Below are 52,635 nucleotides of genomic sequence, written 5' to 3'. Positions count from 1 at the left end.
AGGGGGTGGCTTGGGGATGATGGGGGCTTCACGCACCAGGACGTTCTCATAGGTGGTGTTGAGGGTAGTAAAAACCTCGAACCTGGGCCTGGGTGTGAAGGGAAGTGGGGCCCGATCACCAGTCTTGGGAGGGTTGCCTCCGCTAGAGTGGTGGTGGTTGCCATGTCTGCCACGTTTGTTATTGCTGAAGGGATGCTGGTAGCTATCCTTCCGTTTTGGTTGTAGGGTACCCTGGGTACTTGGGGCGGGGATAGAATGCTGAGGTGGGGCTGAAGCAGGTGGAGGATCGGCGAAAGTGTTGCGCGCCAGGTTGGCTGGGCCACGCTTGGAATTGAAGTATTCAGCCTTAGCATAGACCGCTGCCTGTTTCATTAGCTCTACATATGTGTTCCAACTGTTGCTATGAACTAGGTAGCAGAAGTTGGACTCGCAGAGGCCGCTCTTAAAAGCTCCGAAGGCAGCGCGATCGTCAGTATCCGGGCAGCGGGAGTATTCGTGACTGAACCGGGCTGCATATTCCCGAAGGGGTTCGTCCTCAGCTTGCCGAAGCATATACAAGTCGTCGGCAGAGTATAGGCGATCAGTCTGGATCATAAAATGATCCAGGAACGTCTGCTTGAGACTATCGAATGAGTTGATGGTGCGGGGGTGGAGTCTATAGAACCAATTCAGGGCGGAAGAGGAGGCACATGCCTTCATCAGTGAGGCCTTTGCACTCAAGGGCAGATTGGAAGGAGTGGATGTGGGTGAGAGGGTCCTCCGTGCCAGTGTAGAAAGCGATGTGGAGAGGCTGGATATCTTTCTCCTGGGGGTAGTGGAGGATACGTTCAGTAAAGGGCCCCGGTCGTGGTTTTGCCCAGAGGGGTTGATGGCTGCGATGTTATTCGCTCTCCAGACGCCGGACCTTTTCAAAGAAAAGCCTCATGGCCGAGTCGGCATGAGGAAGAGTTTCGGGTGCCAAAGGCCTGGGGACGGGGCAGACAGGGGCTGGGGAATGTTCCCAATCTTCTAGCGCCTCAGTGTGGTAAGTTGGCCAGGCCTCCGAATTATAGAATTCCCAACTATCCGAGTCCCCGACAGCTTCCCCGTCGTGTACGTGGACGGGGCCTGGCGAAGGGCCCAGGTGTGTCACCCGTGGGTCTTCGAGGTTGACAGGAATAGGGATCGGTCCTGGCTGACGGTCCGAGATGCGATCCCTGCAATCTTGGTAGATCCTGACTGGTTCATGGGGCCGTCCTTCGGTGGGGGAACGCAAAGGAGTCGTGACTGGGTTAGCTCCGGATGAATGTGGTCTTTGCCCTTGCGGAGCCTAGATTGGGCCGGGGCACTGTGGCTGGAATGTACTGGCTGGTTCGGCTGAGTATGCCCAACGTTCTGGGTGAGGTCTTGTTGGGCATCCTGGGCACGAGTCCTCTCTTAGTTCTGCTTTAGAGCACGATAGTCATGCTCTAGCTCAGCTTTCCGGCAATGAAGATGCCCGTATTTCTCCGACATTTTAGTGATACTGTCGCGGAGGCGCTCCACTTCTGCCTGGAGAGTGGCATCTCCCTAAGATTTCCTTCGGGAAGTACCATCGCGGGGGGTATGGTGCTGGGTGTCGCGGCTATCCTCAGTCGGTATAGCAGAGTGTGGGGTGAAGAAGAGGCGACGGGGCTGAATGGGTGAAGGAGCCAGCTGGGCTGATAGAGAGAGAGGGGATTCAAGTATCGAATTCCCACAGACGGCGCCAAACTGTTGATGCACAAATTGGCCCGGCCAATATTGAGTCCAACTTGGTGATGAGATATGTGGGGTCTTCAGCAGGGAAGAGGGCTGAGGCCCTTGGTGAAATAGGCTGGTGGGAGACCTGCAGAAGACAAAATGGTAGAAGCAATCGTTAAGCTTCGGACACCGGTGTGGTGCCGGCCGAAGACTCTCCGATGCCTAAGTCAGCTACAAGTGGTAGTTTTGGTAGAGTAACAGTAAAAGTGAGAGAGTAGTTACCCTTTTTACTTGGGTACTGTTCCCTATTTATAGGGAGGTGAAAGTAGGAGGTTTGCATAAAGTTCCAATGTGGGACTTTGTGCAAATCGTCGTGGTGGCGACACGTGTTCTGGAGATTAGATTTGGCAGTTGGGAGCTTCGGCAGGTGTCTGGCACCTCGGAAGTGTGTCTTCCTTGCTAGATTCACTAATTTTAGCGACAGTACGCTAGGAATTATGGAGTCAAGCCTTGCAAATGGTCCAGTTCATTTTGATTGTTATCCTGATTTCACAGTAAGTCTGAGTGATCCCCACATATTAAAAACTCTAACTCTGAACATGAAAACTAATGGTTATGAAGTCTTGCCAGGTACCCAACCCTTAGCATTAGTTTATAGAATCTATTATAAAGTCATAGGTACTAATATGAATTTCCAAGCTTTGAGTAAAAGTCCAAAAAATCAAACCCTGTTAATCCAGAGTCATACACCTAATGCCACTAATAAGAGTCCTTCATTCCATTAAATGGTCAGATGTGTCCCTTCCAGCTGATTGGACCCTAACCTCTGAGAGTCAGCCAGTTCCTATTCAGCGTAGTCTAAACAATTTAGATTACATCCAACAATATCTTGATGGCACAGTTAAAATTAATTTTGGTAATCAACCTCCACAAAAGTCAACAGTCCAGTTACAACAGTTACCCCACACCTAGTCAATCACAAAGACATATCCCTGCAAGGCATTCCTTGGCAGCTTCTTCTTCCACTCTAGAACTAGACCTAGAGTTAGAATCACTGAGAAAAACTTCCCAAGTTACTCATCCTGTTTATAGAAAACTTCCAGAAGACAACAAATCTGAGTCTCCTAATTCACCCACTCAATTTGATTTTGTTGAAGCTGGTTTCAAAGTCGATAAGCAGCTACGAACACTTAATAAAATTTCTATAATTAACTGGAAACAAATTAGATAGTCACCTACATGCCCCTGAGAACCAAGCCAGAAGAGATAATTACCATTTAGCCATCCCTGACAGAGTCAACAGACAACAAATTTTTAATGAATGGAAAGAATATATGCGCACTGCTAAAGCTGAAATTTATTATCTTGATTTTGTAGAAAGCCTTTATTTTCCTAATGAGTTAAAAATTTAACCCAGGAAAAATGGGAAAAAATAGATCACACTGAGGTCCTTGCTAGTCATCCACCTGTCGAATCTATAGTTATTCAGCACCAGAAGTCAAAAATAATTGCCAGTCCTTTTAAAATCCTTGATTTGGAAAATAAAATGATAATTGAGCAAAATAACTACACCAACTAGAGTTTGATTGTCATAGGTAAACAATTAGATAAGATAGAGACAAAAGTTGACAAATTATTACCAAGAGAAATTGCACCTAAGCCACATGATCAGAAACCTTTAGTTACTTTCCAGGATTTAAAGTCAAGTCCAACTTTTAAGACAAAAGAAACAATAACAAAAATTGAAAAAATGTTAGAAGAATTAACGCCAGTCAAAGGAAAAGATAAAGAAAAAATCGAAACAAGCGTTAAAGTCTTAGGATCCTCTGAGTCACCCTTTGTTTTCCATAACTCCTCTAGGTCTGAATCAATTGCCAGTATGGACATAGAATCAAGTAATATTTCTAAAATTGAAAATGCGTTTAGAAATCTTGAACTAGAAAATAATCCACAAGTACTAAGATTAACAAACAGAGTCAGCCCCACTAGCCTCACAAAAAATTGGTATCCTAAGCCAACATCTCCTGATATCCAATTTGAAGAATGAAATACTCAAAGTCAGTTTTCCGTCTCTTCAGATAAATTATACGAATGGAATATTGATGGCCTTTCTGAGCAAGAAATCCTTAATAAGCTTCAACATATGCCTATGGTCGCCAATAGTTACATTACCAACCACAGTTTTAGACAGTTTGAAATTGTTCTCTTGTTAGAAACTGGTTTCACCAGAACTCTTCGTTCTTGGTGGGATAAACATTTAACCTATGAGTCTAAACAAAAAATAATTCATGTAGTCAAACTTAATGAGGATGGTCTTCCTATTTTCGATGAACAAATAGGTCAAGGCATTGAGGATGGAGTTAACACCTTGCTTTACACAATAGTCGATCATTTCATTGGAACACCCAGTAACACTACTGCTAGGATACATGATCAGTTGAGTAATTTAAGATGCCCTAAGTTATCTGATTTTAGGTGGCATAAAGATGTGTTTATCTCTAGAGTCATGATCAGAGATGATAGTAATCAACCCTTTGGGAAAGAGAAATTTGTTAATGGTCTGCCAATTTATTCGCCCATAAGATCCGATCAACCCTTAGTAATGAACAAGATCATATTGATTGGGATAGTTTAACATATGTAAATATAATTAGCACAATTAATCAAGTCAGTATGAGAATGTGTGTTGATATGAAAATTGGTAAACAAATCCAGTCTGAAAGAAATTCTGCTAAATATGAGTTAGGTAATTTCTGCGAACAGTATGGTCTGATGTCTATTCCCCCATCTAGAAAGAATAAGTCTAGTCAGCACAACCGACAGTTTAGTAAACGACGCCATTATTCACGTGGAAGACAGTCATTCCAACATAATAATGAAGATAAAGAATTTTATAGCAAAAAGAGATTCTCCCCTAAGAAGAATTGGAAAAAGAGTCATAACAAAGATAAGGATAGTCACTTTAAGAAAAGAACCGACAAAAGAAAAGTAAAATGTTATAAATGTCAAAAGTTTGGTCACTATGCTAATAATTGCAAAGTTAAAGACACAATTAAACAATTAAAAATCACGGATGAAGAAAAAGACAAACTCATCAAAGTCCTTGAGTTAAGAAATTCTGAGTCAAGTGAAAATGAAACCAAAGTAAATCAGACTGAGTCTTCTGAGATGTATTCTTCTGAGGCACAACCCAGTTCACCCAGAATCCAATTTGGTTGCCAAGATAATTGTTGTAAGTCTAAAACAATTAATGTCCTCACCAAGCAAGAAGAACAAGAAGAATTATTAATTGATTTAATAAGTAAAGTTGAAAATCCAGAATTAAAATCTGAGTATTTAAAAAAAACTGAGAAAAGTCATTAGTCAAGAAGAGCCAAAACAATTTACCTCCAAGAAAATAAGTCTAAACACAACCCTAGAAAAATTTAATACAAAGAAGGAAGTCACTTTACAGGATTTACGACTAGAGGTAAAGTTAGTCAAAAAAGAAATCATTGAGTTAAGACAAATAAGTCAAAAGTTACAAAATGAAAATTATGAGATAAAACAAGATTTGATTAACTTATTAGAAAATAAGATCACTAAGTCTACACCAGTAAGTCCCTCAAATTCTGATGATGAACCCTCCAATCTGGAGCAAGCCGTCAATTTAATTAAATATGTAAATTTTAGGAAATGGTATGCCCGAGTCACTATATTTGTCAAAAGTTTTGAGTTAAACATAGTTGCCCTCTTTGATTCAGGAGCCGACCTTAATTGTATCCAAGAAGGTCTAATCCTAACTAAGTATTACAAAAAGTCAAGAGAATCGTTAAGCACTGCCTCAGGAAAATCACTCCAATTGAATTATGAGATCTCTAAAGCCCATGTTTGCCAAAATAAAATTTGTTTCAAGACCTCTTTCGTCTTAGTTAAGAACATTACTGATGAAGTCATCCTACGGTTACCATTTATTGCCCTTTTATACCCTTTCCAGGTTGAACACGATGGTGTCATTTCCACCTGTTTAGGAGAAAAGGTTAAGTTTGAATTCCTGAGTAAACTTGAGTTACATAATTTAAAAGAATTACAGAAAAATGCAGTCACTGAAACAGTCAGAGTCATCCAAAATAAAGATAAGGAACTAAAATTTCTCCGAGAAGAAGTTAAATCTAAAAGAATTTAGCAACAACTTAGTCATGAGTCTTTACAGTCACAAATCCGACAGTCTGAAGAGAAGTTAAAACAAGAAGTCTGTTTTGAGTTACCCAATGCCTTCTGGCATAGGAAACAACATGTAGTCAGCCTTCCTTATGTCAAATCCTTTAGTGAGAAAAATATCCCCACTAAAGCCAGATCAATTCAAATGAGCCAAGAATTAATGGAATTTTGTAAAACTGAGATCACAGAATTGCTTGAGAAAAGAATAATCCGTAAGAGTAAGTCACCCTAGTCTTGTCTTGCTTTTTATGTCCAAAAAAATGCTGAATTAGAACGCGGAGTCCCGAGACTAGTTATTAATTACAAACCACTTAATATTGTCCTAGAATGGATTAGATATCCAGTTCCTAACAAAAGAGATTTAATTAATAGATTAGAAAAATCAGTCATCTTTTCTAAGTTTGATATGAAGAGTGGATTTTGGCAAATTCAAATTCATGAGTCTGATCGATACAAAACTGCTTTTGTTACCTCTTTTGGTCATTATGAGTGGAATGTTATGTCCTTTGGTCTTAAAAATGCGCCCAATGAATTTCAAAATATAATGAATGAGATTTTTAATCCTTATAGTCACTTCTCCATTGTCTATATTGATGATGTACTTATCTTTTCTCAATGGATAGAACAGCACTGGAAACATCTGCATAAGTTCTTACAGATAGGCAAACAAAATGGATTAGTTGTTTCTGCTAAGAAAATTAAGCTATTCCAAACTAATGTGAGATTTCTTGGGTTTAACATCTGCTACTCACATATTAGCCCCATAGATTGAGTTATCTAGTTTGCTGATAAGTTTCCTAATCAAATCCTAAACAAAAGTCAACTCCAAAGATTTCTAGGATCTTTAAATTATGTTTTTGATTTCTACAAAAATTTGATAAAACAATGTAAGCCTTTATTTGATCGCCTCCAGAACAATCCTCCTCCATGGTCATCTATTCATATTGATATAGTCAAACAGATCAAAGCCCATATCAAGTCTCTTCCCTGCCTTGGTATCCCTTCTACTGATTCATTCAAAATAGTTGAAACTGATGCCTCTAACATTGGTTATGAAGGTATCCTCAAACAAAGAGTCAATTCTAGTCAATCTGAGCAAATTATTCGATTCTATTCTGGTACTTGGTCACAATCTCAAAATAATTATAATACTATTGAGAAAGAGATATAATCTATTGTACTATGCATCAATAAATTTCAGTCTGATTTATTAAATCAAAATTTTTTAATCCGAGTTGATTATAAGTCTGCTAAGCATGTATTAGAAAAAGATGTTCAAAATATTGTATCCAAAAAAATATTTGCACGTTGGCAAGCTATTTTGAGTATTTTTTATTTTGATATTGAGTATTTGAGAGGAAGTGAGAATTCTGTCCCTGATTTTCTTACCAGAGAATTTCTGCAGGGAATACAATGGCAGAACGAAGAAAAGAAAAAGACAAACAAAAGAGTCAAATTGTTCAATCTAGTCAACCCAGTCATCCCCAGTCACTCCGAGTCCTCCCTCCATCAATGAGTCAAGCTAAACATGAGTCTCCTTCCCAGATCGTCCCCTTTCCGGGATGTTCTCCTATCCAAATTAGTAACAGATTTGCCAACCTAGGAGCCACAGTCGGCCAGGTTCGTCCCAGTTTTCAATTTGCCTTAATTTCTAGTCATGATCCCTTCCAGGATGTTGCTCTAACTAATCCTCCAGTGCCTCTTACCATAAGACGTCTCCATACATAATCAAGAGTAACAGTCACCTGTTCATAATTGAGTCAAAATATAATTCCATTGCCAACCCAATCACCATTGCCAAATCTTACTTTCCACCAAATAGTCATTTCGTTCCCCCAGCACCATTTAAAAATCTAAAGTATTACTGAGACATCCTCCATGAGACCCATTCCATCACCATTAAGCCAATCAAAGACAGAGATGATCCCCACATCATCCTCTATCATTCTTTTACATCCATCAAATAATCAGTGAGAATGAGTGGAGCAGTCATCCCTATGATCTCAAAGTTCTCCAATCAGAACTTCAATATAGTTACTATGATTATTTCGAAGCATGGTATTCTACTTGCTTCACTAAACAGTTGATTTGAGTCATTCATGGTTCCTAAATTTTGACAGCAAATTCAAGAGTTCTTTCCCTTATTGGTTCAATCACTGGTGGGAAAAACATGGTCCATTCATTAACCTCTTCCCCCTCCAATGCAAGATTTAGTCAATTATTTCACTAATACAAATAAGTTCAAAGAGTCTGAGTTGTTCTTCCCAAACCTTCTCCATTTTGTAGCTAAGTACAAAGTCCCTTGGATCCTCAAATGGTCATATTAGGTTAATTGGGAATCCAGAGTCCTATCTCGCCAGTTTTCAATCAAATGGTGGGATAAATTTTGAACTTGAACGTATTGCAGATTATATTTATGCTGATTTCCCTCCAGTCAAGAATCCTCAGCCTGAGAAAAAGACATCCCCTGCTACTTCACATTCTTCTCTCCTAATCGAGGGAAAATCCAAGTCCGAGTTGCAAGAAATTGCTCATCAGTTAATGTTGCAAGCCTCACAAATGAATGAAGATGATGATAGTGATGCCACTCCCAAATCACAGTCATCTACCAGTCAACCAAAGTCATCGAGTCAAAAGAGTCCAGCCTCCAAAATGCGGTGGAGTGATTACGCTCATGGTGGTCAAGATCCCTATGATTTTATTCCTCTTGACCTCAGAGATGATTAAAGTTGCCCAACATCATGAGCCCTGAGAAAAGCATCTGGACCCGTGCTTCAACAGTCTGATAGCCCATGTTCCTTTTGTAAGATTCCCTGACAAAGTAAAAGTTGCAGCACTCAGTAAGAGCAAAAGCTTTAGCGTGCTTATACAGTTACTTTCGCGTGTTTAAATGTAAAAATATCCACGTCGCATTTTTACTGTTTCAAGACACTACTACAAAAAATGAAAAAGACGATTAGAAAACAACAATGGTAGATCAAAAAACCGTCATTGTGTTTGAAAAGACGACAATAATAGAAAATTGTGTTTGAAAAGCAAAAGCTTTTGCATGCTTAATACAGCGAAGTAAAAATTCTAAAAGCAGAACTCAAAGCAGTTCCTTAGCTTCTTCCTTTTGTTTCTCTAATTATCTTAAAATTCCTCTTGTTCCCTTATTCCTATAAATTAGGAATTCATAGTTCTATCAACTAGAAGTTTTGGATCAATGGTGTTAAGGTACATGGTGAATACAGGCAAACAACATTGGACAGCAGTAAAGTGGATTCTCAGGTACTTGAAGGGCACCAAGAAGTTTGGGATATTGTTTGAAAGAAAACAAGGAAAGGCATGTGTGTCGGGTTATCTGGATTTAGATTATGCCGGAGATCTAGACAAGAGGAGATGCACCATAGGATATGTCTTCACTTGTGGTGGAGGACCGATTAGTTGGAGAGCAGTGCTACAATCGGTTAGTGCCTTGTCAAATACTGAAGTGGAGTATATGGCACTAACAGAAGCTTCAAAAGAAGCGGTATGGCTAAAGAGATTGGCAAAGGAATTCGGGATAGCTCAAGACTTGGTAGCGATACAAAGTGATAGTCAAAGTGCTATATGCCTAGTGAAGAATCAAGTGTTCCACGGAAGATCCAAACACATTGATGTAAGATACCACCGGATAAGGGATTGGGTGAATGACGGAGACATCACAATAAGGAAGGTTCATACAACGGATAACGCTTCAGATTGTCTAACAAAGCTAGTCACAGCAGCAAAGTTCAAGTACTGTTTGAGCTTGCTCTATCTTGTTCCATGCTAAAGATTGAGGTGGAGTTCTTGAGAGTTAGCAGGATGATTCTCAAGATAAAACAGATGTCCTGGAAGGAAATGATTTTCACAAGGAGTCTTACGCTCGCCAAGGTGGAGATTGTTGGAAAATTGGCTCACCTAAGGATACAAGGATTGGGGAAAGAGACCGGTCGCTGGGAACTTGCGATCTGTCATTTTTCAAGCTGGGAGGAAGATTTTGAAACTATGCAAAAGCGACCGATTGCTGGGTCTTGGCGACCGTCGCTCCAGTCGTGCGGTTTTGGTTTTTCACGCATTTTCAAGCTATCTTTTCATGTGTTATCGCTTTCTACTGTCTTGCAAATACTTTTTGGGTCACTTCTGAGTTAAGTGAGTGTTGGCAAGCTGCTGGAAAGGTGAAGACAACATTGATGGGTGATTGTTGACTTGTTTCAAAGAGTACCTACTCTTTGGCTCTAGAAAGGGTGGCTGATGTGAAGGCATAGGATGGCTGGTGCATAAGTACTATGGTCTATGATGGGTGACTAAAGCCACAATTGCAGGGGGGAAGCTGCAGCCCTTTCTTGTAAGATCCCACATCAACCAAACGGAGAGAGGGTGATGTGCCTTATATGGCACACCCGCATCCATCTAGCACGAGGCCTTTTGGGAGCTCACTGGCTTCGGAGTTGTAAGAACTCCGAAGTTAAGCGAGTTGGAGGCTGGAGCAATCCCAGGATGGGTGACCACCTGGGAAGTTGCTCCGTGAGCTCCCAGAAACAAAACCGTGCGGGCAGTGAGGGAGGCCCAAAGCGGACAATATCGTGCTACGGCGGAGCCGGTCCGGGGTGTGACAGTTTGGTATCAGAGCCACTCTGCCGTGTGGTGCGTGTGTGCCGACGAGGACGTCGGACTCCTTAAGAGGTGTGGATTGTAAGATCCCACATCAACCAAACGGAGAGGGGGTGATGAGCCTTATATGGCACACCAGTATCCATCTAGCACGAGGCCTTTTGGGAGCTCACTGGCTTCGGAGTTGTAGGAACTCCGAAGTTAAGCGAGTTGGAGGCTGGAGCAATCTCAGGATGGGTGACCACCCTGGGAAGTTGCTCCGTGAGCTCCCAGAAACAAAACCGTGCGGGCAGTGAGGGAGGCCCAAAGCGGACAATATCGTGCTACGGCGGAGCCGGTCCGGGGTGTGACATTTCTCTAGTCCAAAGGCTTGTACATAGAAGGGAAGATGAAGCATGACAGCAAAGGTGAGGCTAAGTAGCTGGAAGCTAGAGAGTGCTGAGAATCCATGAGAAAGAGAGAGTCTTTCAAGTGTATCAAGTGTTGAGCAAAGGGTGTGAGAGAAATAGATTGTGAGGGTAGAGTTCGAAGAGGGTTTTCTTTTGTAAACCAAAGTTGTAACCTGTCACCATAAGTGAAGTTTCTTAAGGGGATCACCAAGAGGATGTAGGCAAATTGTTGAACCTCTATAAACACTTGTGTCATCCATGCTTGGTTAATTTTCTGTGTATGTGTAAGACTCATCCATCACTGAGTTTGTCCAAAGTCCATCAACAACAAGGTCTAAAGGGGAGTGAGTTAGTTCATAATTCACAACAAGATTGACTAAAGGTCCCCTGAGGCCTGCGAGGAATGTGGCTCGGGTAGACTTTGTGTTCCCGAGGCCTACAAGGAATGTGGCTCGGATTGACTTTGTGTTATCGAGGCCTGCGAGGATGTATCATATAATGCGACACAAGGAATTGACGGATTATTAAGGGAATTGACAAAATAATATTGGAATTGACAGTATCAAGGGAATTGACGGATCAGGAATGGGGGTACGCCTAGGTGGAGAGAATTTAAGTTTTAAGATGTTTTAAACTAAAATTAAGGATTTTATTTTGGTATTTTATGGGCAAAGGTTTTAATATCTATTTTCCTGATATTATGAGACAAGGAATGAATGTTTACAAGTTTTAAGGATTTTATACAGATCACCATTATTTTCTTAAGCGGTGAGTTTGTTTGACAAGTAAAAGAGGAAAATATATATATACCAATTAAGTTGTTGACATATATATATATATAATGAGCCTTATGTGAGTTTCGAAGGAAAGGATAAAAGTGTCTTCAGAGCTTGTTGGTTTTATTTTATATATACAAACCAATAATATAAAAATTGATTTATGAGTTAGAGGAAGTTCAATGAGTGGCCTACTTATGTTATGAGTATGAACTGTTTTGAGAATTGGGAAATTTGAAAAGTATATACTTTAGAACTTGTGAATAATGGTGAGCTTATCACTAACATGAGAACTAGAATTATTTTGCAAGCATATTGAAAGAACTACGTGTGGCTTGATCCCTTGTTAAGGGTACATAGGCAATCTAGAGTTACTAGGTATAGCCACAAGTTTAAGTGCTGAAAATTTGTCCAGTTAAGTTATTTTGGAACTTGATAATGTATTTATGTTGTTCTAAGTTGAGACCAATTTCAATTGGTAGAATGATTTATGACAGGACCCGCCCCGGAATTTCCCGGAACCCGAAGCGGACCCCGTCTTTATTCCGACATCATCCAGATGCCGGGCCCACTAATTTAAAACTTGAGACTTTCTACCAAAAATTTGGCAGAGTCTCCCCTGTTAATTAAGCAAACCCAACAAAATTTACTCAACCTGCAACACACAGTAATAATAAATAAATAAAAAACCCAACCATCAGCATGCTTTCACAATTCTACAAGTCGCTAAAGTGGCCTTCGGTCTTACAAGTAAAATCTATTAAGGGCGATACAGAGCATCTACTGAATTTAGATTACAAGAACAGTTGAGTAAAAGAAATTACTCAGTTCCTAACTAGAAAGATGCACAGATTGAGCTTCGTACACCACTTGCACGCTTCCTGGAGCGACTACTGGCTGGGGGGCGCAAAACAGAAAATATGTGAGTGGACAAAAACCAGATTTGCAGTTAAAAACAACATAGTAACCCCACCATGTAAAAAATAATGCTCAGGGCATGCAGGTTCACGCAACAATAAATAATAACTCAAAACTTAATTCATTTAAACATTTCAAAAACACCAGTTATCTCCTTCAAAAAGAATCCCCATTCCCTCAATCTTACCACTTCTTTCAAACTACAAATTCCTTACACAACCCACCATACGTATCTATATATAAAAAAATACATATATATATATATAATAAATAGCTATACAATATACTCATCACACCACCTAGGTACCGGGAAAACAATCCAACAAGGGGATCGTTTGACTAGTCCGCAGGATTTCCAGGTGCTATCCTGCGTCTAGGGATGAGCGGTCCAACCGGGGGACGAAACTCCAAAGCTCCCACACCGGAACATCCAACGCCATGTGTAGCTTCCAAACTATGTCCTACGCGCGCAGACGGGATCATCACACACCGGAACATCCAACGCCATGGTGATGACCCTAAGCTCTATATGAAGTCTTTCCATACGCCGGAACATCCAACGCCACATATGGAAAGTGTCTCACACGCCGGAACATCCAACGCCGCGAGTGAGACTAGTAACTGGGGAAGGTACTTACGTAGTGTAATCACACAACTTCTCTCCACAACCACATTCTTCCACATCAACCTCCAACTACCCCAATATCTCATCTATAGCAAATATATAAATATACCTCCCCACTATCCATACAAATGCACTCTCAAACCCAAAAATGCCAAACTCGATATATATATATATATATATATAGCCAAAAGCTACACGATCAACAAAATCATTTCATGAATATACTATATAAATTCCATAAACCATTAAAACATTATGCAAAATCTTTCATCAATTAAAACCATGCATATGATTAAAACAAAGTCCACTCACAGATAATCCCACGCTGCCTGACCACGTGAGGGTCCTGCCTGCTGAGTACGTGCAGTCGAAACACCTATTTCGAGATACGAACCGTTAATTAATATAGAATTACGTCGAAACGGAAATCACAAATTAAATGATTAATTCCCCAAATTCCCCATACGTGCACGTTGAAGAAGGTATCCTAAGGTCCGATTACAGGTTTAGGAATCGTTCACGATTTTACGGTTATCGCTAACCCGCAAACTTTTCATTTTTGAATCGGAACATCCGGGGTTCCGATTCATAATTCGTGAAGTCCCATACGGTCCTAGGAATTCCTAGAACAACATATTTTAATTCGGGAAAAATCTAACGGTCGGAACCTATCGAACCCGGATAACGCACAATATGCGAAAATCCGTTCGATAGTCAAACGACATCCGAATTGAGATCCGCGAATTCCTATGCGCTCGTGACCACCTAATGATCTCATCGGGTTAATTTACATCCTCACCAGACTCGCCCACGCGCCGCCACACGCTCCGGCAGCGCGTGGGTGTGTAGAGTAATTCCGAAAACGGAAAAACTCCACACCCGAGCTCACCCTTCCTACCCTAGCTTCTACTCGAGGTCAGGATCACTTCAATCAACTACGGGAAGGCCCAATTCGGGCGGCAACTGGCCGGAATTTCATTTTGAAATTCAGCCCAAAACCTAGGTTTTCTAATCGGTTTTCTACACCCAAAATCGATCCAAACCTACACCAACATCAGCTAGAACTCGTAAAAAGGATGAGAAACCATACCTCAATCACCGGGTTTGGGCGGCGGAGGCGGCGGCGCGACGACGAGAAAACTCCGGTTCAAACCCGTCGAGCTCGCGGCCAGAGTTCGTGGTTTCCGACGGGGAAAACGGGCAGGTCTTGGTCGGGGCGACGAGACGAGTCGAACGGGACCGGTCTCGTGTCCTGCCGTGGTCGGAGCAGAGAGAATCGAGGAGAGAGAGAGTGGACGTCGGGGAGAGAGAGAGACTGAGGAGAGAGAGAGTGTCGCGCGAGAGGGAGAGAGCTGAGGTGAAAAATCTGATTTTTACCAAACTTTTTGAAATATTTACAAGTTTGCCACTGGAAGTGTTTTGCCCGTAACTTTTTCGTTACAACTCCGATTCAAGCCTACCGCCTGTCTACGAATTCATCTCGGTACCACCTACCCAAAAATACCATTCATGGTCCCAAAATCCTTCCGGATAAGAAAGTGACCAATTTACCCCTACCCCAAGGGTAAATTCGTAATTTTAATTAAATCGATTAAAATAAAAATTTAATTTGGAGTCGGGGTGTTACAGGTGAAAATTTGGGAAACGAGTGAATTGCAAAGAATACTCTACCGAATTTTCGGCAGAATGCAAACCTTAAAAGGATTTTTAGTCTTAGTTGGAAGGGCAATTTGGTCAAATGTGCCTGGCACCTGCTAGGTGTTGGACACACACTGGGTCCGGCTCAGATTCCAAAGTTGAATTTGGGTCGGCTCCTGTCACAATAGCTAGACTTGAAACGAGCAGCCGAGACGTGACTTGCACTACTAAGCCCCAGACTTCTGTAGGGCTACGTTTAATCATTTTTATTTTTGTTCAGCTATACTACTATACGACATCTCCCCTTGGATTTTGCAAAGTGAACCCCCATGAAATAGCTAGACTTGAAACGAGCGGCCGATATGTGACTTCTACTGCCAAGCCCTAGACTTCTATAGGGCTACGTTTAATCATTTTTATTTCTGTTGAAATTTATTGCGTTTGTAAACTGGAATTCTTTAGTATTGCTCTGTTATCGCCTGCGACAGGGTTGGATGTAAGGAGGCCTATTTTGTACATTGCATGTTTCTACATTGTGCATGCTGTTGTTTGGGACTATCTTTTTCAGTTAAAAGGTCGAATTTTTTTGGGAAATGTCCATTTTTCAGGGGAGACTCTGCCAAAATTTCAACAGAATGTCTCGTCCGTCTTTAGTAAATGGGTTCGGCATTGATAGCGGAAAAATCACAAGATTCGTCGCGGAATCCAAGGAATTCAGGACGGGTCCTGTCAGTGGGTGTGAAGCTACTGACGTAGAAATTAAAGACAACGACGTTTGGAAATCGGAGTTGTATTAATGTCATATACCATGACCGTGAAAATAAATTTCTCGACGTAGGACATTCTCATGTACTACGACAGTATTTATAACATTACTCTCATATAAAGTTACAGCGAACCACATCACTAGTAGTGTAGATAATGACGTCTAAATGTAAAACGTCGCAATGTATTAAGTTAGTACACCACGACAGTGTGTATAAAAAAATGGTAGTGGTAAATGTGTAGAATATAGCATTGGGTTGTTTGACCTAACCACGTCGGTTTCTTCACAATGAGCGTCGTATAATATTATAGGAATCCACCTCGTTAATTGAAAAATACCTTCGTCTCTATTTCCTTTATACAACTGTCGTTCTATGACTACCGTCGTCTGAAATTTGTATTGCTTTTAAAGATTTATTTTCTGGGTTTTGGTAACCTACAACGGTAGATCAACAAAATGACAAGTATAGAGTAAAAACACGATGGTTTATATGGAAAACTGTCGTATCCTTAGAGATATGAAATCTTACCACTGGGAGCTATGTTCCTCATCACAATCGAACCGCCAATGTGGGAAATACAATATTTTGGAAGTTGGTGATGTGTGTGTCATCAATATTTTGGACCTTTAGAGAGGTGAGAGAGACACACACATACCAACATCCAAATTATTACCTCCCACCCAAATCCGAACCTTTAAAGAAGTGGAGAGAGCCAAGGGCGTATGCGACTTGACTTAGAGTTGGAACCCAAATTATATCATGTAAAATTGTAAATAACCACGGTGGTTTATTCATAAAGAGCGTCATATTAACTCAATATACCACGTCCGCAAAAATACACTTTTGTCGTGTAAAATTGCAAATAACAACGGCAATTTCTGAATACTAAAAGTCGTTTGACATTATTATCAACCACATTGGTTTCTACATGCATCATGTCATATTAACTGCTATACTAGGGCCGTTTTTATCAAAACCCTCGTATTATGAAACTTTGCGTTTCTATATTAACTTTTGCGTCACTTGACCTAAAATTTTACATTTTCTCAACCCGATAAAATATTTCACTCTCCCCGATAAATATTTCACTCTCCTCTTAGTTTTCCTTCCTAAAGTGGCGTGTCTAAATGTCTTGTCTTTGTACTTGCTTAGTTGCTAAGCGAAGCTTAGAGCATCCACATTCATGCTCTTTATGTTTTAGTTAAAATTGAACTTGTACAAAAACCTCCGTATTGTATTTCACTAATCCAAACCATCTATTTTATAGAGACTCATTCAAAGATCATAGATCATCTCTACAAAAAAATAAAATAAAATAAAATAAAATAAAAAATCCCTTGATTCTGATATCGTTTGACCATAAATTGAATTATTGAAATTTTAATACTTTCTTGAAGCACCTTATTCATTGATTTTGTATGACACCATTAAATATTGAAACGGTTTCCGATTTGTCTAAGTTTTGGGAGGAATGATCTATGAATGTAGACTGAAAAAATGGATTCTTTGGATCGTTGAAAAAATATTTGTAGGGGACCCTAAAGGGTGTCCCTCAATAGAAGAGGACTGTGTCTGTATATATATATGGAGGAAATCAAAATAAATTTCAGATTAATAAACAAACTGATCATTCTGACTCACTCTTAACAAATTCTAACAGAAGCAAATTAAGGCAAACACAGCTCACTAGCCAAACACAACCAGCTGGATATCGTTAAACTCATTCACCATCGTCAAATAGATAGTTTACTTTAGCAATCCGGTGTAGTTCCTTCAACACACAAGGAAACAACATGAGTATATTCTCCTCAGAATTTGTAGTCGATATCATGGTTGCCACAATCATCAGCATGCCACGTGTCTCTTCCAACCAAGTTTTTGGGTATTCCAAGCAATTTACCAGTCTATATATCAGCCACCAAGCTGTTGCTATTGCTGTGTGCTGCTGAATTGAACAGCAGCGGCAGTAGTTCTTTTTGTTTCCATACCTGGCTCAACCAAAATTTGATCAAGTTCAGGTAGGCTGCTCAAGTCTCTTGCATTTTTCTCTGAGGAATATAACTGGATCACGCCATTTGGTTCTTCTTTCACAGCAGGTATCACCTGCGTAACTCGTATTATTATTATTATATTGAAAACTTTGCTGCTTGAAACCAAGGCATAAGAATCGTTCATGTAGGTGTAGCATCAAAAATTAATCCCAACTCAAAAAACAATAATAAAATCTAAATTGTAGTTGTCTCGAATTTAGAGTGTCAAATGTATTAATTCTATACAAAATTAGTGTATAGTGATGGAAAAAAAACTTTAATAATTAGTATATGATGGCCAATTTTAGTTTTAAATTTTGTTTTGTTAAATGTCAATGAGTAAGCCCATGTGCTACACCTATAGGCATGACTAACATTTATGTTTTTCTCCTTTTCCCTTCTTATTTTTGGCACCACTATAAACCCCCATTGCCACCTGCCACCAACCGCCACCAGCCAATGCCCTCTTCCACCGCCGACACTAGTCACCACTGCCATCCTTCGCTATCACTCATTGACCACCATCTCCGGCCACCACCCCACCACCAATTGTCATGTGACACCATTTTCATTTAATTTAATTAAAAAATGTTTTTTTTTTTTTTAAATATGAAGATAAAAAAGACGCATACTGCATTGTAGTTTTATTATAAAAGCCTAAGTATACCAATAATAACATAAAAATACAAGTTGCATTGCCCTTTCTATTCTAAAAGCCTAAACAAAACCAATATAAAAGTGACATAAAAATACACACTGCATTGCAATTTCTATTCTCTAAGTCTAAAATTATCAATATATAAGTAACACATAAATACGCACTGCATTGCAATTGCTATTGTATAAGTCTACATACCAATATAAGAATAACATAAAAATATACACCACATTGCCGAATCTATTGTATATACCTAAAAAATAAAAATATAATATACATAAGGGTTTAAAACATATAAATTTTTGTAAGTTTAAATTGATCTATTTATATAACTCTAGAGTATGAGGAATTCGGTACAAATCGTGCACGAATCGGTATTGATCAAATAATTTTTTTCTTCTAAAAAAACCGTTGTCTTTTAATATAAATATTGTGTAATTGAACAAATATCACAAAAATAAAGTTGGTTTGTGGTTTGTGGTTTGTGGTTGAGGCTTCCTCGTTTGAGGGAAGGTTTGAGTGCCCTAAAGTACACAAAATGTTCTATTTTTTAGGATGAATAAAGGGCGCCGGAGTTGGTCTTCAGTTGGAGGAGGTGGTGGCAGAGGAGGCGGCGAAGAATGTGTGTGATTTTGAGGTTTTTTAATTACATTATTGTAAAATTAGATGCTATATTTTAGTCATTGACCTTATCTAAATTAGGTGAATTGGGTTAGTATTTACCACAATAATAAAGTTCCTATTGAGTTCCCTTAATTCCATGTGATATTTTACCAGATTTCACTATGTGAAAATTCACTTTAGGCATCGGTAAACTCAGAAACCGATGTTGTTAGTCTCTTAAGGCACTAGTTCCATAAGTAATAGGAGGACCATAGGTTTATAAAGACCTCGCTACTAATGCTTGGCAATCCTTGCCAATGAAGTAGCATCAATCGATATTTAAACTGATGCCATATATATTTCAAGTTCTTTAAAAGTTCTAAGGACTTATGCCTTTTACTCAATTCCATTCACACCAAAAAATTTTACACTTTGCCTCAAAAAATTTGACCAATCTAAACCCACTCGAGCTCAATCTCGTAAGTATCAAAACTCATTCTTCGTCTCTCTACTCTCGAAATCTTACTTTCCCTCAAGACTTAACGATTGCAAGGGTTTGGGGAGAACAAGCTGCGTGGTATCGAATGCAAGGATTTGGCGAGCAGTTTTTGGTGGCGTTGATTGGGTAGGCGAATTCGAAGGCATAGAAGGAGAAAGCGATATGGAAAGAAGGGATTCGATGATGATGGGCTAGTCAAATCATCATGGAGTTCAGATCCAACCCGATGTGGTTCCCATTGATATGAGATGGATGACTTGTTGAACAATGGGGTTGTCGTCGTCGAGGGAAGAGCCAGTGTAGACAAAGAAATTTTGGTGCAATAAATTCCATTGGACAAGAAAATAATTACAGTTCGGTGGATTAAATTGTGGGCCTCGTAATTCGCCTATGTGGCATGTGACTCATCAAAATCGGATTAGTTGTCAAAAATGACACATGGCAACATCTGACGGAGTGCATCAAACGGTTCAAGATGAAGACAAAATTAAAGGAAAGAATCTTCTGTGATTGACCTTGATTTAAATAAAATATTAATCAGGTTAATCAATTGAAGATAATCTGGTTGAATTGCCAGATTATGGGAATTGATTTAAATCAAATCAAAATCCCACAAAACAAGGTTTTAAATAGGGAAAGTTATTTAGGTCAAGCATCCTACAAAAGCCTATAAATAGGAGGTCTCAAGACGAAAGATGGGTCAGAGAAAAAACCTAGCACTCAGAAGAAACAGAAAACTCTCTACATTCTTCACCCTACTTTGGAAGAGCCACCAAGCACAACAAATACGTGCCGGTTCCTTCACCATAGAAAAATCCCATACACTAAACAAGCGTCGTGCTACCCGTTTGATCAAGATCAAGTCTCTACGACCCTTGTATCAAACACAAATTTTCTTTAAACACTTTGGAGATCGAATCAGAGGATTCAATACAGATATTGTAACCCTAAACTTCATAAATACAAATATTATTTTGTACACGTGTTCTTGTCTCATTTGTCGCAGGAAATTCGTGTTTACAGACAGCTTGAACTAGAGGCAAGATAAGGAAATGTGGTGGAAAGGTGAGGATATAGAGGAGGAAATGACATGAGAGAGCTTAGGACATGTGGACAGTGGGAGATTGGGTGTTTGAAATGAAGTTGGAGTTTGAACGCAACGTCCCTGAGGGTGTCAAATTCAATGGAGACAGAACCCAACTCGTGTTTTGAAGAGAGAGAGAGAGAGAGAGAGAGAGAGAGAGAGAGAGAGAGAGAGAGAGAGAGGAGGGCATGGGCGGCAGCGCTAAGAAGGTGCGGTGGAGATGGGTAACGGTCGGTGGGGGTGGGTGGCAGTGAGGAGATGGTAGGGTGCTAGGGTTTGGGGAAGAAGATGAGGGATGTTCTTTTTTAAAAAATTTAATTAAGGTTTTAGTTTATCGAGTCACTTTTGCCGTTAACAAATCTATTAATTGCTTATGTGAAAATAGATAGGGAGACTTTGGAAAAACCCAAAGGAGAGATAAATTTTTTAAAAGAAGTCAAAATGGACAAAATTGCCCTTATTTATTTTTGGATTTTCTAAGGCATCCTTTACATTTGCATGTCTTTGATTTGAAAGTTAAGAGGTTTTTCTGTCTTTTTTGAAAAAGCTTTGGCTTTTCCCAAAAGTGAAAATTTTTTTGTGGCTAAAACCTAAATTTACTAAATAGATATGCCACGTAAACCCACTAATATGGTGCTATGTGGTCTGGCAATATTATTAATTAATAAATAATTAGAAAACATTATTAATTAAGTACTATATGACAATAAAATTAGGGAGCTGATTTTCACATTATTAATTAAGTACTTTTGTCTAATGGTTGGTGAAGATCCGACGCTGAGCCGCAGCTTCTACTAATGGTTGGATGAAAATCATAACAAAACTAAGACAAATAGGGAAAACCCTTTGTCTTTGAAAATGGGGGAAGAGGTGAAAGGAGGAAGAGAGGAAGAGAAGAGAGGAGAGGGGGGAAGAACAATGGCTTCTTCCCCCCTCAAGGTGGAAAAGGCTCTAAGAGTGTTTTTTGGGAGAAAGAGGGCTAGGGTTTTTTTGTGGTCCCATTATTAATTAAGTACTATATGACAATAAAATTAGGGATCTGATTTTCCCACTCCCCTTTTCTCCACTTACTCCCTTTTATTTTTTAATACTTTTTAATTAATTTTGTTCTTTTTTATTTTTTCTCTTTCCTATTCTATCCTTACTGAATTAAGATTTTTTGATAATTGAAATTAAGAAGTTAACAGAAAATAAAAAACAAAATAGAAAATTTGTGAATTTGTGAATTTAATTTCAGCTCCTGTAATATTAAGCAAATGATCTTTGATCTTTCTCTCTCAAGCTAACCACACATAACCCACCACTCACCACCACCCACCTCGTCTCCCTCTGTGTTATGTCTTTCCTTCTTACCCCACCCACATGCCCACCCCCAACAACAAAAGCTCGCCACAACCTCTCCAAAGCTTATGTTCCTCTTCGATGTCCACCACCACCCCCAGCCAGATCCCATCAGCCCTATTTCACTCTCTAACCAAATACAAGTTAAGGCACAAAGGCAAAATTATTGTACTGGATTGAATCCATTCCCTCTTTCCAATTTTTTTTTTTAAAATTTGCATAGAGAGTAGAGAATTAGGTTTTTGAAATAGGGGTGAGTTCGACTTAATGAGGTGCTGGGAAAGAGGGGGCGAATTTGATTTTGTGAGTGTTAACGCTGTGATACGATTTGGTTGTGCAGGTTGAGGCATGGGTGGTCACTGCGATTCTTGTGGTTTGTTTGCAGTGATGATGAAGCTGGGGGCACGGGGATGAGGGAGGCCAGATTTAGCCTTTGTGGGTCCTCCCATGGGTGGAGATTAGGAAGGGGGCTGGGCGGTGGTGCGGTGGGGCAGAAGAATATGAGGGGTGGAGGCGTGGGGGGTTTTGAGTATTTTTATCAATAAGGGTTTAGGTGGTGGGGGTAGAATAGGAAATAAAAAGAACAAAAAAAAAATTTATTAAAAAATATTAAAAAATAAAAGGGAGTGTAAGTAGAGAAAATAGGAGTGGGAAAATCAGCTCCCTAAAATTAACTTTATTTAGAAAAAGTTAATCTAAACTCCAACACCAAATTCTATTGCGATGTCTGACATGAAGATTAGATACCCTTGAGACCCCTCTTGTTAGTTCTCACAGTTCCAAAGACCTAGCTCTTAATTCTGCTGCAATCCTTACTACATATAGAATGGGTTCTATATTATGTACTTCTGCCCCACCTCGTTATCAAAATGAGTAATAACTCTACCCAACATGTTGGAGACAATCTGGGCACACGATCGATCTGTTTGGCCACAAACCACTAGTTGTACAAAAGAGCTAGCCGGTAGCTCTGCTGCATTGACACTAATATTACTCTCTAACCAAACTGACCGGTCATCAACTTTAGATCCCTTCTTCATGTTTTGATAATGTAAATTGTCAAGTACAACAACATTGTCAAACAGTTAGGTCCCTCCATAACATACCGTGCTCAAAAGCAACATAACTTCTAGTGGATCTGCAACACGATGTATGGTATATTTTAAATTAGGGATCTTCATTGGGCATAGTTGGGTTCGGGTCGGATTTTTATGAGCTTTTTTATTTTTCAGGTCGAGCTAAGGTTTCAAAGGGATTGGCTTGGGCCGCCTATCGGGCCGAGCATAGAAGGGCTTTCCAAGTTGGGCCTGGCCAAGTAGGCTCCCACCTTGCCCTATATTGCCTTATTGCCTTAATTTTCTTGTTAAGTATTAATTTCATTTATTTTTATATTACTTCATTTACTTAAGTGTACAATGTAAGTAAGGAAGTACCCCTTATTTGGATTCAATTAAAAATACTAGAAAATCAAATTCTCAACAAATCAAAATATGATAATCAAGTTTTAATATAAGATACAGTCTATATCAATATTGACTAAGTATGAAAAAAGGACTTTCAAAATACTAATGTTTTCAATAATATTTTTGGCGGTTTGTATTCCTTACATTTTAAATAATTAAACACAATTATCTGAGATTCTAGTATAAAGTATAAACACTGACTTATTGAGGTATCAATATTGGTATAAAGCGTAATAGGCCAGCCACTTTGGCTCAATTTCTCCCAACTCCAACCACCGTTTCAGGCAAGACCGGTCCCAAAATCTTCGTATCTCCGTCCTCTACCCAACCCAGGCCATTTCCCAGCTCAAAAACCCAAGGATTCGCAGTTGAAATGACTGGAAGGGCGGCGATTTTCAAAGTTTCTGAAGCCGTTTCCAGCGACTCCAGCCATCGTTTTAGTCGAGTGAAGTTTGAACTTCATCTACTCTCCATACTCTATCCATTTATTATTGTAGATCAATTTTGAGGTTTTAAAGATCGTTTAAAACATCCAATTAGGGCTCACGGTTTGGGTACTTTCCGGCTAGTTATGGCTATTATGTATAAAGATTGCATGTTGGGTGGGAAGTAGGGGCCGTTATATATATATATATATATATAATATTGGGATATGGGTTTGTGAATTGCACCGTCATATGTACCCTTTTCGACTCGATTTGGATGATAACCACACATGCGTTGAGGTATTTTTCGACGTGTGAGATGTTGATTACCCAGGCACCCTTGGCAGGGTGTGCTGTATGCCTTGACCGGCAGTCTGCGCACCAAAGAGAGATATTCAGCCACACGTGTATTGAAGATTCTACCATGCATGTTTGGGAGCAATATTTCTCCAGTTGGACTGCTCATTCCCTAGCCACATGAGTATTGAGGATTCTGCCATGTGGTCTAGTTAAAACGATCCCCGTGCTGGATTGTTTTCCCTTGGTACATAATGATGGTGTGGGTTGTGTAGTATAGATATGTATACATACATAGAAAATGGGTACAAAATTAGAGAAGGAAATGGTGAGTTTTATGTGTTATAAATTGGATTATTTAGATATTGGATATTATTATTATTGTAAATGTCTTATGTGTTCATCTAAAGTTATTATTATTTACTAAGTGAATAATGTTTTTTTGACTTATTGGAAACCTGGTTGTGGATTGAGTTTTTATTATATAAATTTATGACAGTGCATTTTGGGGATTTGGGATAGTGGTTTGAGTTTCAGCCGCACAGGTATTGAGGATTCCGTCATGCATGTCTGGGGATTTAATTTCAGCCACAAAGGAGTGTGGATTCCGTTGTGCGTGTTTGGGAAAGTTGTTTATGTAATGATAAAGGTATAATGGGAACGACGGTGTGATTTTATTGAGCGTGTGCTTCGTGAGAGCTATGCGTAGGTGTGATATTGGTTATTATGCTTGGACAATATCTGTATGTTTTTGAAATATGATCCTTTTATTTGGAAAAACTACGTGTGACCTGATTCCTTTGCAAGGGTACTTAGGCAACCTGGGTTAACCTAGGTGCAGCCGTGAAATAGTTATTTTTATTGAGTTTGGTTTTGAATTTTTCAGTTAGCCTGAAGCCCGATTGAAACGTAGGTGAGATTAAATGCTTATTTATAATTCAGTTTTATTGTTTGGTTGTGGTTACAATGTGTTTGTAGCTATGACGGGTCTGAAACCCATTTTGGATTGATGTTTGATTTTTGGTCTGAGTCTTTAGAACTGCTTGCATTTGTACTTGGTAGTTTTCGTATGCTGAAAGTTGGGAAGTCATTTTAATGTTTTTTGCAGGTTAAAAGTAGGAATCATTGCAGTTACAAAGGAGACTCTAACCATTGTTTTTTTGGCAGGAGTCAAACGAGTTATTCGTTTAAATTGGAGTTAAAGAGCTTTTTAGTAAGGTGGGATCGTCAATAGTTAGTTGGCAGAAGGGAAGTAGGGTTCGTCACTGATTCCTAGGGAAAAACTGTGGCGAGTCCTGTCAACTTTGGCCCGCATTTCACGGGCCAAATGATGATCCCTATTTTAAATCATCCATTACAGCTTATTTTTATCAGCCTAAATTGTTTTCAGTATTTTCTCAATTAGTTGTTTCTCCTTTTAGTTCTTTGTTCAATTTCTAGACTACTAAATGCTGACTTGTGCCTAACATACTAAATAAAACAAGGAAGTCCCTTGGTTATGATAGCCAAAATCGTCATCATCAATAATATGATAAAAGTAGATATAGCACAAACTTACCCCATGATATGATGCACTAGTTTCCAAAGTGCTTTCTGAAATGCCAAGAGCTGTCATGCCCCTATCATTCAAGACCTTTAAGTTGATCCTCGTATCCAAAATGAAAAGGTGCACAACCTTGGGATGATCGTACGTCTTTGCCAGCAAAGGAGTATTTCCTCTGTTGTCTTTTTGGTTTATCAACATTTGAAACTCGACCTTCTTGAGAAAATATTTGACAAGATTGTCCTCGCCACTTCTTGCTGCAACATGGGGTATATTTTGGTCACTTGAGTTCCTCAATTCCATTGAATCGGGACAATATCGAAGCAACTCCTTAACAATGTGGACGTGACCTTTGCTTGATGCAAAATGTATCGGAAAGTTGCCACAATGATCCTCTCGATGAGAATCCACTAGACGTCTGCCTAAGAAGCGAACTCCTTCTAGATAACCAATTGATGCTGCACAATGTAGTGGAGTCCTCCCTTTCTCATCTTTTGAATTCAAAATATTTGCTTCCATATTGGATATTATCTTTAGGACTTCTGGCACCAGTAAATGAATCAAGTATAAATTAGAATTACATGATTATAATGATAATGTTTTTCTATGAAGAGGTTGTAACATCTATCAAAATCTATCTGGTCACTGCGACCAAAAAAAAAGTCACATTAATATAGCCCCTTACAATTCAAAAATTCTAGACCATAACCCACGTATCAATAATAAAACTTTAAGTAAAACCCAATTTTAAAATTAGATGCCATATAGGATGTGTCCATGTAATTTGATTTTATTTACCAGTTATGCCATTAAATCACTCTTTGATTATTGTTGACAATTTTTTAAGTACCTAATTTTAAGCAATGGAATAATGAGCTACAATCAAAATTAGTTCAAAATTCCTCAAGCTCGTGTAACAAAATACAACGTTACTATTGAAAGTAGTTCTATAAAATAAATAGGTACATTATTTATGAAAAAAAATAGGCACATTATTGTATGAAAAAATTGTACATTATTTATGAACAAATAGGCAAGCTATTTATAAAAAAATAAAAAAGGGTACTAATTTAAATATATTTTTTAGGTATATATAAGAACTTACCCGGATTGTATAGGTAAATTAATTACCAATAATTCTTTTTTAGTTAACTAAGAATTAATTACCTTAGTTTGTTGTATTTTAATGTACCTAGAAAATGTAGGTAATTTACAGAACCTAAAACATAGGGATCAAGAACTATAGGGAGCAAAAACACATTCTTTTTGAAAAAATTAATTTCAAGAACTATAGAGAACTATTAAAACCTGAAATTGTTGATATAAAAATTATCTGACCAATATTAATTTAAAATTTATGCAAAATTGAAACACCATTAATATGCATATTGGTAAACACTATAATTAATTAGGAGTATTTTTGTAATCTGAAAATGTACAATAAATCAGATTTTAAGCTTAGTTAGGTAACTTGATGAGTTAGATCATAGTTATCGGATTTTACTTATAATAGTTGGGTTTTATTTACAGAAAAATAAAATGATGGGTTGTAAATAAGACAATAATTTGAAAAGGAAAAGTCATATTAACTGTATAAATAAAAAATAAGAATTATTATTTCAATGTACGAACCTTTTTTCTGGCGGCCTAGAATTGCAGCAAATAACGAGGACTTGCCTTGAATTTCTATGTTCATCTAGTTCTGCCTGTTTTTTGTTATTGCCTTGGTTGACTAGTCATCATGCTCATTGTGGTTGACTAGTCATCTGTTTTTTTCCCTGAATGATACGTCCTTTTCTTTAGCGGTTATTTGTTTTTATTTGTTTTTTTCCTCTTCTTTGTGTTTTGAGCGGTTCTTTTTCATTGGGGTTAGTTTTCGCATTTTTTCCTTTTAGGTATGTTTCCCTCTTCTTCGTCAGTCTATTTTTCACTCCCGTTCTCTCTCTATTCTCTTCTGACACAGACCCAAGCCCCCGCTTCCCCTTTCTCCCTCTGTGTTAGTCTCTTCGCCCCTTCTTCCCTCTGTTTTTCTCTTCAAATTTCTTCCCGTAGACCACCATGTCGGCCTCTTTAAAGAGTTTTACTCGAATTTTCCTGCTGATCCTAAGGGGTCTAATTATCAGTGTGTTGTTCGTTCTGTGCCCATTACTCTGAGACCCTCTGTCATTAATAGGGTTTTAGGTTTTCGATCTTGCCCTGGTTTTGATTCTGATCAGTTTGCTCTTGCCTCTTCTCAATACACTGTTGATCTGTTTAAAACCATGGCCTATGCTGATCAAACAATGCCCCTGACTTCTAAAGGTTTTCCTATCAAGTCCTATCTATCACCATTCTACAAATTTCTATGGGATTTTATCCGTCACAATGTTCTCCCAACTGGAAATAATTCAAACCCCACTCTGGCTGGCTGTCAACTCATGATTTCAATGGTGAATCATGATAAAATTCCCTTTGGGAATATTCTTTATCATGCAATTCTTGGCAAAACCATTGGTCATGGTACAAAACACAAGGGGACTCTTGTCTTTCCCTGTCTTATCCAGCGTCTCTGTGAGAGAAACAAGGTGGTTTTTCTTGACTTTGATCAGTGGAATCCTCCCATTGATCCGTTTGGCAAGGCCTCTGTTGCCCATAACCAAAAAGTTTCAAAAACCTTTCTCACCACTGTGTCATCTACCTCTGAAAATGCCTATCTCAGATCTCAACTTGCTGCCAAGGAGAAACATATTCCACATCTGTTGAGCCTCATTCCATCCTCTTCGATTCCTGCTGCTGCTGCTGCTGAAGTACATCCTCAGCTGACTCCTGCCACGGAGGTCTCAGATAATTCTATAGATTCTGATGCGTCTGCTGATTCTATTGTTTTTTAGATACAGTGATCTTATAGGCAGTGTCCTAGATAGGGGGAGTATTTTTGGACAAGTATATGTTTGTAATCCCCTTGTGGAAATTTGTTTTTGCTTGGGTAGTCTGTGCATCTTGATAGGGGGAGTTGTGTTGTATTATTTTGAACAAGTGATTTTTGCTTTGTAATCAACCTATGTTATGTGCGTTTCACTTTGTTCAAATCTGATTCTCTGCCTTGTGTTTAATCCTCTTGTATGCTGACTCTCTCTCCTTGCCTCTTTTTTGCACTTTCCTGATCAACAAGGGGGAGAACACTCTCAACCCCCATATTGCATATTGTTTCAAAATTCTGTGATATAATATGCATGTTTTTGTGCCTGGAAGATTGGTTGTTCTTGCAGGTATCCTCACTTCATCATCTCCTTAGGCTTGGTTTTGGGTTGAGTGTTGTTAGAGAGTGTGTTGTCAAGGAAAGCCAAAAAGGGGGAGATTGTTAATGTATGCATTTTGGGTTGTTCTTTTGGCTTCCCTTGACAACTTTGTAATAGGATTTCTATTGTTATTTATCAAGCTCAAGTTCAGATTGAGAATAGCTTCTCTAGGTGTTCTTAACTAACAACTATCATATGGAGGTTCATGCAAATTGGCAAAGGTAAATTATGCATTGCATAACATTGCATTATACTGTTTTCATAAAATGATGACTAGTCATCTGTTTCTTGGATGACTAGTCATCCTTGCTCTCCAGCTTGATAACCAACTTTTTTGTCCTATTCCTTTTTCTCTCTCTGCTGCCACATGGGACTCTGACCTAAGGGAATTTTTTGGTCTATATAGGCCTTGCGATTCCTCTTGGGTAAGCCGCCTCTTTTGTGTGGAATTGGAGGAAAGATTGTTTTCTTATCTTTCCGTTCTTCTTCCTCAAGAGAGAACAATATTTCATCTATGAGTTTTTCCAAATTGATTTCTTTATAAAAAAAACTGCATTTGAAATATGAATCTGCATCTAGCTTCATAAAAACATTCTCTCATTTATATCTAGGTCAGATTCACTACTGATTTCTTCAAGAGTATGGTTTCTTGAAGAAATTGGTTATTCTCCTTTGAATCCAAATTTTGGTTTCTGTTTGAGTTGAGCTTGCAAGCTAGTGCCATGGGATGAATGAGCTGAAGAAGGAGCTGCCATTGCCATGAAGAACTGGGCTTTAAGCTTTGCTAAGTTGGAGAAGAAGATTGCACAAAGGAGGTATTGCTCATCTTCCTAAATAGATCTAGGTTTTGCTTGAGCTTGCTTGTGTTCCTTTGTAAGAATCTTTTTTTACTTAGTGGATTGCCTGGTCGGTTGATGACCCCCAGTTTTTCCCAATGGTGGGTTTCTGGGTGAACAATTTCTGATTGCATCCTTGTAATTTTTCTGGGTTTGTGTTCTTGGTGGTCGACTAGTCATTGTATGAATTGTGGTTGACTAGTCATCATTATCTGTTGTTTGGTGTTTGCTTGATTATGCTGTCTTCACACACTTTCACCATAGTTGTTGCTAGCACAGGGGATGCCTAGATTGATGGGTCCTTCTGAGTGCCTAGGTTGTCACTAGTAATTCTCTAAGCCTGCAGGTACATCATGGTATGCTCTGTGTATGTGGTTGTTTGGTATAATTCATATCTGACAGTTGACTAGTCATAAGAGTGATTGGCCAAGGTCTAGAGTGTGTGAAGTTTGTTGCATTTTGGCTGAATATCTTTTAAGTTTACTCATCGTCACCTAAGTACCGATTACAATTGGTATCAGAGCATCAGCTCTTAATACAAGTAGAGAGATCCTAGGATTTGTTTTGGTGTTTAGGTGTGCTCACTATGGAACGAGATCGAGTTGCTGGATCTTGCAACTCCCCTCCTTATTTTGATGGAAACAACTACGTTGCTTGGAGAGAAAAATTTGAGATATTCCTTGATGCTCTTGATGAGTACGCAAGTGAGTATCTCACAAAAGAGTGGGTTGCTCCTGTCAAGACAGTTGAGAGTGATGTTGTGCCCAAGCCTAGGTCGGAATGGACTGAAGCTGAGGTGTTTGCTGCATATTCAAACAAGAAGGCCAGAAATGCCTTAGTCACAGCCTTGTCTAGCACACAATTTTCACATATACAACACATCCCAAATGCAAAACAGGCTTGGGATAAACTAAGGGTGGTTCATGAAGGGGATGACCAAGTTAGAACTCTAAAACTTCAGATGGTGCTTGCACAATTTGAAGAACTTAGGATGTCTGAAACTGAGTCTATTTCTGAGTTCTATGGGAGAGTTGAGATGATCACAAATGAAGCCATGAGTCTCGGTCAACCTATTGATGAGCTTCTTGTTGTTCAGAAAATCCTTCGTGTTCTACCATCTAGGTTTAGAGCAAAGAAAACCACAATCATGGAGGTCCAAAACTTAAATGAAATTAAGCTTGGCAAGCTCATTGGAAAATTGAAAACCTATGAGATGGAGTTGAATATGGAAGAGAATGACACTAAAAAATCAAAAAATGTTGCACTTCAAGGAGTGAATGATTCCTCTCTGAAAGGTAATGAAAAATCCTCATGTTTTGAGGATGAGATGGCTTTGTTTGTCAAAAAATTTAGGAGAATTCTTAGGGATGAAGGAAAGTTTGCTAGAGAGGGCAGCTCTGCTAGTGAGAGACAATTTAGACCATCAACTGATCGGTCTAATGAGAGGAACAAGGATGTCAAACCTTTCACTAAAGATTTTAGAAAATCTGTCAAGTGCTTCACATGTGGAGGCATTGGACACTATGTTGCCGACTGTGCAAACAATCAGAAAAAATACTCAAAAGGAATGGACAAGGCCATGAAAGTTAGCTAGAGTGAGAGTGAAAGTGAAGTGTCTCAAGAGGATTCATCTTCCTCTGATAATGATGACCAACATGTTGCTTTTGTTGCCTCTGTGCAGCCAGTGTCTGATGAATCTGATTCTGAGTCAGATGACCTGTCATACGAGTCATTAGGAAGAAAATATGATTGTTTGTTCAAAGAGACATTGTCTTTGAAAGAAGAGAGCCTCAAACTTGAGGCCAACAACCATGAACTTCAACATGAAATCCTCATCTTAAAAGAAACCAAAAAGGAGTTGAGTGACAAATTTGTGTCTCTAGAAAAAGAATTTGTTGCACTTGTGTCAATTAGGAGTAATCTTGAAAATCAAGTTAATGTGCTCAAGGAAAGTAACATTGGTTTCCAGAACTCAAACAAACAGCTCCTAGGTGAATTGAATGAAGCAAAAAGTAAGGTTATATCTATGACCATTGGTGCCTCAAAAATTGACAAAATGTTGACTATGGGAAAACTTCATGGGGACAAAGGTGGTCTTGGATTTAATCATTTTGATTCTAGTTCATCTAGCTCTACCACTAGGTTTGTCAAGTCAAAAACTCCAACCATTGCTACTCTTGATGCTCAACAGGTAGTCAAGAAACCTAAGTTTGTTCCAACTTGTCACAGGTGTGGGTTGACTGGTCATATTCGACCAGTCTGTCATATGTACAAAAAGGATAAGACTAGAAAATTGTCTTCAAAATCTAAAAGGAATCCCAGATCTTTGCAAGATCAGGTTGATCATTTGCTAAATGAAGTAACTAAGATTGCCAAACTTGTCTCCCTTAAAATGAGTTCACATATTGTGCCTAAGTCTACTTGGGTTGCAAAAGGTCATACCAAATGTCTTGTTGTGCTAAATGCTTTTGTTGCATCAAACACCAACTCTTGGTACTTTGATAGTGGCTGTTCTAAACATATGTCTGGTGATAAGAGTGTCTTCTCATCTCTCAACCCTTTTGATGGAGGCACAGTGACTTTTGGTGGAGGTCACAAGTCTCAAGTTGTTGGAAAAGGTACTGTTTGTATCCCTGGATTACCCGAGCTTAAGAATGTTAGATGTGTTGAGGGTCTTACATCCAATCTCATTAGTGTGAGTCATCTGTGTGATGATGGAGTAATAGAAGTTAGATTCTCCAAGCATGGGTGCAAAATCATTGGAAAAGGTGGCAATGAGATTGCGAGCACGGCTAGGTCTAGGGACAATTGCTATTGCATTGATGGTGTCAATGATGCAAAAGAAGTAGTTGGCAATAATGTTGTGAATAAAACAAGTGTCTTGTGGCATCAAAGGCTTGGACATGTGAACTTTTGAGACTTGCATAATTTGTCCAAGAAAGAGTTAGTGAGTGGTTTACCAAAGCTTGACAAATCTGATCAACATATTTGTGAAGGATGTCAATTGGGCAAGCAAGCTAGAGTGTCACATAAGAAGGTCAAACACATTCAAACACAAGTAAGCCTAGAACTTGTTCACATGGACCTTGTTGGTCCTATCCAAACCTTGTCCCTTGGTGGAAAGAAATATATTTTTGTCATGGTTGATGATTTCTCTAAGTTCACTTGGGTCTCATTCTTACGTGAGAAATCTGAAACTTTTCTAAGGTTTAAGTCTGTTTGTCATCTTTTGCAAAAAAAGAAGATGACTAGTCATCTGCCTCTTGTTAGAATTAGAACAGATCATGGTTTTGAGTTTGAGAATTCTCAGTTTCTGAAATTTTGTGAAGAGATGGGAATTAAGCATGAGTTCTCTGCACCTATTACACCTCAACAAAATGGTGTTGTTGAGAGAAAGAATAGAATTCTTGTTGAGATGGCTCGGGTGATGCTCAATAGCAAAAATCTTGCTAAACATTTTTGGGCTGAAGCTGTAAGTACAGCTTGTTATATCTCAAACAGGGTATTTTTGAGGTCTGGTACCAAACAAACTCCCTATGAGATTTGGAAAGGAAAGAAGCCTAATGTGTCATATTTTAGAGTCTTTGGTAGCACATGCTATGTTCTGAGAGATAGGGAGCATCTTGCTAAGTTTGATTCTAAGTGTGATAAGGGAATATTTCTAGGGTATTCCACTTCAAGCCGAGCCTATAGAGTGTACAACTGTAGGACCAGAACCATCATTAAGTCCATAAATGTCAATATTGATGATTTTGCTGGCTCTATTGAGATGGCATTAGATGAGGATGGTCTTTTTCCTCCTCCTCTCGTGCAAGAATCTCCAGGTCTGGATCTTGTAGTTGACCTGTCAACTTTCGAAAATTCTATCCCAGTTGACTTGTCAACTCCTTCAACCTCTAGTTCCATCTCATCTGTCCAAGTTGTCAGCTCTCATGCTGATCATAGCCCTCTCACTCAAACTGAGAGTGTCATTATTGGTCCTCTTAATCAGGGAGTGAGAACTAGGAAACAATTAGCTCAAGAAATTAGTCATGTGTGTTATGTCTCAAAGGAAGAACCTAAGAATGTGAAAGAGGTATTGAACCATGGTGAATGGTTTCTTGCAATGCAAGAGGAGCTGAATCAGTTTGTTAGAAATGATGTTTGGTACCTTGTTCCCAGACCTACCAATACAAATGTTATAGGTACTAAGTGGATTTTCAAGAACAAAACTGATGAGCAAGGTAATGTTGTTAGAAACAAAGCTAGATTAGTTGCTCAAGGTTACACTCAAATGGAAGGCATTGACTTTGATGAAACTTTTGCCCCTGTTGCAAGACTAGAATCAGTTAGATTACTTCTTGCTATTGCTTGTCACTTAAAATTCAAACTTTATCAAATGGATGTCAAAACTGCTTTTTTGAATGGTATTTTAAATGAAGAGGTCTATGTTGAACAACCAAAGGGTTTTAAGGATCCACATCATCCAAATGATGTGTTTCGGTTAAAAAAAGCCACTCTACGGTTTGAAACAAGCTCCTAGAGCATGGTATGAGAGGTTATCTTCTCATCTTCTAAGAAATGACTATGTTAGAGGGTCAGTTTACAAAACTTTGTTTGTCAAAAGGTTCAAAAATGATGTCTTGATTGCTCAAGTGTGTGTTGATGATATTGTGGTTGGTTCTACCTCTGACTTGCATGTTCAAGAGTTTATTCATGTCATGACTAGTGAATTTAAGATGAGTCTTGTAGGTGAGCTTAACTATTTCTTAGGTCTTCAAATCAAACAAAGCCATGATGGGATCTTTGTATCTCAATTGAAATATGCAAAAAATCTTGTGCAAAAGTTTGATTTGGAGGATGCAAAATCTGCAAGAACTCCAATGAGCACTAGTGCTAAAATTCATAGAGACTTGCATGGCAAAAGTGTGGATCAAACTCTCTATAGAAGTATGATAGGAAGTCTTCTCTACTTGACTGCTAGTAGACCAGATATTTCTTATAGTGTTGGAGTGTGTGCTTGGTTTCAAAGTGACCCAAAAGAGTCTCACTTGTTTGCTGTTAAGAGAATCATAAAATATGTGAGTGGGACTGTTGAGTTTGGGTTCTGGTATACCTATGAGACTTGTGTCAGCCTGGTTGGGTATAGTGATGCCGATTGGGCAGGTTGTAGTGATGATAGGAAAAGCACTTCCGGGGGGGTCTTTTATGTAGGCAACAACCTTGTTGCTTGGCATAGCAAAAAATAGAATTCTGTCTCCTTATCCACTGCTAAAGCAGAGTATGTTGCAGCTGGGAATTGCTGCACGCAACTCCTTTGGATGAGACAAATGTTGGAAGACTATGGTCTTGCTCAATCATGTTTTCTCATCTATTGTGACAACATGAGTGCCATAAACATTTCTAAAAATCCTGTTCAACACTCTAGGACTAAACATATAGACATTAGGCATCATTTTATTAGAGATCTTGTGGAAGACAAAATTCTATCTTTGGAATTTGTTCCCTCTGAGAAACAGCTAGCAGATATACTCACCAAGGCCTTGGACTTTCAGAAAACATGTCACACTTAGGTAGTCCATTGGCCTTTGCTCAATTGATTGATTAGCTTGTCTGTTCCTTATCTTCAGCACATTGCAGAACTGTTGACTAGTCATCTTCGTTTTAGTTGACTAGTCAAATATAAATTTTTGTTTACTTGGTGTGCAAATGTCAAAAACATATGTTTCTTCTGATCTCTGATGGTGTGAAGTTTGAATCATTTTATGCTTTGCCTGATTTGTGCATAATTCCCCCCTTCTAGTTTGGAGCCATTAGATGAAATCTTTTGGTGTTTTTTTCGTCCTCTTGGTGAGACAAGTATTGTGATCCATTGTGGACAATCATTGTTATAATCTCCTATCTTTTCTCCCTCTCTTAGGCAATTTGTTCAGCATTATACCAAAAAAAAAAAGAAAAAAAAAGAAGTGTGACCAATGTAGTCACGACTCTCGGAAGGTATAAGGTGTTATGATTGAAGAATCTAGAGCAAGACCTGCAAAATTAGGCCACTCAAGCACTTAAGTCTGGGATGTGCAAATAACAAGGATAATAAATGGCCAAATTAAGTGATGAAAATCAAATAGGTTGGGTCTATGCCTTAAGTTTGTCTTGAAGGTTTATTAAATACTTGTCTCTCCAAGAGGGGTATTTCTTCATCTCTTGTGTTCTTCTTTTGGTTCTGAACCTCCTCTGTCCATTTTGCCTTATCTCTGAGCATGAAATCTAATTCATCTTCTATCTATCAGAGTTAGTTGCACTTGGTTTTGTTTGCACATGTGGTTATCTTCTCTCTCTCTTCCTTCCTGTGCTTGAAGACTTGGATTAGGTTATAGTAGCTAATACATCGTTGATCACTTGATATATTTGCTAGTTCATGTTTGTTCTTTTTTTTTTTTTCAAAACCCATTCCACAGGGTCGATACTAACTTTGATGAGTGTCATGATATTGTCTTAGTTGACTAGTCATCTATGCTTATGGTTGACTAGTCATCCGGTTGTGTTATATTTGATGCTCGTCATGTTATTGCCTTAGTTGACTAGTCATCATTTTTGTGGTTGACTAGTCATCTAGTTCTGCCGGTTTTTTGTTATTGCCTTGGTTGACTAGTCATCATGCTCATTGTGGTTGACTAGTCATCAGTTTTTTTCCCTGAACGATACGTCCCTTTCTTTAGTGGTTATTTGTTTTTATTTTCTTTTTTTTCCTCTTCTTTGTGTTTTGAGCGGTTCTTTTTCATTGGGGTTAGTTTTCACATTTTTTTCCTTTTAGGTCTGTTTCCCTCTTCTTCGTCAGTCTATTTTTCACTCCCGTTCTCTCTCTGTTCTCTTCTGACACAGACCCAAGCCCCCGCTTCCATTTCTCCCTCTGTGTTAGTCTCTTCGCCCCTTCTTCCCTCTGTTTTTCTCTTCAAATTTCTTACTGCTGACCGCCATGTCGTCCTCCGTGCCCTTCCTCACTTACTAGTGCCGCTCCAAATCCAAATCCAATGACAGAGCGGATTTTATACCCTCCATTCCTAGGGCTCCTAGGACTCGTTCTTCTCACTCTGTTCCCGCTGGAGACTCCCCCCCATTTGTGTCTCCTGAGGTGGCCTCGTTCTTCGATGGTGTTGTCTCTACAAGGAAGTTTGTGCCTGAGAGAGCTTACCAAATTGATGCTCTCCCCTCAGCGGCCCAGGGTTCTGCAACTCAGATTTTTGAGCACTACCATCTCCATTCTCTCAACACTCTGTCTGATAAGTTCAATGCTTCTGTCGTTAAAGAGTTTTACTCGAATTTTCCTGCTAATCCTAAGGGGTCTAATTATCAGTGTGTTGTTCGTTCTGTGCCCATTACTCTGAGACCCTCTGTCATTAATAGGGTTTTAGGTTTTCGATCTTGCCCTGGTTTTGATTCTGATCAGTTTGCTCTTGCCTCTTCTCAATACACTGTTGATCTGTTTAAAACCATGGCCTATGCTGATCAAACAATGCCCCTGACTTCTAAAGGTTTTCCTATCAAGTCCTATCTGTCACCATTCTACAAAGTTCTATGGGATTTTATCCGTCACAATGTTCTCCCAATTGGAAATAATTCAAACCCCAATCTGGCTGGCTGTCAACTCATGATTTCAATGGTGAATCATGATAAAATTCCCTTTGGGGATATTCTTTATCGTGCAATTCTTGGCAAAACCATTGGCCATGGTACAAAACACAAGAGGCCTCTTGTCTTTCCCTGTCTTATCCAGCGTCTCTGTGTGAGAAACAAGGTGGTTTTTCTTGACATTGATTAGTGGAATCCTCCCATTGCTCCGTTTGGCAAGGCCTCTGTTGCCCTTAGCCAAAAATTTTGAAAAACCTTTCTCACCTCTTTGTCATCTACCTCTGAAAATGCCTATCTCAGATCTCCGCTTGCTGCCAAGGTGAAACATATTCAACATCTGTTGAGCCTCATTCCATCCTCTTCGATTCCTGCTGCTGCTGCTGCTAAAGTACATCCTCAGCCGACTCCTGCCAAGGAGGTCTCAGATGATTCTGTAGATTCTGATGCGTCTGCTAATTCTCTTATTTTTTAGCTACAGTGATCTTGTAGGCAGTGTCCTAGATAGGGGGAGTATTTTTGGACAAGTATATGTTTGTAATCCCCTTGTGGAAATTTGTTTTTGCTTGGGTAGTCTGTGCATCTTGATAGGGGGAGTTGTGTTGTATTATTTTGAACAAGTGATCTTTGCTTTGTAATCAACCTATGTTATGTGCTTTTCACTTTGTTCAAATCTGATTCTCTGCCTTGTGTTTAATCCCCTTCTATGCTGACTCTCAATCCTTGCCTCTTTTTTGCACTTTCCTTATCAACAAGGGGGAGAACACTCTCAACCCCCATATTGCATATTGTTTCAAAATTCTGTGATATAATATGCCTGTTTTTGTGCCTGGAAAATTGGTTGTTCTTGCAGGTATCCTTACTTCATCATCTCCTTAGGCTTGGTTTTGGGTTGAGTGTTGTTAGAGAGTGTGTTGTCAAGGAAACCCAAAAAGGGGGAGATTGTTAATGTATGCATTTTGGGTTTTTCTTTTGGCTTCCCTTGACAACTTTGTAATAGGATTTCTATTGTTATTTATCAAGCTCAAGTTTAGATTGAGAATAGCTTCTCTAGGTGTTCTTAACTAACAACTATCATATGGAGGTTCATGCAAATTGACAAAGGTAAATTGTGCATTGCATAACATTGCATTAAACTGTTTTCATAAAATGATGTCTAGTCATCTGTTTCTTGGATGACTAGTCATCCTTGCTCTCCAGCTTGATAACCAACTTTTTTGTCCTATTCCTTTTTCTCTCTCTGCTGCCACATGGGACTCTGACCTAAGGGAATTTTTTGGTCTGTATAGGCCTTGCGATTCCTCTTGGGTAAGCCGTTTCTTTTGTGTGGAATTGGAGGAAAGATTGTTTTCTTATCTTTCCATTCTTCTTCCTCAAGAGAGAACAATATTTGATCTATGAGTTTTTCCAAATTGATTTCTTTACAAAAAAAACTGCATTTGAAATATGAATCTGCATCTAGCTTCATAAAAACATTCTCTCATTTATATCTAGGTCAGATTCACTATTGATTTCTTCAAGAGTATGGTTTCTTGAAGAAATTGGTTATTCTCCTTTGAATCCAAATTTTGGTTTCTGTTTGAGTTGAGCTTGCAAGCTAGTGCCATGGGATGAATGAGCTGAAGAAGGAGCTGCCATTGCCATGAAGAACTGGGCTTTAAGCTTTGCTAAGTTGGAGAAGAAGATTGCACAAAGGAGGTATTGCTCATCTTCCTAAATAGATCTAGGTTTTGCTTGAGCTTGCTTGTGTTCCTTTGTAAGAATCTTTTTCTACTTAGTGGATTGCCTGGTCGGTTGATGACCCCCAGTTTTTCCCAATGGTGGGTTTCTGGGTGAACAATTTCTGATTGCATCCTTGTAATTTTTCTGGGTTTGTGTTCTTGGTGGTCGACTAGTCATCGTATGAATTGTGGTTGACTAGTCATCATTATCTGTTGTTTGGTGTTTGCTTGATTATGCTGTCTTCACACACTTTCACCATAGTTGTTGCTAGCACAGGGGATGCCTAGATTTATGGGTCCTTCTGAGTGCCTAGGTTGTCACTAGTAATACTCTAGGCCTGCAGGTACATCATGGTATGCTCTGTGTATGTTGTTGTTTGGTATAATTCATATCTGACAGTTGACTAGTCATAAGAGTGATTGGCCAAGGTCTAGAGTGTGTGAAGTTTGTTGCATTTCTGGCTAAATATTTTTTAAGTTCACCCATCATCACCTAAGTACCGATTTCACTGATTGGTGACCTCGAATCAGGGCCTCGTGCAGGGCAGTGTTTTCCTCATTATTTTTCATCCTTAACAACGTCAATACATCACCATTATTTTCAATGTTTGTTTTTCCTCGTGCTTCACGGAGAAGAGTGTTTGTTGTCGTATCTATATCCCCAGCTTTGGCCGCAATGGGGAGCGCGGTGTCACCTTCAAAGTTTTTCTCTAACAAAAGGGGCTTGTGTTGTTGTAAGATCTTGGCTGCTAGTTTGACATGGCCGGAGCTCACAGCTATGTGAACAAATGTGTTATTCTGGGGGCTCCGTCGAGACAGAAGCTGAACTCGAGCATTGGGATCATGAAGCTCATTTGCAATAGTGTCGTTAAATCTATTTGTTTGGCCATGAATAGCATAGCTGTACAGCTGCTGGTACAAGCGCAAGTCATCAGCATCACCATCTGTTTCTTCAAAGTCCTGAGTTCGATGATGCGCTTCCATTTCCTGTGATGGTAGTTCCGTTACAGTCCATACCTCTCTATTAGTTAACCGCCTCTTTATTATATCAACTTAACTATATATATGTATATATATGATTACAGATAATTAAGAAATTAGATACAATCAACGTCTGAATGTACTTACCGAAAAATGATGGAGGAGGAGCCCGGGAGAGAGAGAGAGAGAGAGAGAGAGAGAGAGAGAGAGAGAGAGAGAGAGAGGAAGAACAATAGCTTGCTTCACTTCAAATGAATACAGTACAAGTTCTACACTACAACTCAATATGTCGCTTGGGAAACCCTAAACTGCATTATTTGTTAGAAAACTAGTAACTTAGGACAAAAACCTCAACACACATAAGCCTACACGTGATAATTAATTACTATGGGAATCAACAGACGTGGCTGAAAGCTATGGGTGGTGGTGGGCGAGCTCCATCAGTGATAATCATTGATCATGACAAATCTAAAATATCAGTTATCTCAGAGATGTTTCCAAATGCTCATCATTGTTTTTGTTTGTGGCATATGTTGGGGAAGGTTTCTAAAATCTTGGCCACGTAATTAAACAGCACGAAAATTTTATGGCGGAATTTGAAAAGTTCATCCACAGATCATCTACAAACGAAGAGTTTGAAAAAAGATGGTGGAAAGCCAACATATACATGCGAGGGATCTTTTTTCAGCTGGAATGTCTGCGATTCAGCGATCTGAGAGTGTTAACTCCTTTGGGAAATTATCTAGGTGTAAATAATTCTAGTACGAGTCTGATAGAAGCTCGCATAGGTGGGGTCCGCATGAGAGTGTTAACTCCTTTTCATTTCCTTGTGTGGTTTGGGGTCCTTGTTATGTTATCTCTTATCTTTCTGTGATGTAGGGTCATTTTCAAGTGGGGAGGGCTATATTTATTCCTCTAATAAATAATTTTATAAGGAGTAGTTTGAGGTTACATTTTAGGGAAATAGCTTAAAATGACACCCATTTCATAATTTTAACTAAAAATACCACCCCTTCCCAATTTTTGTACAACTATAACCTATAAATATAAAATTATTGTACACTTATTGCTGATTTTTCACAAGTTCAGAAATTTGTTCTCTTAGCTCACACAGCTCTCTCTCTCTGGCACAACTCTCTCTCTTTGGTATCTGTCTATCACAGCTCTCTGGGTCTCTCTTGGCTCTCTCTATCTTGGCTCTCTCTCTCTCTAGCACAACTCTCTGTCTCTCTCTTTGCTCTCTTTCTCATAGCGCAGCCGTTTATCTCTGTAGCTTCGTTATCTCTTTCTCCCCTATTCGATCTGTTGCTCTCTGTAGCTTCGTTATCTCTTTCTCCCCTATCGATCTGTTGCTCTCTGTTTGGAATCGCGAACCCTTCCCTTTAGCTATGTCTTCTGAATAGCTGCTTGCAACCTTGAAGCTCTAGTGGATTGCCGACCCTGAAAAGGTAGTGTTGATGGTTATTTTGTTAATATCAGTGGGATTATGTGAAATGAGTTATAGTTTGATTGTTTGGGTTTGTGTTAAATTCGTTTTGGCTTTAATGTCTTTGGGTTAGGTTTTGTTGAATATTCATGCTCATTCATCTGGGTTTGTACCAATTCCATTTAGATTGGTCTGGATATGTGAATCTTGAAACTTGGGATTTTCCATTTGATGTAGTAGATCTGTATAGTGTGATTCTGATGTGTTACTAGTGTACTGTGGTTGTGTTCCTCTTATTTTACAGTCGTATTGCTGTTATATTGCTATTATAGTGCCTCTATATTGCTCTATATTGCTATTATATTGTGGTTATATTGCTATTGTATTGTATGTTTATTGTGGTTATATTATTGTGTTAATGAAATGTTGTTTTGTCATGGTCAGAAATGGAGACAATTGTTATTCTCGTGTGCTACAATGGAAAATGGGTCACCTCGAAGAAGATGTGCAAATACGAAGGGGGTGACTCAAAAGGCTTAATAGTTCCACGGACCATCAAATTTGCTGAACTGTTGGACCGTGTGCATCGATTGGTAATACAAACATCAGGGAAGACAAGATTTGCTTAAAATTCTCAGTTTTGGTGGCCTCGAATGAGTGGAAGCACATAAAGATTGAGGACGATGATGATGTCAATTTTTTTTATGAAGTACAATTTCGAGGTAACACCTTCAAAACTAGCTCCCTTACTCGTGAGTATAGAAGATAAAGGACTGACAAATGATGTAGTTCATAGTATGCATATCACGACAGATAGTAGTCGGATGGGTCATTCTTCAGTTGCCATTGTTGAAAGCAATGAAGTAACTTGGAATAATACAAATGTCACTGATTTGGGAGGTGAAGTAGGGACAGATTTTATGGATATGATTGATTTTAGCGAGGTGGAGGAGATGCATGGTGGTGATAATGGTACTGAAAGAAATGAAGTGTCAGTGTACTCTGCCCCTCCTAATTTGGGGTGCTTGAACACAGCTGCCCAGTTGCCAAAAATGCGTTTAGGAGGAGAATCTGAACCCACTCGTCAACATTATTGGAGTCAAATGGGTGAAAAAAAATCGGTATAATGCAGTCGGTGTAAAAGATGAAGAAGCATATTTGGACAGCGGGTTTTCACGAAGCGATTGGAATCCGAAAATTACAGTTGGGCAAATTTTCTCTAGTAAGAAAACATTGTTGACGGAGTTACGGTTGACGGCATTAAGAGGCCACTTTGAATTTAAGGTGCAATTCTCTTGCACTAAGAGGTTGCTTGTGGTTTGTTGTCAACGTCCATGCCCATGGCGGGTCCGAGCATCGAGAATTGGAGAATACAGCTTCATGATTGTGAGGTGTACAACTGTCCATGAATGTGATTTGAGGTTTGTAAGTGACAAGCATCGTCAAGCAACCGCAGCACTTGTAGCCAGTTCACTTAAAAGGAAGTTGAAGGATTGTCGGACAATATACACACCAAGTGACATTATGAGAGATGTGAAACACAACTTTGGTTGCACCATCCATTATTCGAAAGCTTGGAAAGCAAGGGAGTTAGCTCTATTGTCCATTAGAGGATCAGCGGAGGAGGCATATTATATCCTTCCAGCTTATTGCTATGAATTGGAGCGTATGAATCCCGGCACAAAAACACACATCCGAACTGATGAGAACAATCACTTTGTGTATTTATTTATGGCGGTTGGCGCATGTATTAGAGGGTTCCGTTCTTCCATGCGCCCAGTTATAGCCGTGGATGCCACTCATTTAAAATCCAAGTACAAGGGTGTTATGTTTGTAGCAAATGCATTCGATGGTAATCGAAATATATATCCTCTTGCTTTTGGGATCGGGGATTTGGAGACGGATGCATCATGGCATTGGTTTTTCACTAAACTTCATGAAGCCATTGGTGAGTGTCCCAATCTTGTTATTATTTCTGATCGCAATGTTAGCATAGAGAATGTGTGGAACAAAATTTTTCCAACTGCACAACATGGCATATGCTTTTATCATATGAAGGGGAACATGAAACGCACTTTCAAGTTGAAAAAGCGTGATCACATACTTATGCACTTTGAGAAGGCTGCGAAATCTTATTCCATTGCTGAATTTGATTGTCATTTTCGCAAGATCAAGCGAAAGGAACATGTTGCTCAATATCTTGAAGAGGCAGGGTTACATAAGTGGTCTAGAGCTCACATGGATGGACGCCGCTACAATGTAATGACAACAAATATTGCGGAGTCAATCAACTCAGTCCTTAGGTTTGCAAGAATGCTGCCAGTGGTTCATTTGATAGGGGAAATTGTTAATCTCCTTGTGAAATGGTTCACCGAACGTCGTGAGTTGGCTTTGAATTGCACAACAACATTGTGCCCCAATTTTGGAGAGAAGAAGTTGAGGAACAGGTTGGAGGATGCTGCAAGGATGAATGTGGTTAAAGTTAATAATGCACAATATAATGTTTTGGACGGTGATATGGACGGCCTCGTAGATTTGACGAACAACAGTTGTAGTTGTAGAAAGTTTCAGCTTGAGCAGCTACCTTGCAAGCATGTAGTTGCAGTTTGCCGCTTCTTGAAAGTAAGTGTATATGCAAAGGCTTCTCGGTATTACACTCGGAAAACCTGGATGGATGCTTATTCGGATAGCATCTACCCGGTACAACCTCACGGAATGTGGGATACTCCTGAAGATGTTCGAAGTCGAGTTGTGCTGCCTCCCATGGCAAGGGTCATGCCAGGCAGACGAAAGAAGTTAAGAATTCCCTCGCAAGGAGAGGGCAGCATTAGAAGAAAGTGCTCAAGGTGCGGTTCCGCAGGCCACAATAAAAGCACCTGTAAAAACAATATTCCATTGCGCAATGTATCTTAGACAATAAGATTTGTGTTGCTTTGGTAGGTCATGTGAACTCAACTTTTATTTGTGGTGGGTTTCGTGTTATGTTGAATGGGAATTCTTTTAAATTTGCATTATTTGGGTTGCATTGCTACAGCATGCTGATTTGGGTTGCATTGCTACAGCATGCTGTATTGCTGACAGATTGCTATTATATTGACCTTTTATTGTACTGGTATTGCTTCCAGATTGCAATTATAATTTGAGTGCGAAATTAAAGGGACTGGAATGTAATTCCAAATGGATCCAAAACATTAAAGTTCTTAGAATTCCTATATTACACAGTTACTGTGATACTCCGACTATACCTTCTTTTTTTATTACAAATTCGGCCGATGCATAGGCCAGATGTGGGGCAAATACAAGGTGAAATGTCCTATGTGTTTGACTACATATACTTGTTGAAGGAGCATTACGAATGTCAACCTCAATAGATTGCTCATGTCTTGCCAAGAACACTCTTGAATTTATGCAATGTGCCCAAGCCAGTCCCAAAGCTGGACTCACCCGTCTGCCTGATGTGTCCAGGGACTCCAAGTTTCCCAACCTCACCCCATTCACTCCATCATGTGGCCCAATAAAATCCACCACTTGGTTGGTGACAACCACCGCCAACCCAAACTTATTTGCTAAACCCTTCAATGTCCCAGATATGTTGAAGAACATTTCAGACCGCCGTTTCAAATCTGCCGGTGTTGTCTGATACTGTGATCGGAACAATGCAGCAATGGAATCAATGACAATGAGTTTCACAGGTAGGTGGGTGTGATCAATGGCAATAAATGCTTCTATGTCTCCAAGGACATGGATGAGTTCTTGAGCATCATGAACACCATGAACATATATGTCTTCCAATGGCTCCAACCTTATTAAGTTGGGGTATGATGCATGATAAAGGTTGCCTAGTTGTTGCAATCGACGAAATGGGAAGCTGAATTCTGTGAATATGTAGATGGAGGAGCCCCCTAGTCCGCCATGTGAGGGTGGGAGCTGAGCTCGTACCGTAAGTTGGAGACAAAGCTGCGTCTTCCCAGAACCACTCTCCCCTACTAATTCTGTTATGGAGTTGCAGGGTATCCCACCCCCCACGCAGTGATCTAGTATTGGGCATCCAATGGATAATTTAGGGGTTGAAAGAGGAAGGAGCATGAGGTTTTGGGGTGTCATGTTTGTGTAATTTAGGGGGGGATGTGATGGTGCTACAAGGCATGCATTATATATATATAGAGTTCATTTTGAAGGTCTGTACTGTAGGCCATCTGTCTTTTAAGGGATGTATAATTCATCCTTTTTCCAGGTTGTAATTACTTTTTTGTTTATTTATTAGTATTTTTTTGGACCATATAATTTAAAACATATTCTGATGCAGTACGTCCTGTAATAGGATCATATTGTAACTCTATCACCACTCTATTGTACTGATATTGACATAATATTGCCACTATCCGCATGTTTATTGTATATTTATTGCTGCTATATCGCCACAGAACTGGAGACCGATAAACTGTATACGCACAAATACAAAATGAGGCTTCATCATTCCATAAAATCCTATTTCCAAACTTACATAATACAACAACAGGCCACCCCATCGTTACATAATACAAAAATACGCCACCTCATAGTTCCATTTCCCTACAAAATGAGGCTTCATCATTCCATAAAATCCTATTTCCAAACTTACATAATACAACAACAGGCCACCCCATCGTTACATAATACAAAAGTACGCCACCTCATAGTTCCATTTCCCTACAAAATGAGGCTTCATCATTCCATAACATTCCTATTTCCAAACTTACATAATACAACAACAGGCCACCCTATCGTTACATAATACAAAAATACGCCACCTCATAGTTCCATTTCCCTGCTGTTGACAAATTCGAAGTTGCATACTCTTCAAGTGCGGTGACCGCGACCCATGAAATTCATGACCCCGGCCACAGTGATCTTGGCCCAGTTTCCTGCCGGATCCACAATTATTGCAAATTTACGAAATAGTTCGAATCCCCTTTCCACTTGTTCTTGCTTCAACTTGGCCATTGCTTCTGATTCCTTGAATACCATAATTGCAGTGGCAGGGGCAATTTCAATTTTTTCTTTCATTCTCTTTATATGTAGGAGATGCATGCGCGCATGATAAAGAGAGCGAATTGTGCGGTTTTTTATGACACCCCATCTAGCTTGGCCCTCCACAATTTTTGAAACTATGTCTGCATGAAGATTTTTCCAAAACATGGTATTGCGTTGACATTGCTGCATGCCATGGACCAAGTCTGCAGGGAGTGAATTCGGTGACTTGGCTTCTGTTTCAGTCTCCCCTCCTTCAGTAATTGAAATCGTTGGGTTTGGTGTGAGGTTATGGTCCATGGTCTTTGATATTTATTGTTGCCTGGTGTACAACTTAATTGGAACAACAGGGGACTAAATGCGATGTGAGTTAAATCTGTGGGGAAGGTAATGGCTGTAAGCAGCAGTTAATGTGATGGAAGTTTTCATTTCAAACAGCTGGGTTGATTAATATAGGCAGGTTTTAATAACCAAACCAGTAATTCAGAGAGTTATTGGCGGGAGGGATTAGGGGGAGTAATTGGCGGGAGGGATTGGCGGGAGTGTTAGGCGGGATAGTATTGGGCGGGATAGTATGGGAGGGAGTTATTACCCAGGTTGACTTTATGCCTTTTTGTAATATATTTGTATGTTGGACGTTCCCAACTTGGTCATTTTCCCATTATGTCATTGAAATAAGGGAGTTGCCTATTTGCCTAATTCACCAACTCATTCGAATTGACCAATAATGGTTATTGTCTTATTTCTCATTTCACCAATCTCAATTCGTTTCCATTTTGCCATTTTTCATATTTTCCTATTTTCCATGTGTCATCCAATTTTCCAATTTTTCAATTTTTCATTATTTTTGCCTATTTTTTCCTATTCCCTATTTTCCTATTGTGCAATTTCCCAAGTTTCCTTTTGTTCTATTTCCAGTTTTCCAATTTTTCAATGTTCCCATTTTCCCATTATGTACTTAAAAAAAGTTGCCTACTTTGCCTAATTCAGAAAGTAATTAAAATTGTCCAATATGGTAATTGTCTTATTTCCCATTTCCACAATTTCAATTTGTTTCCAGTTTTCTGATTTTCCATGTGTCCCTGTTTCCTATTTCCATTTTTCAAAATTTAAGTTTTTGTCCAATTATCCAATTTTTTTTTTTTTTTCCAATTGGACTATTTTCTAAGTTTCCTTTTTTTCCTATTTCAAAATTTTCAATTTGCTAACTTTCCTTTTGTTCTATTTCCAATTTTGCTATTTTCCAAGTTGCCTTATTTCCTATTTTTCAATTATCCAGTTCTCCAATATTCCAATTTTCCAATTATCCAATTTTCAATTTCCCAATTTGCGTATTTGCCTATTTCCCAAGTGTCCTTTTTTCTTATTTCCTATTTCGAATTTTCGAATTTTCATGTTTTCAGAGTTTCCTTTTTTTCCTATTTTCCTATTTTCCTATTTTCCAAGTTTCCTTTTGTCCAATTTCAAATTTTCCAATTTTCCAAGTTGCTTTCTTTTCCAATTTCCAATTTCCAAATTTCCTATTTTCCAAGTGTCCTTTTTTCCTTTTTCCAATTTTCCAATTTTCCAACTATCATTTGATCCTATTGCCTACTTTCCTGTTTCCAATTTTTCCTTATTTCCTTTTTCCAATTTTCCAATTTTCCAATTTTCCAACTTTCCAACTTTCCATTTTTTCGTATTTCCATTTTTCCAATTTTTCTTTTCTTCAATTTCCAATTTTCCAAGTTTCCTTATTTCCCATATCCAAGTTTTAAGTTGTCACTTTTCCAAATTTCCAATTTTCGTGTTTTGCTATTTTCCTATTTTCCAATTTTGTGTTCTGAAAATCGCAATAAATGCTTACTTACATAGTCCTATTTTTGGTTCCAATCCACAATTTCCTATTTCCCATTAAGGTTTGGTTTTTTGTCGTTTGGAAGCCAATTTTATTGTTGTTAATGTCATGTTGTACTGCTGTAACTTACAGCCAAGGAGTTAATGGTGTAGTTTGCAATCCCATCAATTGAATGCACCAACAAAATACCCAATATACTTCATATAAGTTCGTACATATAACTGAACCTTCCTATATAGAACTGCAACAGAGGCACCTTCTTAACGGGAAAGGTAATTAGTCTTACTGAAAGGCAAATATTCTCCACTCAAGCTAACCATATAGTCGTTTACAACTGGAGACTGAATGTACCTCTATTTGTTTTGTTGCAGGCAACAGCTGTGAATTGTCCCCAGTACTACTTCAACATGTCCGATGTACGCCCTCCAAACGAGCATGTCAGTTACCCGGGGGACCAGCCCTGGCATGTGCCATTCCCATCTCCACCTCGGACTCCCAATCATGATCCCACTTCATCTGGAAGTGAGGCTGAGAGCAATGATCCGCTTGACAAAATCTCTGCCGTCAAGCACCACCTCCAATATATGTCAAAGGCAACGGATTGGTGGGAGAGTAAGTGTGATATTCATGGCCAAGTTATGGGAAACTTGGCCAACAAGTTAAACAAAGCATACGCTGGAGAGGTGAAGCAAACTCTTAAAGCAAAAAGTCGGAGCAAAGAGTTAGAGTCCTTGAAGTTGAAATTGGAAGACAGAAAGAAAAATGTCGTCGAAACATTCACACAATCTGAAGAATATAACCATGAAATGGTTGAATGTTTCAACAACGGCTTCAAAATGTTCCGAGATTATGCTTCGGTCATCTCACCAGACCACAATTAGAGTGAAATTGATGTAGCTGGTGTCTGGCAGGTACTGAATATGGGTTCTGATGGAATGGCTCATCATAGCCTCGTGCATGCAGCGAGAAGAAAGGACAAAGACATGGATCTTTTGATGGACCTGTAGTAACGGTGAGTGCTGCTTCAGTTCATCTCACCCGAGTACATGGATCTTTTGTTGCCTTCATTTTCCCTTCGCGGGATAGATAGTATTGTTAAGGTTCGGTGGCAATTTCTTTTGCATGTGTGAAATGTTGTCTGTAATGTGTATGTATTGTATGTACATTGACTTAATATTGTATTTCTATTCTGTTTATATTGCCTTCATACTGTAATGTGTATGTATTGTATGTATATTGTATTTATATTGTGCTTATATTGCCCTAATATTGCCTTTGTATTGTACTGAAATTGTGGGCATATTGCCACCATATTCGATGTACTGATAAAATTCCTATCATATTACCCTTATATTGCTCTAATATTGCCTTCATAGTGTACCTATATTGACCTAATATTGCTCATATATCGTATGTGAATGGCATGTGCTGTAATAAGTCTCCACTTCGTTGAAAGTAATCCTGAATACAAAGATGACGGACACAACAATTGTTATCCATCCTTATATTACCATGAATTGATTTGGACCTTTCAAATGATAGTTGGAGTTGCACATGGATTCATATTCAAAACGAAAGTAATTCTCTCCCTCAATGAATTGTCGTTCAAAAGATACTTTGCTATCAAATATTGGGTCCAAAAATGCAACATCCACAGTAAATTAATTGGGCACAAACCACATATTACAAAACGAGGAAGATTTTTGGCATGCTTGAAAAGAGAAGGGCCAAATACAACAGAAAAGAAAATCCATTCAAGCTTGTACAATGGAATGCACAATAACCCTTTTACATGTCCTTCCAACACCAGTGTTTTGCCTACGTTAGAGTCGCAGGAGGAGAGCATATTGCCATTGTGCAATTCGAGGGGGCAGTCAATTTGGTATGGTGGCATAAACATGTTTACTCCACGAATCACCTGTATGGGACAGAGCTTCCTTCTTCCCTTGTCGTCTGTAGGTTTCAACTTCACACTTTTTATATACATGTATGACAACTTGTGGCTATTTATGTATGGCCTCCTAACACTTGTTCTGCCATTCCAAAGTATTAGGCGAGAAATTTTGAGTTGAATGACTGAAAAGACTTCAGATGACAGAAACTAGAGATTTTGAAGAAAAAGGGTTAGCAAGAACATAAGTCATGGCCACAAAATAAAGAAAACATGCTATAAGCTCCACAGTAATGTTTACTTCATCTCCATAATCAGAATATTGGGGAAAAACTACCACGGAGAAATACATGAAATGAAAAACAACTCGGCAGTTACTGTGAGATTGTGTACATAAAACTTGGAACAACCAAACCAATTAAAGCTAAGCCATCTCATACGTATACCTACATCAAATAACAGTGTATGGTCATCTTGTTTGGAATATTGCAATCAACACTTGGTTGAGACCGACCTGCAAAAACAACTGGGTTAAGTGCAGATGACGCCATTTATGAAGGGCAATTCCAGAATTAAGACCTATGTTCATTTGTAACTGCCACCAAATCAGTTCATAGTTCATAGTGCCAAATATCATAGTGCCAAATCAGTTCATAGTACCAAATCAGTTTTTGTATTTTTGTTGGCATAGACAGCCGAAAAGAAACTTGCAGCAATAGCCTCTGTCACGCTCTCCAGACGTTTATGCAATTTTGAAACAGCAGCATTCATACTACGCTTTGTCACATACATAAGATCTGAGAATTTTAGACCCTAACCATTTGTGAAGAGCAAATATTAGATTTGCTTAAAGAAGACAACAACTCACAGAACCAATGGATGAAATAATATGAACATATGTTTTGCGAGTTCCACTAGTTTACCAAGTTTACCAAATGCATTACAAAATTAAAAACTCATACAAAAATAACACCAAATACAAATGTTCTGCGAGTTCCACTAGCAAAGCAGAGTACAAATCATGAAAATGGTACCTGAAGTTCACCGATCAATTCAGATAATTTACCATTCTTACGCCGGATGGTGCTAGTATACCCTGTACAAAGAGAACAATCACTCAGATCGAATACAGCTAAATACACAAGGAAACTAATCCAGTATGCAAGATGAAAGAGGAGTGATTGGTACCTACTCCAGCTAAGATCAGCAAACACAGTATCAGGTTCCAAATTCATATAACAACATAATGCTAAGCAGAAAAGTAGAATTGCTGCCAAAATTATTTAAAACGAACTAAGTCAAAACTAAATGGAGAAATGTTAACAAAGTTGTATGCTTGAGTAAGTCCAGTAACAGATTCCCAAAACAACAGAGACAAAATGTGAACAATGGCTACTAAAGCATCCACAAAGAGCAACTATGTTTATATATGGAGGTGTACAAAATAGTTAACCTTCAAAATCGAAACAGTGTGTGTGCCATGTAAGGCAATTAGCCATTGCTTCTATACTGTACAATATTACACCTGACAATAATAACTAAACCAACTAGCTGTAGCAAAAAGGCAGGATGACCATCTAAAGTACCCCAGCAAAGCATCTACGTCTGCATCTTCATATAAAGGAGTTCCTGACATAAGTAATGAGCAAAGTGAATTCCCAAGTCATAAGTCCAGAGTGAGGTGAATTCACAGACATGAAGACATTTACCTCATAAATATGCCTCCCCCCTTAAACCCTCAATTGCAAGCTTCAGTCGGTAATATTTGATCTTCAAAGGGTCAACTTTATCTACCGAAATCCCAGCACTGAGATGCTCGATGAATTTGACGGTCAAGATTCCGCAAGACGTACTGTGAGGCCAATAAGTTGGGAAATTAGAACTGCAGTTATATAAAATTTGGATAAACTGCACTAAATTCACAAAGCTTACCCATCTCGTTGTTGTGGCACATCTGCAGTGCTGCACACTGAGAATGGCGTAAACATCGACATCTTCAGCCCCTTTTGCTTAACCTCTTCAACCTCAGAATCTTCATAAAAGTGCATATCGTACAGCACTCGTGCCAGCGTATCGCTAATAGGGTGCAGAAGTGTAACCAGCTTTGAACATTTGGTAAAAGCAACATAGGAGTCATACACAGTTGCAGTATGTCTGACGAAATCAATTTCGATTGCAACCCAGTGAGCCCCTTTCAGATTATATGGAAAATAGACCTTCCGGACTTTTGTCCAAGCTTGGGCATACCCGTGTTGCCACGTACCACGCACAAAGTGATGTATATTCTTCAGCTTGCTGGGTGGAAGGTCAACGGTGTTTGAAGCAGCTGCCTTCTTCGATCCACGTTTCCTGGCAGTCGGTTTGAACGGCTCTAGAAATTGCTGCACAAATTTAAATGAAGGCATATTAGAAAATCACAACCGACAGCAAATGAAGCAGTGAATGTAACATGGTTACATGTTTACCTGCAAGCAACAAT

At 39.0% G+C, this 52,635-nt stretch overlaps 4 protein-coding genes and 2 long non-coding RNA genes across 6 annotated transcripts; 2 read left to right on the top strand and 4 right to left on the bottom strand.

The window, feature by feature from the left end:
• Positions 1-17,560: 17,560 nt before the first annotated feature.
• Positions 17,561-27,270, bottom strand: LOC117612849 (protein ACCELERATED CELL DEATH 6-like). The gene is made up of 3 exons (XM_034341489.1): positions 27,207-27,270; positions 25,590-26,116; positions 17,561-17,734 (listed from the first exon to the last, which is right to left on the bottom strand). The coding sequence occupies exons 1-3, from the start codon at positions 27,268-27,270 to the stop codon at positions 17,561-17,563; spliced, it is 765 nt and encodes a 254-aa protein (XP_034197380.1).
• Positions 27,271-30,274: 3,004 nt separating this feature from the next.
• On the top strand, positions 30,275-32,605 carry LOC117612848. Its single transcript, XM_034341488.1, has 2 exons — positions 30,275-31,273; positions 31,370-32,605. The coding sequence occupies exons 1-2, from the start codon at positions 30,275-30,277 to the stop codon at positions 32,603-32,605; spliced, it is 2,235 nt and encodes a 744-aa protein (XP_034197379.1).
• A 9,637-nt stretch (positions 32,606-42,242) lies between these two features.
• On the top strand, positions 42,243-44,331 carry LOC117612847. The gene is made up of 2 exons (XM_034341487.1): positions 42,243-42,362; positions 42,481-44,331. Exons 1-2 carry the CDS (start codon positions 42,243-42,245, stop codon positions 44,329-44,331), a joined length of 1,971 nt encoding a protein of 656 aa, XP_034197378.1.
• A 229-nt stretch (positions 44,332-44,560) lies between these two features.
• LOC117612853 (DNA repair protein XRCC3 homolog) lies at positions 44,561-45,522 on the bottom strand. Its single transcript, XM_034341490.1, has one exon. It carries the CDS (start codon positions 45,520-45,522, stop codon positions 44,641-44,643), a length of 882 nt encoding a protein of 293 aa, XP_034197381.1. The 3' UTR covers positions 44,561-44,640.
• A 5,351-nt stretch (positions 45,523-50,873) lies between these two features.
• On the bottom strand, positions 50,874-51,500 carry LOC117612852. The gene is made up of 3 exons (XR_004583581.1): positions 51,345-51,500; positions 51,191-51,252; positions 50,874-50,969 (listed from the first exon to the last, which is right to left on the bottom strand). It is a non-coding gene; the product is annotated as an uncharacterized LOC117612852 (long non-coding RNA).
• A 214-nt stretch (positions 51,501-51,714) lies between these two features.
• On the bottom strand, positions 51,715-52,115 carry LOC117612851. Its single transcript, XR_004583580.1, has 3 exons — positions 52,089-52,115; positions 51,866-52,008; positions 51,715-51,785 (listed from the first exon to the last, which is right to left on the bottom strand). It is a non-coding gene; the product is annotated as an uncharacterized LOC117612851 (long non-coding RNA).
• Between the last annotated feature and the right edge of the window lie 520 nt (positions 52,116-52,635).

Source organism: Prunus dulcis, unplaced genomic scaffold (genome assembly GCF_902201215.1).
Source record: "Prunus dulcis unplaced genomic scaffold, ALMONDv2, whole genome shotgun sequence".
Lineage (NCBI taxonomy): Eukaryota > Viridiplantae > Streptophyta > Magnoliopsida > Rosales > Rosaceae > Prunus > Prunus dulcis.
The sequence above is the reverse complement of the archived record's forward strand: the minus strand, read 5'-3'. Positions and strand labels throughout refer to the sequence as shown.

Excerpts from the sequence above, each read along its gene's own strand:
- LOC117612848 (XM_034341488.1), top strand. The coding sequence starts at position 30,275 with ATGGAACGAGATCGAGTTGCTGGATCTTGCAACTCCCCTCCTTATTTT. Across the intron at positions 31,274-31,369 it reads GAATGGACAAGGCCATGAAA|CCAGTGTCTGATGAATCTGA; the intron begins GTTAGCTAGAGT and ends GCCTCTGTGCAG.
- LOC117612849 (XM_034341489.1), bottom strand. The coding sequence starts at position 27,270 with ATGAACATAGAAATTCAAGGCAAGTCCTCGTTATTTGCTGCAATTCTA. Across the intron at positions 26,117-27,206 it reads TCTAGGCCGCCAGAAAAAAG|AAGTCCTAAAGATAATATCC; the intron begins GTTCGTACATTG and ends TACTGGTGCCAG. Across the intron at positions 17,735-25,589 it reads CTAGTGCATCATATCATGGG|GTGATACCTGCTGTGAAAGA; the intron begins GTAAGTTTGTGC and ends CGAGTTACGCAG.
- LOC117612847 (XM_034341487.1), top strand. The coding sequence starts at position 42,243 with ATGGGTCATTCTTCAGTTGCCATTGTTGAAAGCAATGAAGTAACTTGG. Across the intron at positions 42,363-42,480 it reads ATATGATTGATTTTAGCGAG|GAGGAGAATCTGAACCCACT; the intron begins GTGGAGGAGATG and ends AAATGCGTTTAG.
- LOC117612853 (XM_034341490.1), bottom strand. The coding sequence starts at position 45,522 with ATGACACCCCAAAACCTCATGCTCCTTCCTCTTTCAACCCCTAAATTA.